This window comes from Anas acuta, chromosome 7, assembly GCF_963932015.1.
Source record: "Anas acuta chromosome 7, bAnaAcu1.1, whole genome shotgun sequence".
Lineage (NCBI taxonomy): Eukaryota > Metazoa > Chordata > Aves > Anseriformes > Anatidae > Anas > Anas acuta.
In genome coordinates this window covers 4,420,975-4,481,922 of record NC_088985.1, presented here as the reverse complement: position 1 = coordinate 4,481,922, position 60,948 = coordinate 4,420,975, and the positions used below count along the sequence as shown (strand labels likewise).

The 60,948-nt window shown below is 50.9% G+C and overlaps 1 long non-coding RNA gene across 1 annotated transcript; it reads right to left on the bottom strand.

The window, feature by feature from the left end:
- Positions 1-954: 954 nt before the first annotated feature.
- Positions 955-34,423, bottom strand: LOC137859809 (uncharacterized). Its single transcript, XR_011098570.1, has 2 exons — positions 33,619-34,423; positions 955-3,247 (listed from the first exon to the last, which is right to left on the bottom strand). It is a non-coding gene; the product is annotated as an uncharacterized lncRNA (long non-coding RNA).
- Between the last annotated feature and the right edge of the window lie 26,525 nt (positions 34,424-60,948).

The following is a 60,948-nucleotide window of genomic DNA, read 5'->3' as shown; positions in this document are numbered from 1 at the left end:
TCTGCGGCAGAGGAGCAATCCCCCCCGCAACGTGGTGTTTTTACGAGCTGCAACAGATGTTTTAGACCACACATTATCCGGCCCCGTCGCTGCCAGGATGAAGTGAGGAACATCATTACGGGTGGCTGAAGGCACGGGATGAATTTTGCCTGGCCCATCATCACAGTCAAAGCTGGAGCCCAGCCAGGACGAGTGGCTAAAAACCTTCTCCTCCCACTCCAGCAAGCCATCCCAGGAGATTGTTAAGAGACTGCGCGTGACCAGCAGCGATGATTAATCACGGAAAGTTGTTATTCCTCAAAGCCGAAGCACGAAATCGCAGGTTTGACAGCAGCCAGTAACAAGGCTCACAATTACAATTAGGTAAGGCTCTCCGATTAACAAGATAACGTTCACCGATGCTCGTGTACCTGCATCAGGTCCTGCCAGGCTCCTTTCTCCCGTTTGCCAATATTTCTCACCTACCAGGAGCACCAGGTAGGACTGATACAAACACCCGGGCTGGGCTCCAGCTGCCCAGCTCCTGGGGGACAGGGTTTTGGGGAACGCGGGTGCCGCCAGAGCCTTGCACCTCTCCAGACAGCACCGCCAGCCACTTCACGAGCAATCCCCTCAAGTCCCACCACGGCCCCGTTGAGCAAGCGTTCATGGATTTTCATATGTAAATGCAGTAAGAGGATTGCAGAGGAAAGATTTGTCTTGACTGGGAGATTAGTTTTAGCTCAAATTTGGCTAATGCGTGAAATGCCGCTGGCTAGGCCTCCACCACTCCAATTAGCTCAGGAGTGCCTTCCTACCTCGCTGCTCCCAGGCCAGGCATGGCTGGCACAGGGAAGCTGTGCTTCAGTATGAGGCCAGCAGACCTCAAGTGAGAACCTTTGGTGCTCCAACACCTCCTCCCCCAGCTCCAGTTCCTTGCAGAGAAATGGGCAGCCGCAGACGTGATATCCAGCAAGAAATTGTGTTCAATATCACTCCTCCGAACAGTCTGAGGGAGCTAAGGTAGCCTTCCTCCTCCAACACCTGATCATGGGATGCAAGCCCAAGAGATTTCTCTGCCATCTTCCATTATCTGCCTCCTGGGACCATCCAGGCACCTGGTCCCACCACACTTTGGGTGGCTCTTGGGACACCAGTGGAAGCCTAAAAGCTTCCAGTGGTTCAAAAGTTATTCCAAAACCTGGGGGACCTCGAAAGGCTGAGGATAACTCGCTGGGGCAGGAACCGGCTTCTTGTTCAACGTGTGTTGGCTATGCCCTGAAGTACGGGACTTTTAGACTTGACCAGGAATATTACGATAGTGCCTTTGTGCCATCTGAAACTGAATCAAGGAAAACGTTCATAAATAGCCCATGTTAAGGATGGATCCATTTATTTATCTCCATCAAATTTCCATTCTTTCCCCTTGCTGCATTTGCTAATTATCCAGCATGCATTTGCTTAAAGAAAGCATTTTTCTAGCCTTCACAATCCATCTTCCCATCCTAATGGATCTTGTGGTAAAGTCATTATGGAGACTTTATGAAATCACAGTTATTTCCATGACAACAGTGATGTAATAAAGGTGGGATTATGACATTACTGCAAGATCAAGCTGAAGGACAGGATGGATTTGTTTACCCCAGATAGGGCAAGGGAAAGACTCCATTCACTCAACGTTTCTAAAAGTGCCTTAAGGTCTGCTAATGGAAGCTACATTTTATAATGGATTTTTTCTTTTCCCCTTTTATTACTTTTTCTTATGCCTTTTTTTTTTTTTTTTTTTTTTTTTTTTAGCAGTTATTTGTTAGGGAAAAGGCTGTTATCCAAGGGCACGTAGCTGAGTAAGTTTCAGAGGAAGATCCACGCCGGGGCTGTGTTCGCACTTCTCCGTGAAAGGCAGGATCATCCCTGCGAGGCTCACGGCTCCCGTGCTTCCCGAAAAGACTTCTGGCCTTTGAAGGGCTGGCAGGCTGGCAGGATGGTCCTTCCCCTTTCAAGGATGGCTGATTTAAGCCGCCTTCTTTTCAGACGTTTTAATAAAGAAATCACCTGCCACTGGATCACAGCGTGAATTGGCTACCCATGAAATTAGGTTTGAAAATGGCATTAAACCCTTTTTCTCTCCTTAATGGAAATATAACCGGCCGGGGCCTGGCCAGCAAATTCTAAGCCAAAAAGCATTTGTCTCGCAAAGCCAGACACACCAGCTAAGTCACTCTGGAAGTGATTTTTAGCTCTCTCTCCAGCAGTCACAGAATAAACCTAGGTGGAAATGACACAGCAATTCCTAAAGGATCAGAGCATGGAGCGCCACAAGACAGCTTTGAAGATAGCTGGGGGTTCTGGTTTGTTTTTCACAAGGAGAAAAGATGAATATTTCATACGGAACATGGTTCAAAAGTTGATTAATGTTTCAGTGTGTGGAGAACCGAGCTCGAGAGACGAGTTTCCCGATGTAAAATTCTTTACGCTGGCAGGAAGACTTGTACGGCCAGCTCCTCCCAGAGTGGGCTTCATTTAACCCCCTTCTTCAAAGCTGCTCCTGCTGGTGGCTTGGAGCTTCACAATGTGCCAGTTCGGTGCTTCTCCTACAAATGCAGGGCACTGATGATGGCCACTGGGGTTGTGCAAGGAGGAGCGGCTCCTTGTGCCAACAACTGATGCTCAGATGGGCTTTGGTGTCCCCACGAACCTTGCTCCAGCCGGGCAGAGGGCTGTGATGGCCACCAAAGGCTTCCTGCCCTGGTCCAGCTCCTTGGGCAGTGGGATAATACAACCATCTCTGCTGCTGGTGGGGTCTTCTCTGTTTCCCTCCCAGCTCTCGAGGAGCTGTGGCCCCTAGTGCCTTTGCTCTGCGCTGGCTGCCACAGCAAATATGCACGGGAGCACTGAGAAGTCCCACGCGCCGAAAGCTCATTAGCTTCCCATCCGGCCCAATTGATCTCAGCAGCTGTTTCGGCTTGTCCTGCCCCAATTCCCAGCCCTCTAAGCCTCCCCGGTATCTCTTCATCGGCAGAAGGGAAGCACGGCGAGGCCGCACAGACATGCTAATGAAGTGTGAGTTATTAACCGCAGCGTGCTGAGGGAGATATGCAGGAGGTGTGTGTGGGGAGGGGAGGGCTGTAATTTTACCATTAATATGGAAAACGGGCGACCCTCCCTCCTTGAACTGCTGGGGAAGAGCAGATTCAGGCGCGTGTCCCGTTCCGGGGTCCGGATGGGTAATGAGATAACCCGACTCTCGCCCTCTTTCTTTCCTTCTCGCCTGATAAAAGGAGAGAGGGGGATGCAGACAATTAAAAGGAGGATTCCAATCGGCCCCGGAGAGATTCAATGAATAATAATGGACCTCCAGCTGCTAATGTGCTTAAGGACTTTGGAGCCTCAAGTGTCCAACCAGCTTAAGGGTCTTGCACCGCAGACTTCATTTCTATGAGTAAATGGGAAAGGCAGGGGGCAGGGGGGCTCCTGCCCCTGGCCACAGATGATCCCATCTCCCAGACTCTTGCTGGGCCCTCCGTCAGGACGCTGCTGCAGCTGCAAAAGGGGAAAGTCAACTTATTGGCTTGAGTTCCCTCCTTAACCAGCTCCTGGACATCACTCCTTCTGGCAAACCCCTTGGATTTGGCTTTCACTGATGCCCCTCTCTTCCCATCACCTTCCCCTGCTGCTTTCCTCCTTTGTCCCCCCGACCACGACATCCTCCTCTCCTCTCTCAGGTTTCTCCCGCTCCCGTGGAGGAACAAGGAAATGACTTGCAAGGGAGGAACAGCAAAAAACAAGGCAGAAAGCCCAGCCTTGACTTCTCCACAAAGCTCTGCCCCTCCTCTCCCCGACTGGAGGCTATAGGGCAACTACCACGGATCCAGACAATACGAGCTTCGGAAGCTGGCAATCCCATGATCAAAGGAACGAGGAACACTAGGTCAGGGCTCCTCAGCCTTCAAAAGGAATACAACAGAGATCTGAGGAGCACAAGAAAAGCTGTTTTCACCTCTCCTGGAGCAAGGACTAGGAGCCCCAGAAGAAGCTCGCAGGTTCAAAACAAACAAAATGAGCTCGCCCGCTCTTTACCCAGAGTGTCTCCAAGCCATGAGCCTCTTCAACAGGCAATCTGTGGCTGCTGAGAGCTCATAAAGGTTCATTAAAAAGACAAAAATGGATTTTTTTCTGCTGAAAGAGTGTCTGCTGAGCCTCTGATGTACAAACACAGCGCTTATGGGTGAGGAGGCCCCTGGTCTGCAAACCACGTGAGGCTGGACAAGTGTTCTGGAGAAATATCACCACTGTTTGCCCTCTACTTACACAGTTTTCTGGTCACACAGGATTGCCTCTATCAGAGACAGGACCTTGTATTTGGAAAATATCAGGTCTGCTCTGCCACGACCATCACCATGCCCCAAGACCCGCAGCCAGCCGCCTCCACCCATTGCCCAAGAGACAGCACATCCCTTCTGCAGCTTTGGGAAAAAACACGGGATTTCAGGAAACAGCAAGACGGCCCACGAAGCACAGGGAAGGACTGGAGTCTAACGGGGATGGATGCTGGCAGCTCGGAGGGACAGGCGAGGGGACGGCTGTGTAAGGCAGCGCTGGAGCCCTGGCACAGCAGGCAGGGGCATCGTTCCTTCAGCCCAAGGTTTGGAGAAGGACAGGAAAGCACAAGTGAAAGCAGAGCAGAGCAATTAGCTAATTAGGGGAGCTGACTAATCAGCTAATCTACAAAGGTTTTTCATTATTGTGCACAGAGAAGGAATTCTGGAGAGCTTTGCTGCAGAGCAGAGGCGGTGGGAGCTTTCCCCTTCTTTGAAATATTGCCCAGCCCGGTGAGGAGATGCCAAGACAAAGATATTTAAGAAGATATTTAAGGAAAAGAGGCAGGGAACGTAGATTCCCCACCCGCAGCTCTCCTACCAACCTCTCCTGCCTTTCCCCGTTCTCCTCCCCTCCGACGTCCTTGCACATCTCCCGCAGCAATATCACCCTGCTGCTGTCACGGGCAGGACGGATATTCGAACAGCCTTAGATCAATATTTGTGCAAAGGGAAAGCTCGTGCATCGCAGGGCTACAAATTAACCTCCTGTCCCGTATCCACTCCGGCACACAGGACCTGCAGGAGCAGCACGCTCCCCTGGGGAAAAGCAGGACATACATTGCAGAGCAGAAAAAAAAAAAAAAAGAAAGAAAGAAAAAAAAAAAACAAGAATAATAATAGATCCAACCCCGGCTCATGCACCTTTTTACATTTCTCCCTCAGGTTAGGGGGGAAAAAATAGCTTTTCTTAATTAGCATCCTAACCTTTTCTAAACAAGTTCAAGGGTGTCTTGGCAGACTCGGGAAGTGGTGTGAAAGCAGCACTGAATAACAGCAGCAGAATTAGTCAGGTGTAAAAGGATCTCACTTTTTTTTTTTTTTTTCGGGGAGATGATTAGGGTACTAGTAATGAGAAATATGAAGAACTTCCAAGGTTGCAGATACCTACTTATTAAAGCAAAATGTCACCTAGAAATGGCGTGCTTGGGGTGGAAAGTAGCGCTTTCAGAGGAACCCTTGCCCAGAAAACGTTTGATCCATCAGTCCTGGATAAGCTGGTATGGCCCTCACCAGCTGAACCCAGCCTGTTTTGGCTGCTCACCACCTGGAAATGGAGTAATTGCCAAATTCCCCCCAGGAGGAAAATGAGCAAAGGCATTTCCGCAAAGAGCAGGGCTTGGGCTCCATCAGTCTGCCAGGCTAGATGCTCAGCAATGCTCCCTCCTGCTTTTTCTTCCTGTTATTTGCCATATTTAGCCCTCTTCCACTCCACCTCGCCACTGCGCTGAGCAAGGGGGGAATGGCATTTGTCCAGCAAGAGAACAGATGAGACAAATCTGCTCACCGAACAACAAAACGCATTTTTCCTCCTGCTCGGTCTCCATCTGGGTCTTATTTCTGTTTTTTTTTGGAGGAGATGCTCCCCCTTTCCCCGCCTCTCCTCCAAATCAAACTATTTTTGGGGTGGGAAACCAAATAAAATAAATAAATAAATAAGACTTTTTGTCTGTCCAAGGAATTTGTAGTCAGAAAGGTGTCAATTAATCTACATTACACTGAAATTAGCCTAATATTAAAACAATAGGAGGAGGACAAGGGAGAGATCAGCCTGTAATGTCCTCATTAGCTAGTGCTGCTCCTCGCGAGCTCTCCATCATATGAAGGTAGCTGTCTGGTTGCACTTCATTAGCACTGGGGTTAATTACGGCAAAGGAGGCAGGTAGGTGGGCTGTTCCCCCATCCTTGCCGCTGCTCTTTGCCCATCACTCCTGGATGGAAGTCACCATTCCCCTTGACTCCCGTCGCTCCTCGATTTGTAATGGCACGACAGGAGGAACAGGACCCATTTTTCAAAATGAATAGGTGCAAGCGGTGTCTCCCCCGGGGGCCAGGGGTGATTTGGGTAGAGCTCAGAGCCAGCAGGACAGCTCATCTTGTCCTCCTTTCTCCTTGGCTTTCGTGAGGCTTTGCCCCACCTCCATCCTGCGCCACCTCTCTTTGCACCCAGCTGCTCATCCCCATCTCCTCTGCGCGCTGGCAGCCCCCTCACATTCTCCTCTTCTCCTTTTGCTACCCCAACTGCTTATTTTTATTGTTAAGTTTGGTTCTTTTTATTTATTTTTTGACCCTGCTAGATGTCAGGATTCAGATCTACGGCGGCAGAGGCAGGAATGGCCCCAGTGGGAGGGGGACATCTATGGGGCTGGGCACGTCTACCCAAACGGGTGAATTCGGCACAAAGAGCAGGCACTCGGAGGTTATATGGAAACAGATCTGATTTGTGCTTTGGAACCCTCCCTCCTGTTAATTAGCAACCCGTTCTCTACTCCCTTTAATTACGCAGGGCGGGGGCAGGAGAAGGGAGATGAAGATCAAAGGCCGGGAGCTCTGGGCTCGTTCTTAATTTGGGCAGTGTCTTTGGGCTATTTTCCTTGTGGTTTCTCCCGGGACGGCCATGGGGTGCCACGGCTGGGCTCCGAGGGGAGGGCGAGCCCCGAGCAGGACTTTCACTCCTCTCCCGTCAAGACTTGACAAGGAATTTGGGTGTTGTCCCGGCTCCCAGCACGGGCATTTCGGGCAGGTCCGCTGCATGTCCAACCTGAGGGCCCCGATGCTCGCCGCTGAGCGGCCAGGTTTTGTGGGGATGCGGCAAGGCTTTCATGGAGTAAGCACTCTAATCATGGGAAAATAGAGACAAAAATGGGAAAATTAACCACGTGGTGATTTAAGAAAGAGCGGCCTGAGCTCAAGGTTGGAGTGAATGTATATAGGGGCACCTTTTATGTGCAGGAGTCCTGCACCGAGTGGTGCATCTTTTGGAGAGGGGACACAAGTCCAGGGGTGTCCGTGCCCCAGGGCCATAATTCCAATTCATAGGGCAAAATGCATTTTCTATCCTTGTCATGCTCTCCCACCTCCAGCATGTGCCAAATACTCTGCGTACCATTTTAATATCTTTTTGTTGCTTTTTCTATTTTTTTCTTAAACCAGGTCATAATTTCGTGCCAGAAGAGAGAGCCCCAATGCTCTAACCAATACAATATTTCCTCGAAATAAGGAAAGTTAGGGTATTATCAAACTGAGCCCGTCTGCTATGAAAACATACCTCCCAGCCAGCTCGCATGGGGTAGGCAACAGTAGCTAAAATTAAAGCAAATGAACAAACTCATAATCGAAGATTAAGGTCTGCGCGACGCTGACATGTTGTCTTAGAGCTGGGTGTCAGAAGGCAGAGGACTGTTAATTAACTTCCTATTGACGAAACAAAGCGCATAGAGAGGAACCTCGCTAATCTGTTTTGTGCTAATCAGCACGCATTATTAATTTGCTGCAAAAGAGCTGTCCTCTTCCCACTGCAACACGAGCGCAATAGGGCTGGAGCGCGGTCTCGCATTACCCGGGCTCCGCTCTTTTGACGACATCTGTCGCATTTCCTGGTGCATTACGAAGCTTGGGCATCAATAATTTAAACTCCAGTTGTTAAAGAGCAAAGTATCTTCGGTGATTAATTACCCCTCCTTCCTCCCCATCTCTTAAAAGCACAGCCATGAGTGACGCAGCCCAGCGAAACGGCGAGGTCCGCCCCTGCAGATGAGGATGCCCTGAAAAGGGGGAAAATTTGGGGAACCCTTGGGAAATTGGGGAGAATGACCGCTGCACATCACCACATCCACTTCTCTTGCAGAAGCAGTAGCTCGGGGAGAGAAACAGCAAGCTGCCACTGCCACGGTCTTGTTTTTTCTCTGTGATGCCCTTCGCCCTCCGAGCGACAGCCCGCGGAAGAGCGGGGCTGCTGGCCCAGGAGGGGGCCCCAGGGAAACGTACGGCCGGGCGGTCACAGCACATGCACACAGGCTGGAGAACGTGGAAATTCCCATCAGGCCCAAGCCAACATGATGGATGGCTCTTCCATCACCGGCTTTCACCTCCAACCGCCTCTTCTAGCTATTTTCTATCTCCCCATCTATTTTTTACAAGAAGGGGGAGTGGGGGGGGGAGGTCTTAACTCTTTTTTCAGTGAATAAAAACTTCTAACTTGGTGCCAAAACCTGCCTCAAAAGGAGACCAGAAGGTCAACACACCATCAAGCCAAGGTGAAGCAGCGCCCATCCCTATCCTCAGGCGCATCCTCCAAAACCCAGCGTGCAGATGCCCCCAAAACCAGCCGTGCATGGATTGAGAGGCTTGGGACGGGGGTCCTGCCACATCCCCAAGCTCCCACAAGGTGGCAGGTCTCCATAATTGTTTTATCTGCTGCCACCCAACCCACAGAAACCCACCAGTCATCCCCAAGGCTCTGCCAAGAGGGATGCTGAGCCCCATTTCTCCAACAGGCGCGTGCAAACTGCATTCTTTCCAAGATCAACATGTCCGTGCAAGTCAAAAAATAAATAAATAAAGCAACAAAAGTAGGACAACACATGGCCAAGTAATGGCTCCTTGCACATCCGGGGCGATGGCAGCGTTCAGAGCAGCCACGTGGCAAAGCAGGAGCATGCCAGAGAGCTACAAAACCAAGAGGGAGCGGAGAGGTAGTTCAACAGGGTTCAGAAGCCGGGGAGGAGATTTAGAGATTACGCCAGATCAAAGGATAATTATTTTGTTGTATTTCCCTATCTGCATCACTGGACCGGTTATACGAGAACATGAGTGGCTGCACTGGTTTTCTAGATCCCGAGCATGCCTGGTGTAAAGACAGCTCTGCTAAACCTGGGCAATAAATGCTGGGCTTTCAGCAGAGCTGCTCAGGACACGTGTATTCAGGAGCACGGAGAGCAAAGCCCGCGAGACCCGGAGGTTTGGTTTGTGAGATCCGGAGGTTCGGTCTGCAAATGCTTCCCCCGCTACCCGTGTGCCAAGGAGCATCAGCTCAGGGCTGATTTCCTGGTCAGAGGCTGGTGTCTTAATTTCATATCGAGCCCCATCCCAGCCCCGCTTGCTGGTCCCCTGGCGAAGGCGGCGAGAGCCGTCAACAGCAGGCGCTTTGAAGTGCTGCCATCAGCCAAGAAACCCCCTGTAGGAAGGAGATTTCCCAACACCGAGCACGGATCCTCCCATCCAAAGAGGCGATAGGTATCGGGCTACCTGGGAGGACCCTGGCCATGGCTCCAGCCCCTCCAGCACCTGGGATATACGGGCGAGCCGTGGTGGGGATGAGCACCGAGGCGTAGGCGTGCGGCTCACCCAACTTGAAGCCTTCCCACTGCTTCAACCCTGGTCCCCAGGGACCCCTGCCCACCAGGACCCTTCCCTTCACCAGGGAAAGAGCCTGGAGGAAGAGGATGCACGTGGGCATGCTCCCAGCTCCAACAAATCCCCCTCTCGCCCAGGCTGACCACAGGCTTTGGTGATCCCCCCCCCAGCTTTTGGGGCTCCCCTCCCGTCGCCAGAGACAGCTGCCTGCTCTCCACGCCGTATCGATACCGTGGTTAATTTACAGGGCAATAAAAGTTAATTAATGCCATAGTTACAAAGCCATTACAATGTAATTATTGTTTAATTGGATTATAACTTATGTAATTTCCGACAAAGTGCTTATTGCTTATGTAATAAACCAGAAGATATTTACAAAGTGATTAATTGCCGCAGCGCCAAGCAGCCGGCGCGGCGCAGGGATGGGGACTGTGAAGACCCCAGAACGCATTTTTTCTCCCCCAAACTCAGCACCACAGCCTCCTCGGTTCTGCAATGGCATTTCCTTGGCATTTTGAGCTCCGTCACCAGAGACCCGTCTGCGTGCTGCCCTCAGAGGAGCATCACCTCTAGCCGCGCGCTGCGACGCAGCCACCCGAATCCGCTCGCCTGGCTGAACACCAGCAGGGCTGCAGACCCCCGAGCACAATGCTTTCGGAGAGGCTGCCAGCGCTGAATCAGAGGGGAAAAAGCATCAGCCGAAAGAGGAATTCTCCAATTCCCTGCATCTGTCCCCTAGGCCTCCCTCTCCTGCTTTACCATACCCTAAGAAAAGGGAAAACCAAGGAAAATCCCTCTGAAGCAGCAGAATGTCAAGCCAGGAGGCTGCTCGCCCAGCTGCCCTTTTCTGCTGGATGAGCCTCGTACCCCATGCACAGAGCAGGTTTGGGGAGAGAAAAGAGCAAGCCAGGCAGAAGAGGACCTGGGGCTACAGATGACTCTAGCACAGAGCCAGACCTGAGAACACCGAGGAGGAACTAACTCGCTCCTGATAACGCACGCGGGAGCCACAACCCATGTAGCAAACCCGCTGAGCGTCCCTGAGCGCTGTGCAAAGGGGGTCAGCAGCAGCAGGGTGGCCAAATCCTGCAGCCAAAGAGCCCGGTGCACCCTGCTCGTGAGCATCGAGTGCCCGGACGAGCTCTGCAAGGCTGCTTCGTGCTCTTGAGAACGGCAAATTAAAAAAAAAAAAAAAGATTTTTATGATTAATATTGCTGCTGGGATAATTACTGTTATTACTACTATTATTACTGTTTGGATAGGAGCTTGTCAGGGTTCATTTGGGGAGGGAAAAGTCACAGCCTGCTCATGGGAAAAAGGGCTAAACGTGCTTGAGGCCATTCGCCGCATGACTCAGGGCCCTTTCTTGTTTTATTTTTGCAGTCAGCGATTATTAGCCCACCTTCCCCTCTCCGGCATCAACCCAACCCCATGCACACGGTGTCCACAGCCTTTCTGCCCCTCCAAAAATCCTCTGCTTCATGCATCGCCCCCACGGGACCAAGGTGCCATCCTGCTCCCAAAGCTCCTGGAGTAAAGGAAGCTGCTTTAGAAATGCAGGGGAGCAGTTTTCCTGCAAGAAAACGCAGCCGCTTTGAATTCCAGCAATTAAAAGTTTGACCGGAGGGGGGGAGGGAAGCAGGGAAGCATCTGAATTTCTCTCACGCTCGCTTTGTTTAAGCTCTTCACCACGTTTTTGGGATGCTGTGTTGTTACCTGAATAAACTGCCTCTGTGAATCTGCCTTGACTTTTTTACTGTTTTACGGGGAATTTGCCGCTTCCTATTCCTAAGATAAAAAAAAAATAAATAAATGAATAAATCACCACAGCCTGCAAAGGGCCTGGATTTTTTGACACGATGCAAATTCCACCTCCTGCTTGACTGCAAGGACCAGGGCAGATGAAGACCTCAGCAGCAGACAACTTCACAGCGCTGCTTGCGCGCGGCAGCACCGCCCCGGCCCCAGCCATCTCCGCGTGACATTTCCAGCGCTTAAAGAGCACCGGGGGGATTTGCTCTGCTGCTTTTGTGAATGGTATTTAAAGCTTCTTTTCATAACCCTGACCCGGTTTACCCTTTGACGCGCAAATCAATCTTGCCTTAAATTGTTTAGCTTCTAGTCAAACACGGGAGCCCAGTGGATGTAAATATTATGTTTGCTCACTTTATAATCCGGCACGCTCCGCGGCTGCCTCTCTCTCTGCTCCACGATCACCCGGCCTTGTCCCCCCATCCCACCCCCAGCAGGAGCTGGGGGGAAGGACCACTGCAGGGTACTGAAAACGGAAAAAGATGTTGCCCAAAACTCACTACTTGGGGCTAAACTCCACCAAACGAAGTGCCCGAGCTTGGTTTGTAGCATCTCACCTTTCACCACCCTTGTTGGAGTGGCTGCTCCCAGCCTCTGGCTCCACAGGTGAGGCTAAGGAGAGCTTGGCTACCAAAAACAGCTTTTTTATTATTTTTTTTTCTCTCTGCTGAGCCAGATCCTCTAGTTCAGGCACGACTTGGTGAATAAAAACTTTCTCCCCGACTCTTTCTAGCCCCCGGTCTGTGGGCTCGCCACCAACCGCAGCTCTGCGCGCAGAGCCACTGCTATTATCCGAGAACATCTAATAATATTTAATCCTGCTAAGCTCCTGAACATGCTCCTACCTTCTAGCGACGAGAGCTGTGGCTTAATTAACAGAGGTTAATTAATAAGCCGGGGAGTGGGAGGAGGAGGAGGGAGGGGCAGCTTTCCAGGAGAGCCTGGTTACTTCTCCAGCGCTTCAGCCCGCACCCAGCCTGCTGCTGGGGCTCTGCTTTGGGGCAGCTTTACAGCCAAATCCTGCTCCTCCTGCTGAGCTCTACCCCTGGATATCATCCTGTTTCCTCAGAGAGCTGCACAATGCAGAATAAAGGACAGGGTGTGCGCGTACAGCCACCAAAACCCTACCCCGACACACTTTTCAGGTGCCCTCTGGGAGCGCATGGGACATTCAAGCCAGAGGAGAAAGCAGCAGCTTTCTTTTTTTGGCCAAAACCAGAAGCCCAAAGAGATGTTACGGATGCTTTGCCAGCCCTATTCTTCCCATTCTCACACCCATCCTCCCTCTGGGAGAACGTTTCTCCCTTCCCCACGGGCCAGGCTGGAGAAAGCCACGCACCATCCCCGACACAAAGCCCTTGGTGCCACCTGAGCCCACCTTGGGGACCTCCCAGCCCTCCAGAAGAGCCACATGCGGGGAGCTAACCCCGCTGGGTGGACAGGCAGAGCTCAGCCTCCCAGCCCTTTGCTTTAAGAAGCTAATGAAAAGCTGGGCTTGCGCCAGGGAACGGGGAAGAGCGCCGCGATGCCTCCCTGCCAAAGCACACATCCCCCTGACCTTCCAGAGGGTGTCCTTTTCCTACAGCAGTGCCCTCCCCTGGGGCCAAAGCCTCCGTCCTGGTGGAGGCAGGAGCCTCCTGAAGGCCACGTTAGCAAGCCAGGTCTGCAGCATCCCTGCCCCAGGCTCCTTGCCAGGGAGCAGGCAGCGGGCTGGCACGCTCTCACAGCCTGCAACGATGTCTGCAGCTCCAGAAATTACGTTGAGAACTCAGAATATCTCATTACATCACTTGGCGAATATTTCCTCGTGCAAGAGGAACAAGGAAGCCTGAAGAGCAGCGTGGACCTAGAAGAGGACCACAACTTAAACCATCTCCTGGACGCCTGCAGTGTTACTCCCCTGTACAAGCAACAAGAAGCAGAAGAAAATAAATGATATTTTGCAATAAATGAATCGGGGAAGGTGGCAGGAGCAGTAGGTGGTGGAAGTGCTGCAAAGGGGAAAGGGAAAGGCTGTGGGGTGGGCAATAAAATAAAGGGAAGGGATGGTGTAGGCACTGGGCGAGCAATGTGGTACTTGGCCTCGTGGCCAGTCCTGTCCTAAAAAGTTTATCATGCTCCCATTTTCTTCCTCCAGAACGTCCCCCATTCTACAGCAACCAAAAAAAAAAAAAAAAAGAAAAGCAGACAAATCAGTTTTTTTCCCCAAAAATAACTGGGGAGGGTGGGGGTGGCCAAGAGGAGGCCGGGCACACTGCAGTGCTGCTCTTCATTAGGTTAGAGAGACTGCCAAGAGGTAATAGCATTAAAGCTGGAGGCACTGTGGGTAATAGCATGCAAATTGCTCCAAAGGCAGCACAGAGGAAGGCCGCTGTCTGAGCAATGTGAAAAGGACACCGCCGAGCGCTCCTTTTTTCCAGTTTTCCTGCTCTGCTCTCCGCAGGGCCGCTGCAGGAACAAGCAGGAAAAGGGCCTTCACCACGCGATTCACACCGGGCTCCACGTCCACGGAAATCCTCCCAAACTATTTGAAAAAGCCCCGAGGTAAAATGGTCCCCACTTCGTTTCCCTCCTGCAGCAGGCACCGGCAGCATCGGTGGCTTCTGCGAGGCTCTGGGGACAAGCAGGGGATGCTCTGCTGCCCCAAATTCATGTCAGTTCCTCTTTGCACCCAGCATCCCACCCACGGGTGCCAAATAAACCCCTGACCGTGGCCCCAGCCACCCCTCTCGTGCTCCTGGCCGAGGGAGAAGCCATTTCACGTGCTGCTGTCCAGGTGCTCAGACGACCTCAGGATGCCTTTCGCCAAGTTCAAGAGTCTCCTCATCAGGAACTGCAGCAGCAGCAGCCAACTTTTCCCCCTGCTCGCTCGTGCAATTAAGTACAGCTTCCTAATTGGAGTGTTGGGAGCTATTTATAGCTTTATAATGACCATTTAGTGCAGTAGCACTTAAATATATGTACAAAAAAAAAAAAGTCAGGAGCCTCGGTGGTAAGCAAACCACTCGCATCGGAGGAGGACGTCGCCAAAGAAGGGTCAGCAGCCTGGGGAGGCGAAGCAGAGAGATGCAGCAGGATGAGAGCAGCGCTGTTATTCCCCTTCCTACAGCCGAGGAGCAGCGTGATGGATCTATGCACTCCAAGTTTACGATGCGCTGAGATTAGAGCATTTATCTACCCGCTCCCAAGCCCGTGCTCTGCAGACAAGGCCAGGTTTTAGGGCTAAGAACACATGGGATGAACTCAGCCAGGATGGCTGGGGCACGTGCAGGATCGGGCAGCTGTTTCCACAGCCCTTCCTTTTTGCTCGCTGGCTGACAAACCCTTGGATACAAGACCATGTGTTTCAGGAACTATTCCTTTCCTCCGTGCCCATATGCTGTTTGTAGGATAATTGGTCGCAGCCTGAGCTGCGAGATCTAATTAGTTCTCTGTTTAAACAAATGAAATGCCATATACATATATATATATATACACACACAGGCACATATATGTAGTTTCCAGGAGTGAAAATCTCAGAGATGTTCATGAACAGCGTAACTCCAACAGCGTAACATGATTTTTCTTTGTGACCCCGATTTCCTAATTCTCAACCCTGTGGGTTTAACTGCGTGATACGACTGTTTTGCCAGCAGATGCCATCAATTGGAGGTGCAGATTTTTTTATTTAAGTGGTTAGCATCAAGAGTAACTCCTTGAGTGATGAAGACAGGCTGGTCCTAACCAACCTGACAGTGCCATTTTAACAGGATCTTCCCTGGAATTGTTAATAGGATCTCCAAAGCCTCCTTGAGTGATTGGTATGCCAGGACTGAAAACATTTACGGAGAGGAACAACTCTTGCATGCTCTGGGAGACCTCTGTACGCTCACTTTTTAATGGGAAATTGGAGGGGTACGAAATGCGCCCTGATACTCCCTGCCTCAAGAGGAGAAGAATTTGGGTGCCTGGAGGCCAGGGGTGCTGCTTCGTGGGGACAAGGCAGGGGGCAGGAGATGGAGAGGGACCTTCCTGCACCTTGGGAACGGTGATAAAAACATCACCAGGATGACCGTGACCCCCAGCCCCTCACTGGCACCTGCTGGAGACCCCAGGCATGGGGGGACCAGGGGGGTCTCAGCTGGGTGCCCCCTGCCCCTGCTGCCCCCTGCCCCGGGGAAGCGCACGCTGCAGCTTCAAAGGCATGCCTTTAAACTCCCTGCAACAGGAGACTCGTTTTTCATGCGGAATGAGATAAAATTCCCACTGTTACCTCATTTCCATCTCAATACCGGTAGGTTATGGATGGCTATTATTTATATACGTGTAAGACATCCGTTTCTTATTCCGTGGGATACGGTAAGAAGAAAAATACCCATCCCGCCTGTTCACCTTTCCTGGATTGCCTCTCTCTCTTTTTTTTAATCCCTTGCTCAAGTTTGACTGTTGCTGAGAATCTGCAAATAAATAAAGGAGCGAACAGCCCCATAAAAGCTGATTGTTTCCCCCTCCTGCAAAGATTGGCTTTGTGAAGAAGATTAAAAATCCCTCCGTGCTGCAGAAGACAAAGGTATCCCTGGGCGAGAATACGACATGAAAGAGGTTACTACACACATCTCCGGGCTGCACGGACCGCTAATTCGCGCTGTTGTCAGCCTTCCTTGGCCATCTTTACTCTTTCTTGCCATTGCCATCAAAGGGAAAGTTTGCTCGGCGGGTGCTGAAGGTAACTTTGGAAGCCGCGGTGGCAACGTGAGCAGGATCGCAGCGACGGGTCCAGCCTTCGGAGAGCAGCTCCTGGCTGCAAGCATAATGCTAAACCACACAGCACAGACCCTGCTGGGCTGAGCTCAGAGAGGCCCTACAGAAACCCTCAGGGCATGCAAATATTCAAAAGACCTGCAGGGCCTCCTCCTCCCTGCCTCCTGTGCCTCCTTAGACCCGAGGAGCACTTTGGAGATGCTGGCCTCAGCCCCAGCCTCCTCTTGGTCCCCAGGGCACCCCTGCTGCCCTCTCGAGGTCCCCGGTGGGTGCTGTGTGCTCCCGCCAGCTCCCAGTCCCCACCAGTTTCCCCAGGACAAGGACACGGACGTGCCGTGCTCCCCAGGTGGGCGAGAAGCCACCGGGTCCTGCCTAGGAGGAGCACGCAGCCTGCGGCGGGTGCAGACCACAGGGCGAGCTCCAGAAGCCGGTGGGTTTTGCTTTCCCTCCCCTCCGAAACTGCTTCGTCAGGATGCAGTAGAAGCACAGCAGGTTTGACTGGTACCTGCAGTATCAGCAAAGCGGCTGCTTTGCTTCTCTGCTGACAGCCCACACTCAGCTTGGGAGACTTAAAAGACCTCCAGATTCAAAGCCTTGCGATGGCTTCCCCCTCTCTTTCTTTCCTTCCTCTTTCCCTCTCTCTTTAATGGCTTTCTCTAAAGAGAAAAGACTCTTTCCCTTCTTCATCTGGAGCAGAGCAAGGAAGAGATGCTTTTGTTTTTTTTTCTTTTCATTTGTTTCTTCCTCATCCTCCTGCACCAACTCCCCATCAGCAACTTATTTCTCCTCCCAGCAACACCCACCCTGCAACAGAGATGGGTACCACCAAGAACCAGCCCCCAGAAAAGATGAGGGCTACCTAAATCAATTTCGGGGAATTTGACGGACTTTACAAGAAGAAAAAAAATACAAATATATATTGATCTGCCCAGGCACAATCACATCCTTCCCCAGGTAACCGCAGCCTCTTCCCATTCAGAGCCAAGATGAGGAGCTGCTCCAGCCCAGGCCCTGGAAAATATTTATTTCCCTGTTTCCAGCCAAAAGCAGTTGAAAGAGATGGACACCGTTTCGTTTACAATTGCCAAACAGGGTAAAATACAGCCCCAGACAACTTTCTTTATTGCTAACCATTAGCCAAGCCCATAGCCTAACAGAATTTACATGTTTTCTGAGCGCTGGGATTTCTTTCAGTTGCCAGCCTACAAACGTGATATTCTTGGGTATTTTTTGAGTATAATGTGGAGGGGATGAGGAGCTGGAGCTGCAGTCATCCAGAGCCCCTGAGTAGGGCTGAGTGATTGAAATCACTCCAATTTCCCCTGTTGTTAAATAGAAGAGTGCTCCTGGTTTGTCTCGGAGATGTGGCAAAAAAAACTGTAAAGGAAAAAGGCGTCAAGTGTGGAAATGCCGAAGGAGGGACTCGTACTGATACCTTTCCCCTTTTTCTCTCTCATCTGCAGCAATTTGAGACCGTGCCCATGTGAAACTCCTCTTTGGCAAGCACCAAATCAGGCTGCATTTAGAGGCTTAATGGGGTGCTGCGGGCACAGCGAGCAGCCAAGGCTTGGGGTGGTGGAGAGGAGCCACGTGCAGGTTGCTGTATTTGAGGTAAGAGGGCAGATGCTGATGGGGAACATCTTAAGGGACGTGGGAGAGATGGAAGAAATTCAAGAACAAAGAGGAATTCAACCCTTCTGCCCACCAACCTCTCCTTTCTGATCAATTTTGAAACGCTGGTGGGCTCTGAGCCACATCTAAATGTTTTTTCTGAGTCCAGAGTCAAAGAAAGACCTCAAAATCCCCCAAATTGCCCCCTATTAGAGTATGCCAGTGCCCTGTGCCAGGAACTAGAAGTAGCCTGAAAACAAGAATCATGCGAGGTGTGAGATCTGGGGATTTCTCTTCCAAAGCCTTTTAATTTAGCGTTTGATTCCACGGAGAGCCAGGGGAGACACACGCCAGCTAACGAAACGCCAGATGCGTGTTGTGAGCACTCCCCGAGAAGACGAAGGATTTCACGTTTGCTCTGCCTGATTCTCCCTGGCCCCGTGCACGTTTAATTAACCCCAGCTTTCCATCAGGCAGAGGTCTCAAACATGATCTCCCAGAGCCCGGATTAATGCCCTATGAATAAGCATTTTCTGCCTGCAAAAAGCTCTATAAAACGTGCCCGGCCAGCACCCTCCCTTCCTTAGCTATAAGTCAACTTTTCACCCTGGTGAGGGACTGAAGCCTCAGCAGAGATGAAAGACGTCTTGAAATTCTCCTGCTGGAGCCCCTTAGGCATCCAAATATTTTCCCAAGCCACCGGGCAATGCCAGGGGTTGTTATTTTTCTGGTGGCTTCACCTCGGAAAACGTCTCGTCAAGTGGTTGAATCTGCTTGCTGATGTAAACCCAGGGAGAAAACATTTTAGAAGTGACATTGGTCTGGGGAGGCATTTGTAATGTGACCTTTGTCAACAGCCTGCCAAGAGCCTGTGCATCAAACCCATCTCTTAAATTCCACCTGCGTGCAAAGAGACAACCTAATGAGAAGTCTCAGAGCCTTCTTCCCCACGAATGCCAAAAAATGGGCAAGATCTCCAAAAGTCGAGCCCCAACCTCGACACCGGCACTCACCCAAACCACAGCAGTGCCAGGACAGTATTTGCAAAAGCCAAAGAGAACATAAAGACTCCCCAGGGCCAGGAAACTTCGGGCACGGATGTTTTTCCCCCTGTTTTCAGACTCCCACCCTTGGATTGACTCTGGTGGACGCAGACAGGACCTGATGGCACCTGCACGCCTGCTGACCTTAATTCCCCAGCACCCGTGAAGCTGGCAGGCCCCTGCCTGGATTCTCACCTTCAGTAAGGTCTCGTCCTTTTTATCTTTGTTATTTCCCCTGCCGTGCACACAAATCCATCTTCCCAGCCCCCATCATCCCAGAGACACCCCCTCTGCTCCCCCAGCTCAGATCGACCACAGAAACCCTTCCCGAGGACTCATCCAAGACCCGAGTCACTCCAAAACTGGCCTGTAGAGATCATGCAAAAACCTCACGCAGGGCACCCGGGATCATTAAAGCATCTAATTATGTACTTCCCATTCCTAAGCCTGATTTGATTTAAGCAGCTCCTTGGCTGGCGCTCTGGGACATAACACCACGCTCTGAATCATCCCCGTCCCATCTGCTCCGCTCGCTGCCCTCGGCTCCTCGCAGGTAGGATAACACCACGCCGGGCTAAATATTTAATGGGAGTGCTAATGGCTCTGTTAAGCGAAGCTGGGGGAGCATCTCCTCGGTTTAGGATGACGGAAAAGGGTTTGTGCTAATGGGCAGCCTGGCCGTGCCAGTCCCCTGGTGGCTTTGTCCTCGTGCCTCGCTCCTGGGACATTGATACGAGAGATAGAGGCAGAAAATGCCAGGCTCACCAAGGGGTCGAGTGCTCCTGACGAGCCTGCCTGAGCAAAAAACCTAGCAGCAAGCCCTGCCATACAGACAGCCATCGGGGTTTTGGGCAGGGGCCCCGTGGAGCTGAGCCAGAGCTGCCCACTTTCACCTTGCTGGGATTTTCCCGGCAGTTTGCAAATCCCGCCGCCGGGAGCTGAAAACACCCACTGCCGTCTGAGGGCCAGATGGCAGTTTGTGTTTACGAAAATGGCAATTTGTTTTCATGGAAACTAGTAAAAGGATCGCGAGCAAACCTGGAAAAACACAGCTCACCCTTTGGGGAAGGGTATATTTGTACGAAGAGCTTTTCCTGCCGTGGCTGATGGTGCTTGGGAGATGGCACGAGGCCACCCCAAAGGTCTGCCCCATGCAGGGAAGCCACCAGGGGATCCAGAGGACACCCACCAGAGGTTAGTAAGAAGGGGAGGCAAATCTTGAAAAAAAAAACACGTCTGTTTTGGGTCTCATGGCTCTGTAACCTCATTAATTCCCTGAGTTTTTTCAAGTGGTAGCAGCTAAAAAGGGGCCGGCGGGTAGGACTGCTCACCACTCTTCCCCCAGGACATTTCCACCTCTGGCTACTCTTTCTCACCAGGTCCCCCCGAAGCCCATCTCCACGCTGTCCCTTTTGGCTGGCTTAACCTCAGCCCGATCCCGTGAGACCAACGCCGTGGCACAGGCAGCATAAATCCTGCTGGCTGCTGCAGCACGGGGCCGGGAGCGCCATGGGTTCGTGGACAAGACCTTGTTGCAATAAAGCAAATTTATTAAAAGGCGTACTTCAGCCTGATTAAATTAAACAACGTGGCACTAGCAAATAAAGTTGTGTTGTGTTTTTGAATCTCAGCACACCACAAAAAAAAAAAAAAGGCTGTAATACAAATAGCTATTTAATACTCTAACAGAATGGGGAAAAATCCCATTCTTCATAGGCTCGCGACACCCATTTGTTATCTTCCCTTGGCCCCACCACCACAAATCACGGCAGAGCCTTGAAGCAAAAATAGCACAAATGTAAAGCAATATAATGTCATCTGCTCCCCGAGATATGTAATAATACGGCGTGCACACAAACAAACCCTTCCTAGCACACCAGCAGGGCCCTCCCTAAGCCTCCCTGCGTGGCTCTTAACTTCCCAGGCTCATTTCAGGGCTATTTCCAAGACGGAGATGGCTTTGAAAATGAGGCTGAAAAAGGCTTTCCAGCTCCGTTTTGTTTTGATTTCTGCTACGCAGCGAGAAAGGGCAGGCGCTCTGCTCTGAAACCCACAACTCGCCTTCGGTGCCTTGTCATTACAGGTGCACCTCGCCTTTGCTCCTTCCCGGTCCCTCCCAGATCTGCCTCCGCTAGTTGTCGATGAAAAATGGTGTTTGGCTGATTTCCTTCCCTTAGTCCCGCCGCAACATTTGGCTAATTCCAGGGCTGTGAGCACACAAGCATCGTTTAAGCTCTGTTGGACAATCCGTGTCAAAGACAGCTCCCTCCTTGCCTTCCCCATCCCTCCAGGGACCTCAGGAGCCCCCGGACCTCACGCCACCCCGCTCCTGCCATCCCACCACCCAGGGGGGACACGGAGGCCCCCTGGTTGGCAGCAGCAGAAGGCGGTGCCTGGTTTGGGGGCTGACATCTCCAAGCCTTTGCTGCCAAGAGCTAGAAATGCATGAAGTGAAGAAAAGGCAAGGGGAGAAGATTTTGGCATCAGCCCATGGCTCTCTTCTGGTAGAAGCTAGAGGAGAGGAGGAAAGAAGCAGGCTGTGATGTCTCCAGTGCTCCTCACACACAGGAGCAAGGAAACCCTTGGTGGGATCTCTAAGGGGGAAGAAAAGTCAAAAAGGGAAATTAATCAGATTTTGTGCCCCCTTCAGGCGTGCATCATCCTCCGCTGTCCTTCTTGGACCAGCCATCTTCTCACGAGACACAAAACCGAGCCACCACGTGGCACTGCTGTTGGGGGAACGCAACCAAGGTCTGGAAGCTCAGATGACCACAGAGCCCACCAGATGAGGACACAGACCCACCTCACGGCTGCCACCAAGCCAAAACACCTCACCAGCTCCAACAACATGGCCCAAATCTCACCATCCTCATCCCTTTCCATACAAAAGGTGGACACGGGGTTGAGGCAGCTCCAACGCCTTGGGAAGCATGAAGTCAGCTTCGAGAGGTGAAGACGTCTCCATGCTCCTTACACATTTTAACCCAACGCCGAGAGCTGAACGTGCTTTTAAACACCACTAATGATCAGGCATCAGCCATCTGGAAGCTTTCCATAGCAGCATTTGACTACTGGACAGCGCTCAAGCTGATGAAAGCTTGCCAAGCTCTGGGCACTTGGCTGGCACGAGGAGTGTTTAGTGCTTCAGGGAAGACTCGGCACAGCTTTTGATCCTTTCTAGTCCCGCAATATTTAAACAAAAATAACCCTTTTCTCCCCTCTTCCTCCCAACCACCGTTTCCCTAGGTTTAATAATGGAGAAGAGGAGGCCGTACGGGTGGTTTGGGCATGGTTCAGCAATGCTGTTCCTAATGGCTCCAGTCCCCAGACACTGCGATATTATAGTGTTGGTCACGCATCTGCCAGAATTTGGGGGATAGCCACTAAATCTCACAAGTTCTCTCCTCCTATAATACTCTCATTTTGTTGAATATTCTCTTCCTGAAAGACTCATCAGCCCCTAATAGTTTTGGGGCCGCTTCTTCACGTTCCCTTAACCCTTCTCCCAGACGTCCCAGTTGCTCCCATTTCTGCACCTTTGGATTCAGGATCAGGGGAAGGAAGATAAAGCTGGCAATGGCTGGGAAAGGCTTCAGAAATGGAGATAAAACACCATCAGGGTCAGTCACAGAGCAGGCAAAGGGAGATGATGGAGATCTCGGAGCAGGACACGATCCTAAGGAGCATCTCCTCGTACTGAGGCACCAAGGCACTGTCTGGAGGACCAAATGCAGATGAGACACGACCTAACACCATGGGTTCCCTACTGACAACCTCACCCTCTTGCACAGAATCGTCCCCATGGGTACAGACTAAGCCATGCAATGCTTTGCTGCTCGGGAAGCCGAGGATCCATCCTGCTTCGACAACCAGTTCACCATCCATCACTGCCTTACAAACGGGCACAATCAATAAGCCAAAAAACCTTGCACATTAAACACAACAGCTTTCCCTACACATCCAGTGCTAAAAAAGCATTAAAAATAATAAGAAAATAAACAAGTGCCAAGACGATTTTTTTTTTACCCTCTAACCCAAGGATTCAAACAAATCAGAGAAAAGTCAACGCTGCCACTTTGCTTTGGAAACAGAGACCTGATGCCTCTCGCACCTCCTCCCTGCCCCAGCAAACCCAGCATCCTCCCAGCTCCTGTGAAAAATGCCCCGGTGCTGTCCTCCTCCCAAGGGGCATGGCTGCAAGCAGGGCATAAACATCACATCGCTGCAGGCAGCCTCAGCTGCGAGCGCATCTCTCGGGCATGTTCCCTGCGCTGCTTATTCCCCCGTCGGAAAAAAAAAGAGAAAAAAAAAAAAGAAACAACTTTTTCGAGCAGCGCAAAACTGATTAGAGCGAGGCATGAGAAAGAGTGATGGAAAGTGGCGAACAATAAAACCAGGGAGCAAGCAACACAGCTCCTGGGGACAAAAAAAAAAAAAAAGCTGATGCTTTCAAGATTAATCACTAATGACAAATAATTGTGGCTGTGGAATGCCAACAAAAAGGCAGAATGGAAACAAGAAATGGACAGAAAAAACAGGCATTAGGTCTGATGGTGAATTTAAGGCCATCAACTCATAATTGCAGCCATTACAGCCAGTATTTTCAAGTGAGCCCAGCAATAGCAAGAGCTGCTGGATGTGGTGTCCTTATGAAAAAATTTGGCTGTTATTTAGGGCCCTGAGAACTCGCTGTTAGCAGCCCTTCAGAGTCACTCTATCTGGCTCATGCATCACTCACAGAACTGCTGGTTTTGGGCTCGTTCTGCGATGTTTACGGGTGGTGGAAGCAGCAGGAAGGCAGCTGCGCGCCCAGCCACGCACGGTCATCTCGCATCCACGCACCGAGGGACTGAAACCAGGAGCAGTTGTCTTTTCCTAGCCTGGCTCCAGGTCTTCTCCTCTTCATCTTTTTTTTTTTTCCTGGTAGTAAACATCAGCCTAGTTTCTGCAGAGCATCTCCAGCACCCTGCTAGGCATGCATCCTACGTGTACCAGCACCTTGCAGGACAGCCAGTGTCCATCTCTGAGCCACCTATTGCAGAATGACCAACGGGAAATTATTTTGTGGCCTCTTGCTTCTCTGCCAACCTTTTTTTCCACCCTCTCTTCTTCCCCATTTTAGATGGAAACAACCCTGTGCTTCCCACAATTAAGACACGTACACTCGATGCCCTGATAAAACTCCGAATTGCAACATGGGGACACCTGATACTGCAGGGAAGGAGGGGGATTAGGGCAGGATGTTGGTCCCCCTATCCCTTTTTCACCATAATCCCGCTTTGCCACCCACCCACCAGATGCTACCCCTCTCACAGAAGAGGCAGGGAGCCAGCACCAGGATCTGGGACAAGAGGGTCCCCCCTTGGTCACCACACAGGGCGCAGACGGGGACAGCTGCAGGGCGGCCAGGAGGGCACAGGGTGGCCATGGAGATAATTGACTGCTCGACTAATTAAAATTCCGGGCCCTTTTGCAAAAAAAAAAAGGCTGCTAATTGGGGCTGGGACCTGCCCAGAGAGCCGGGAGCCCGCACGGAGCGGGAGGGATGAAAGTTGGAAAGCACCCGGGCCCCCCAGAGGGGCGGCGGAGCCGAGAGCCGTTTTGTCCGGCTGGTAACGAGGGGCCAAATTGTTTTTGACAAGCCAAGGGGATGGGAAATAATGGGGGTCTGTGAAAGGCCCCGAGTGCAGCCGGGGGGATGCATGAGATAATGAGGAGGCACGGCCCGCGGCTTCCCACCGCGCTTTGGCACGGAAAGGCTCTGCCCGCAGCAAAGCAACGCCTGCGCCTCGTACCCCTCCCACAGAACCCAAATCTGGACCACGGATGAAAGCACGCGGCCCATTTTTTTCGCCCCACACGCAGAAAATAGGATTTTTTTTTTCCCATGTTGTCATCCTCCGTATAGGGTTGGTAATTTGAGTTCTTGCCCAGGCCTCCATGTGAACATGGAGCTGACATCAGATTTCTCACTTTTTGATGAGATTTCACATCTGTTTGTCAAGAAGAGGAAAGGAAAGACGCGTGCATTACTCCACAACGTGGAAAACGGTTTGGGGGTTGCTTCTTTCAGACAGAAAGAAAATGCCCAAGTTACATGGGTTTGGTCTTCCTGGTGCACACGGACAGACCTTGTGCTAGGTTGCTCTCCTAAACAAGCAATTCCTGACAGTATTTTTCCTCTAGAAACTCATTTTTTTCCCCAGAGATGGGATTTCCCCAGAGGACAGCTTTGAGGGAAGCCAGCCACATACTCTGCTCACCCAAGCATCGCACCCTGATATTTTCCAGGGCCCCTCACTCCCCCTCCCCAGAGGTTTCTGCTCCCCCAGGGCCCAAAAAAAGGGGACAGAGACACCCATTTCTAGAGAGGAGCACCCTCTCAGGGATGTTTTTGTACACAGAGAGACAAACATTACCTTAACCCCTTTGTGTCCCCTCGGACACCAGACCTGCACAGTTCACAGCCTCCTCCCTTCAGCTCCCACCCAGCTGCTTTCAAAACAAGTAACAGGAACCTCAGGAGGTGCTAAAGCAGTTGCTTTGTGGGGGCTTTTTTCATATCAAGTGATGCAAAATATATTAAAAAAAATCTTGTTTTAGTGTTTTCCCAACACATGCACTTTTCTAAAGCCGGATCATCTTCCCTCCAGCTGAGCTCTTAAGTGGGCACCGTGCAAGCTACAGTCTCAGTTTAAAAAGCATTGTAGCAAGGTTGCCTTAAAAAAAAATAAAACAGATTTCTTTTCTTCTTTTAAAGACAGATTCCCAAGGCTTCCTGGAAAACAGAAGCCAGACTCCCTTTGGTTTCAGCCTTCCTGTTCCCTGATGGCAGTGGGGGGCACGAAGAGGGGGATGAGCCCAAAGCCAGGACTCGCCCCACCTCACCAACAGGGCACCACCAGTTCAGGACCTGGGAGCTGGGTGATGCTCTCCGGGGATGCACTGCCACCCTACAGCCACCCAGCACCACAGCAGGCAGGTGGGGATGCTGCACCTCACTCTGCACCTTCCCGGCAGCTGCAGGAAACAGCTCGAGGACAGGAGAGGGGAAAAACCAAAGCGGTCAGGGCCTCCAATCTGTCTCGACATTTTTCCTTAACAGTTTGGGGTCAAGCCTGATCCCGGCAGGGTCAGCTCTTTTACACTCCAACACGCCAAAGCCAAAGGAGACGGTCCCTCGCCACAGGAGCCCGGCCGCGGGCAGCCCTTGCAGAACAAAAGGGTCGTGCATCCACCCCGAGAGCACCGCACCCCAAAATTTCAAAGGGGGATGTGGAGAAAGAAAAGCTGCACGCATCCTGCCCCGTTACTCTGCCTGGCTCAGGCGGATGGAGCGGGATGCTGCACGCAGCAAAAGGAAAAAAAAAAAAAAAAAAAAGACATAAAATAGGAAGATGTCAAGCTTATTTTTTTTCCCCAAAAAAATGTAAGGTCCATTACACAAGGCAAAAGGTGCGCATTAACTGTAATAAAAAAGGAAGCGTTTATAGAGATGAATTTGTCTGCCCCCTCCTCGCTGAAGCGGAGGCTGCAAATTGTGACGGATCGTGTGTGTTTTGGGAGGCGAAGGCAGCGCGCGCGCTCCTGGGGAAAGCCAATTGGGGAGATAGATCAGAAAGCTCCCCAGGCAGAAGAGCTGGCAGGGAAACGCACACGATGCTTCTCCTGCCGGCATCCTCTCTGCGGGCAGAAGGCCTCCTCTTCCTCCCGTCCCTGCAGCTCCTCGAGGCCAGGGGCTCCACGCGCGGATCCGTGGTGATCCGCTGCACCCAGGTAGGCGATGAAAACCCAACCTCACTGTGCCTGTGTTTGCTTTTCCTGTGAATATTTCAGCACCCTAGTTTCACCAGCAAAGCCAGTCAGGACTAACAGGTCTCCGAGCAGTGAGTCCAGACAGAGGGAATCGTTTTTATTTCGCCTCTTTCAAGCTCCTGCCAAAAAAAACCTGTCCCTGCCCGGTCAAGGAACAGAGCCACCTGCCACCGCCGGGCTTCAAACGCTGCTGATTGACCTCCCCGCGTAAAATTGGTGCCATTAAACTGCTCTAAGAATAATTCAGAGAAACCGTGAGTCACTACCTGATTTAGGCAGAAAGGGCTGAGATGATTAAATTACTCGCTATGAATTATTCACCGCGGCCCGATAATTACACTGCAGTTAGCCATCGCCGCGCAGACGGCTCCGCACGAGGGAGGAACACTTGTTTCGTGAACACTTCACCCAACTTTGGTGATTGCCTGTTGCATCTGATGAAACAGAAGCGCTGGCAACCACGGGAGGCAAGTGGATGCCATCCCTCACCATCTCTGAAGCAGCCCTTTGGGGCAAAACATCGACCCCAGCATCACCTCCAGAGCAGGATGGGGTCCTTGCATGCAGCCCCATGAGCACAGCCCAGCCCAGGACAGCTTCTGCTGTGTCCCGTGGGCTCTCCAAGCTCATCACCCATGGCTCAGAGGTGTCAGATTTTCCCAGTCCAACATTTATAGTTCCTATTTATATCACACATATAAACTCAGCACCTCACGGTCGGTGCCCGCGATGCGAGCAGGATATAGGATGACCAGAGAGGCACCGGGATCATTCCTGCATCTCTGTAGGATTTCATCCCACAGGGCATGGGCTGTGGGACCACAAGGGCTGTTTTATCTCTAGGAACCGGTCACCCCATGCTCTGTCTCAGTTGCTGCGTTTCATGGACACGGGCAGTAGATTTAACGCCAAGCCCTTTCAGCCGGCCATCTGTCACGGGAGGCGGGCACGGTTCAGGGCAGAAAACATCCATGCGAGCGCAACCTGGAGCTGGGCTGGCAAAAACGTGATGAAGAAAGCTTTGGCAGCGAAGGAAAAAAAAAAAAAAAAAAGAAAAAAAAAAAAGAAGCAGCTTTATCAGAGGAAGGCTGAGAACTGCAGATAAAAAGGAGTAAGGCAACGGAGTCGCTAAGAGGAGCGAAAACGTTTGTTCTGCTTTGCAAGGACTCGTGTAAACGCTCCATTTGTGCCAGCAGGCTGAGGCCCAAATCCAGAGTTTCTTTTGGGGCTGGGATGCCCCCAGACAAGCAGACACATGGCCAGGCTGTCCCTCTCACAGGTCTCACCTAAGTTATTGCTTGGGTTCGTTGCAGAACGGGAAAGCAGAGCCCGTGTGGGCCCCAGCAGGGCTGTCTGCAGTGCATTCGCTCCTGGCACCTTGATTTTCCAGCTTGTGGTGAAATCAGGTGCGCTCGCAGGCGCCCGCAGCTTCCTTTCTAAATGCCCATTGTGGCTTAATGAAAACCAATATCTGGTTGAAAATTACTTTTTTTTTTTCTCCCCCTAATTGCAGTGCAGAGGGTTAAACAGCGACACTTCCAAAGGGCACCGGTGTGCACATTTCCAGCCACGGGGATTTTGGTAATTGAGCACTAATGGAATAAAATACATCGCTGTTTAATCCAAGGCTTAACCCCATCCTGCTTCACCCAATTGCCCTCCTTGGGCACTCAACGTGTGATGGTGACACTCCAGCCACCATCACAGCAACATCAGAGAAACACCTGAAAGGGTTTTGATGGATTTAGGCTGCAAAAAAAGCAGAAAAGCCCCTTTTTTGTAGAAAAAAGCCTAACTGCCTTACCAACTGCCCCAAAAAGCAGGGCTCCATCACCCTGCCCTGGTTATTCAGTCCCTACGAGAAGCATTTCCCCATCCCACCACCCATGCTGCCTCTCCCCATCCTTCCCTCCCCGCTGGTGGCAGGCCAGCGGCACTCCACGGATGCACCCCCTGGGGCAGCATAATACTATTTTCTGGTTTTCTCTGCTTTTCTGCTAATTCCTATCATTTGATTCGCTCCCTTTGCCTGCCACTGAGAACCGAGTTTGTATTTTCATCCGGCTGCCCATTATAACCACGAGACCCCGTTGGCAGCACTCAGCGCAGAACTGTTACTGTCCATATAAAATTCGGATTATTAGGGAAACGGAGGGACTTGCTCAAGACCAGAGCACGGCTTTGTCTCCTCCATGTCCACAACACAGCCTTCAGAGGCCACCATGCTCGTCACTAGTGTCACTCTGCCATGTCCCATTCTTGCCCCAAGCCCTCTGGGCACAGACACAGGCAGGGTTACCTGGGCACTGCGTTTTAAGGCACTTCTTCAGCATTTACTCTTTTGCCCTCCCCCTTTTTCCAAGCCAGCATTGATTACGGCGGGTAATTGTTTTCTAATTGGCCTGCAGCTGCTTATCTATCTTAGATAATTAAAGTGAAGAAGAAGAAGAAATGGGGAAACGGAACTTTATTCTTAAGTAGCTGCCTATCGACTGCCTCGATCGATTGCGAGGTCACTTTGGGCTGAATAAACCGCCCCAAGAAACCCAGCCAGACCCTGCCAGCCTCAAGACCACTTCTTCCACTTCCCTTTCCCTTCTTACAGAGCCACAGTTTGGAGAAACTTGGTCTGGCAATGCCAGACTCAACTTGGAGCTAGAGGACACCACCCAAGCATCACTGAGGTGCTGCATGGGGCAACGGAGAGGTGATTTTGGGACACCACTCCCAGCGCTCACTGGCAGACGAAGAAAAGCCCCATCCAGGCAGCAAACCCCAAATAATATTCTCAGCACACACCACAACCAGCACCCAGAACGTCAGCAGCGTGCTCTTTCAATAAACCACGCTCTCCCCTCCCCGCAAATCGCGCTGGAAAGGCTCCAGGCAGGAGCCTCCTTTGTGTCCGCGCATGTAAAACTTTTGAGGACATGCTAATTCAGCTTAATTACAGATTTACATCACTGGCCGCGCTGTTAACGCCGGCGACGGACAATATTTGCAGCCAAGGGAACGAGGGAGAAGCAAAGGGAGCTTTTGCATGTCCTCACCCCTCTCAAAGCCCATCCACTCCCAACTTCGCGTGCAGGAACACGGTGAAGATAACCCGCTCCGTACTCGTGCAATTTATTAGATAATCTCTTTCTAATCAAGAACTAATTAAAGGAAGTGAATGCTTGGTTGGAAACGGGGATTAAAACGTGGATAATTATCATAAACGCTATGTTTGTTGTTCCAGGCCGGCCTGTTCTCCTCCCTTCCCCTCTCCCTGTCCCCCCTCTTCCCCTCCCAGGCTGCTCCTGATAATGCTCAGGCTGTCTCACAGGGGGTTTGCTTTCACAATCAATTATTTTCTTTTTGTCTCTCTAGCTAATGTTTCGTTTGTGTGAGAACATTAGCGAGAACTATTTTCTTTCCCTTGTAAATTCAGTTCGACGACAATGACAGAAGGTGGGGAGGTGGCAGCTGCAGGAAAAAAAAAAAAAAAAAAAAAAAACACAACACAGGAACATTAAAACCCAAGCTTATAAATTATTTCATCTTCTCCAGACACTCCAGATCCGTCACCGCTCTGCACACACGGGGGTTTTTATTTTTTTTTGGCCAGCAGCTCCTCCCGGGCACAAGACACTGCTGGATATGGGGACCTGATGGGAGAGCCCTCGCTGCTGCAACTTCTGCCTCCACCAAGTGAGAACCATGCCCATGGGCTCTCCCTGGGCACAATATCCAAGTCACAGACCACGAGCAAACGTTCAGTTTAGTTAGCCCTGCTTGGCCATAGCATATTTTTGAGCCAGTACCCATCCAGGCAGAGCCTACTCACTTGGAGTCTGGTCAGGAGAACTTGGCCAGACAGGGATCTTGAGAAGCAGGAGATACACCCCATAATTTAGTTATTTTTTTATTTTTGGCAGTAGATTTCACAGGACGCATTGATTTTCATTTTTTGAGCCTAGACAGAAATTTTTCGCCCTTTTTCCTTCTAAGGAGGGGGAAGGCGCATCCTGGCTGTCCTGTCCCTGTCCCTTCAGTCCCAGCTGATGGCACAGCACAACCCATCCCACAGCCTCAGAGCAAGCTTTCCTCTCGCCACCCAAGTGAAAAAGTGGTGCTCAGCCCCGGGGTTAGGGGCTGGAGGTGCTTCTGCATGAGGACGGGGGCACAGGGCTTCAATTTGCATCCAACCAGGGGAGATGCACTCCGTACAAAGGCACGAGGTGTTGGCGTGTTGTGATTTCTGACAAAACTTAAACTATTATATTTCAAAGGGATACGAAATGCATAAACGGCCGGGCTCATCCATCTTTCTCCTCATCCCTTCTGCCTTGAAGTGAGGTCTCGCTCTCTAAGAATCCAGACAAGAATAACCCTGGGATGAAATGAAAAGCAACCTGGCTGGCGATATATATAAAAGATGACATCTCCAGAAATCCCAAACTTCAAAGGGGCAGCTTTCAGCTCCTGACTATCCACTTCCTCCAGCCCTCAAGGCTAGTGTCATAATTTTAAAGCCCCGGGAATCATTTGATCTCTCCAAATGGCAGCTCAGTGGTCTAGCACACTTCTGGATGTCAAAAAAGTATGCGCCGCCACCAGCAACATCCTGCAGGGGCTGGGCTTTGAAAGGACAGATTGAGGTGAAACAATCAAAAGATTCAGGGGCAGGAGGAGGAGGGGAAGGGAGGAAAAAAAAATAAAAGGATATTTAAAAGGACAAGTGCACATTGAGGGACTTGGAGGTGGTAGAGGTTTCGTGGGGTGACAGACACCAGGGAACCCCCCCAAGGGGCACAGACCCCCAGGGTGGCATGGTCACAATGCTGCTGGAGCTCAGCAGGGGGGAAATTTTACCTGAATCAGCCTGAAAATCTCTAAACTGAGCCGTTTTCCTATTGCAAGCTGAGGGAAATGCCTCTTCAGACTCAGGCCAGTGCGTCACGCACGGGCAGCAGTTTTGGAGCAGACTGAGGATGCTGCAATGCCACTGCTAAACAGGCTGAGTGTTTATTCCTATGTGGGAGAAACACTCCATTATCTGCTTTATTAATTGTTAGTTAAGTAATGGGAAGGTGCCCAGAGCAGGAGATGAGCCCTCATCACTCGTTATTAGCTTAGAAACCAGGAGAAATAAAATAACTGGAGATAAATGATGGCGCAGGCGGCCCCACGCGCCGCAGACTGACAGATCTGCTCAGGGGGGAATTCACGGAGCGCTTTCGGGGGGAACGGAGGAGGAACAGCGACAGTCGGTCCCATTTCGTTTTATTTTTTAATGAAAAGATTTCATCATCCTTCATTCTGAACGTCACTTCTCACGGCTGGGATCACACGGGTGTCCCTGCTGCTGGTCCGGCACCGAGAGCACGAAGAGCTGGGCTCTGCAGCAGGAGCACGGTGCCACACAAAATAGGGTCAGTGGGTTTATTTTGTTGTTTTTTAAACACAAAGCTTGCAGCTACAGCCAGCCAGACCCCCTCACAGCAGGGCTGTGGTGACCTCAGATATATTATCCTGCTACCTGCATATTATCAGGGCAGGAATGGGAGATCCGATAAAGTGAGCTCAACAAGGACCTCAAGCATCGGTCAAAAAGCCAGCAATTAGAGGGTACGGGAGCCCACCCAGTACCCCAGAGAGGCAGAAATACCCAAATATTGTAACGCCTGCCAGATCTGAACACGAGAACTCCAGCCACTTGCTCAGCATCCACAGCCATTTCCCCAAAACCCATCTGCCAGTGGTGGCCATATATCCCCATCGTGCTGGTTCCTACTGTCCAGCCAAGGTTTTGAGCAGATTGCCAAGCCAGGCAGAGCGTTCCCATCCAGGTAAGACAACAGCAGGGAGGAAGAGGAGGCTTCTACCCACATAGAGAGGAAGGTCCTGGACCTGGGACAAGAGCAGGGTGCCCACAGGGGACCAGCAGAAGCCACCGTGCGTGGTGAGCTACCCAGGTGCATTCATCTCAGCAGACCCTTTGATATTTGGTTTCCTACCACCTGGGGCTGTTTAACGCCACACAGTGCTCGCTTCAAATTAAAAATAAAAAAATAAAAGGGTCTGTCATCTTGAAAACCAGACATAAAATTCTCTGCTTCAATCCCTGAGTGCAAAAGACCCTGAATGGGTCAAGCATTGCTCGCTGCATTAGCCAACATTTCTGCCCTTACACTAAAGATATTTAACTACACTAATGCATTTTGGAGTATAAATCAAAAGAGCCTAACGTCCTTATAGCCATTTGCACAGAAGCTGGAGCCAGGCAGTATTTTGCAGATCACCCACAGCATAGTGTTGTTCCTACCCACAGCACTGGGATGGGATAGAGACAGATATAGGGGAAATGGAGAGGGAGATATAGGGGACAGAGGGAGCCCAGGAGGTTGAGCAACAGTCTGAAAACATAGGGGTTAACTTATTTACATGCTCCATTTTGGGATCAAGCAGCAGAGGTTATAAGGGAGTCAGGGAGCTCTGAACCGAGCTAATTTCAGTCTCTGCAGTAGGCGCAACGCTCGCTCTCCCAGCCACGGAGCCCTGCTCGCACTGCACAGCCCTTTAAAAAGAGATTTTCACAAGAGCTGTGCCACTTTCAAAGCCTCAGCTCTCCAGGTAAGCATATCGTACTCGATGCTTCACTTCACCCCGCTAGGAATACAGCGATAAACATCGTTTCATCCGCATCCTGCGACACAGCACCCCAGATCTGAGCCGGTCCCAAAAGCATTTGTTTGTGAGCAGAGAAACAGCCCTAAAGGACTCCAAAAATGCTGCGTCTCACGTCAAAACAGAAGAGGAGACAAGGAGTTTCTTAACCGAGCCGCAGCCCTCTGAGAAACCAATTAGCTCTGACCTGCTCCCGCAATCACAAAACATTTCTTACCTGCTGTCCCAAATTCTTGAGCTTCCTCCGAGTTTAACTTCCAGAAAAAAGGAGAAAACTTGATGCAAAAAGGCTCCCAGGCAAGAGCAGCTTGCTCTGCTTTTATGAGCTCCTTTCTGCAGCCCCAGCTCACAGGTGGGCCAACTATTGCAGCCCAATTAGGCCTCCCTACCAAGGTCCCTTTGTTTCAGTGGATCCAGGTGCGCATTTGGGTTTGTTAAGGTGCCTCCTCGGCAGCATCTGCTGCTAAATTGCTTATCAGTTGAGGACTGCTTTACAAACACTGTATTTTTCTGCCCCTACCCCATCACTCGGAGGCTACACAAGCCATGTGAAGGAAGCAGGGCGTAAAAGGGAGCTTTGTGTTTGCTGGTGTTGCCTAATGCCTTGGAGCTGGGTGAGGTTTGGGTAAAACGGGAGATAGAAATGCCAGGAAGAAGCTTTTCCTCCTATTGCATCTTCATGTGGAGTCTGAGTCTGTCCCAGGACTCTCTTATGGATAAACTGTTACGTTTATAAATGCAAAATCAGCCCCTGCTGTAAATACAAGCATTTTTTCCTAGCTCTAGGCTGCTGATGCTCCGTGCCCTGATCTCTTCTGGGATGGCAAGGAGCCTGGTAACTTCTTTCAGCCACTCCTTGCCTGACTTTTCCCTGCCCAGCCTGGCTTGCTCAGCCCCTGCCCCTCGATTTTTGTGCTTCTTGATGAGGGGAAGGCATTGTTTTTGGAGGCTGAGGGGGGTACAGGCTGGGCAAGGAGATGGACATCAGCCAGAGCTGGCCCCAGCTGCACCACAGCGCTGCTCCAGGGCTGGCTGTGTCCAGGGAAAGCTCCCACGTACACTGTGGTGTGCAAGAGGCAGGCACCAGGGAGGCAGGCAGGATGCAAATCAATCAAGATCTGTCAAACACCCCAGAGAACTCCTTTTTATGAGATAAATGCCTTCAGAGGAAGCCTTCAGCGACACCTACCACGTGCTCAGCAGCAGAGCGCACAGCATTCATCACTGCCACTTGCAGGGGCCAGGTTCCAGCTGAACTTCCTCCAAATTTCTTCCTCCTTCAGCCTTCCTCTCCCCATTCCCCTCGCTGCCCACCCAGAGGAAGAAGAGTTGCATTTGCAGCCATGTGAGGCTGTCCCTGGGAGGTGCTCACTGGGCTTCAGCTGCCTACATCGCCTGCAAGGACCCGAAGTCGTCCAAATAAGTCACAAAATGGGAAAAGGCAATAGCCTGCCAGGATGCACCTCAGACTCCTCCTCCCCTAACATTTCTGGCTGTAATATATCATTTTTACTGTGATTATTGCTTCTGTGAAGTTCTGTTATGCGCTGGGCTCGCCCAGCCTGAAGACGAGTGAGGGGACTCCGTCACAGCAGGGCGCTGCTCCCTGCCTCTCCTTCCACGTGCCAGCCCATTCCCAGGCTGAGGCGTTTTATTCCCTTACTCAGGATCTCCTCCTACATTTGAGCAGCCAGACCTGTGGCTCTCAGCTCTTATTTCCAAGCTATGCCCCCAGGCAACCACCCCGGATACCACCCGCGAGGTTAAACACCGTACCTGGGGAGCGGGGAAGGCTGCGGCAGCAGGTGTGAAGCCCCCATGGATCCCACTGTTAAGGCTAGGAGAGAAAGAAAGGGTAAAGGAAGGCACAAAAAGGCCCCATTTTCTGGTCCTAAGCCAGTTACCATCCTTAGGGATTAGCTTCAGCTCGGGAGCAAATTGCCCTAAGCCTTCCTGCCGCGGGGCTCTGCTCCGCACCGCTGCAGCTGTCAGCGGGGACGCGGCGTGGGATTAGGGACACGGAGCTCTGTCAAGAGCCCAGCGAGCAGCGATGGGGCAGAAACGAAGCTCTCCTCCTGCGTGGGGACACGAGGCAGCGATGGAAATAACCAGTCCCCCACCTCTGATCCCCGGGCTGCGGGGTTAAGGGCACGGTCACCAGCAGCTCGGCACCCTCCGAGGCTCCAAGACCAATTCTCGTCGCGCAGTAAAGCTCCAGGATTCAAAGAAAAAAGATCAGAGCACGGCCCCATGAAAGTCTAAGGCATTAGAAAAGGATGTGACCGAAATATTCTGTGGCTATTGGACATGGATGGAAGGAAAGAGGAGGGAAATGAATACATATCTGACTGCTAATGGCCCAGCCTGCTCTCCTCTCATCCTCAAAAGGAACAAGATTCATAATCAGCAGCAAGCATCTGAAAGTCCAGGTCTTTAACCAGGGTTTATCTTTCCTTCTCAATTTCTTCATCTGAGAAAGCAAGAAAGCTTTTGAATGTTTTATATACTAACCTCCTTTTTTTTTTTTTTTTTTTGGCTTGGCAATGAATAAAGGCTGGATTCCAACATCAAACCTCCCAGAGCCCCGTGAGTAAAGCCACTGCCAAGGTTACCCCGTGACTTACGGCTGTGGGAGAAATGGGTTGGTGCACGGCAGAGATCACCAAAAAGGGATCCCAGAAGGGAGGGCGAGGATGCTTCAAAACCCGTTCCAGCACCAAATCCAACCGCCCAGGGGGCTGCTGCAGCAGATGGGGAGCGCTCCCACCCCCTGCCCAAGCCCTGGAGGGGCTGGGACGTGGAACCAGCTGGGAAAATAAGCCCAAATGTGGGGACAGAGGTCCTGGCCTGGCCCAGAGATGATCCCTTAAAGAGGAGGCGGCAGCACATGGGCACGGGTCAAAGAGGGATAGAAAAGTGAGGAAGACTTAAATCCCAGCTGCTTCTCTCCCACCTCTGCTCTGAGGCCAGGGACCTAGCCAAAACAAAGCAGGAGCCGAGAAAAAGATAAAGACTTCAGCTACAAGTATTTATTTGCAGGTGCTAAATGATTTCTTGATTAATTCTGCAACCTGCTGCTTACTCATCTCCAGCCATCGCTGCTCAGCATTTAGCACAGACCATATTTTAGCTCAACAAAGGGAACTTTCAGGCTGAAACCTGCCTGATGTGGGCAGCAGGGCAGTAATTGGTTTGAGAAACAAAACACTGAGAAAGAACATGAAACTCATCTGAAACGCTTTTAGTTTGAAAAAAGCTGGTTTACCATCAGCACACGTCTAAATTTCTCCAGACCTAATAAAGAATCATCATCGGTACAGCAGATGTTAAGTGCAAGCATTACTTTGAAAGAGAAAAAAAAAAAAAGAAGAAAAAAGAAATAACCTGTATATAAATATAGATACAGACAGATAGGTACAACTCCAGGCTCTCAAATTGCAGGCTTTCAAATCCCTCTATTTTACAGTGAGATATCATCAAAATTAACATGACAATATATCATTACGGGAAGGGAATGGCTATCACATCCTTATACCAGCAGCCCAAATGTCCAAACAGAATTTTAATACAGTATCCTTCAGCAAATCGTCTTCCAAAGCCATCAGAGTTGCCATTTACTCCGAGGAGCGCGCCAAGAAATATGTGGCAGATCCAACATTTTCAGAGGCATTAATAACATAAACAGCGTAAAACGATAAATCAGACCCTTGCCTACCACAAAAAGGCCCAGGCAGCTGGGCACAGAAAAGCTGCAACACACTGAAATCCTGGCTGTTTCAAGGAGAAAGCAGCTGAGGGCTTCTGAGCAGCACCGTTTAGTTTAATCCTGATTTATTGCATGGTATGGGGCCCCCCTTTTCAGCCTGAGACCAACTTTATTCCGAAAAAGAAGAGTCCCGCAGTCTGTTACCTCTTTTCTTCTGAATACAGTGGTAAAATAAATAATCAGATCTGTGACAATTTAATTATTACCGTCCTAACGTGGCTGCCCCTTTCCAACCCTACACGGAAACCCATGGTTCATGATGAGCTAAGACCCCACAGCATGGCCAAGACCTACTGGGAAGCCAAGAGCATCTCTGCAAGGCAGCATCCTCCTTCTGTACAAAGAAAAATCAGCCAAAAAAGAAACAAAAACCAGAAGATCGAACCTCAGATCAGAAATTCGAGTAACTCAAATATAAAAAGAGCTCTAAAATCTTGAATAATAGCCTAGAAACCCTTTAGGCCTTGTTTTGGGGATGCCAGAGCACTTGGAGGTGCAACAGCTTGCAGGTAGCAGGCACGGCGTGATTGCCAGCGAGGAGGGGGCAAGATGAGTCTGCCAGCATCATAAGTCAGCCTAGATGGTGCTGGCTTACAGGTCCCTTCGCTTAAATTGATTAATAATGACACATTTAAATGGATAACATAAATTAATTTCTGAATTGCACCATTAGTAAGTAATTAATTTCTTTGCTCTGTGAAACTAAGATATCACTGTTATCTAAATCTATAAAGAGAAGAAATGCTGAATGAGGACTCCATTAATGTAAAAATTGATTTTTCCATTTACCCTCTTCCGAGCTCCTTTTATTTTTTTTTTAAACGTGCCCCCCCCACACACTCCAATGCATTTATTTTTCAAGTGGCTGGGGGTGGGGAAAGTAACCTAATTTATCCTTCCAGAGGTAATCAAAAGACCATGCATGCTCATTTCAACCAAATGATGTCATTACGGAGGCTGTTAAAGCCGGGGTTGCCTTGGAAACACAAAATACTGAGAGTTGGGGTTGGACACCCGAGTTCTCTGCGGCGCAGTAACGAGGGAACGGCGCGGTCACACCAGGAAGATAACCCCCAAATATCGAGATGGGCTCCTCAGCACCTGGCACTCTCCTGGTCCTCCCACCACATGCCACAACTTGGTATTTTTATGGGGCCGGGGACAGCTCCCGGCGTCTCTGCCACCCTCCTGCTGGAGCTCTGATGGAGATTTATGGATGGTGTGGGGTCTCTGCCAGCCACGGCTGGGATCCCGTTGTACCTGGGGTGTCACGACCTCTTTTCCAAGCTCAGGGATGCGGTGAATGGTCCTCGACGTGCTCAGCCTTGGTGCAGGAGATCACAACGGTGGGCTCAGCATCCTCTCCAGGGGAGAAGGCACAAGCTAGGAGAGAGGAGTCTTCCACTGGGTGCCCCAAAGCGAGGGGTTTAGGGGTTTCTCCCCAAACATCAGCAACATCACTTGGGCTGGACAAAACCTGTCTGGTCCCTCTCCCAGCCCTGCAGCCTTTACGTGAGGCTACTTTGACAGCCTTGCCGTGCATTTTGAACCACGTAAAAACAATTCCAGGAGCACAACTTCCTTCCTAGTGCTTACAGAAGAAAGCCCACAGATTTTTCCACGCGGTGAACGTTTCCCTGGCCATCCTGCCCAGCTGGCTTTAGGCAGCTGTTCCCCTTTGCCTGGGGCTGTCAGTGAGAAATGGTCCCCACTTGACACGGGTTGGGCAGCAGGATTTGAGCAGAGGGATGCTAGGATTTGGGGAGAACTCTCTGGGTCTCTTTAGCCACTTCTGCCGTACACTGACAAAAAGCAAGGTACTGGGGGAGAAAGCTTGAGGCTAGGCTAGGGATGCATTAGTACCTGCAATGAGAAGAGCCACGGCTGCCTCCATCCTCCCAGAAAGTCTCATCCCTCCCACTGGGAGCTTTCAGCAGCTCCGAATTTCACAGTTCCCTTTCAGCTCTTTTCTTTTTTACCTACCCTGTCCCACGAACAATGCGATGTCACCTCCGATCGCATCACGCTGAGCTGAATGCCAGCTTTAAGGCATGTCCTGAAGGGAAAGGGGCACAGCCTGAAGCGTGTCTTCAAACACAGGCACCGCATCCACCGTGCTTCAGAAAAGAGCAGAGCAAGTGGAATCACACCAAGTATTTTGGCTGCAACTTTTTTTTTTTCCCTTCTTCCTCCTTTAACTCTCGTTAAAGAGCACAAAACAAAACGTGCATGCAAACAAGTCAATGGGAGAAACTTCTACTATCTGGGCAAAGAGCATTAAATGGACTCATTTTGGCTTCTCAATTAATATCTGGGTGTCCCCGAGTCACTGCTAGGTTTCTTCACTTAGGTGAGGAGGTGATCGTGTGATCTTCTTTCTGCTCCCCTATTCAGTCACCTTCCCTTTACAAGCAGGAGTTTCTTTAAAGGTTCCTCGATTGAAACTGTTTGAATGCACTGGGAAAATAAGAAGAACGTTTCCTAACATCGGCAGGCGCGTTTCAGGCAGGAGCACTCCGAATATTTATTCGCCCTTTGTGCGAGCAGCCTCAGCAAGAAAAAGTCGGCGTGAATAAAAGGAATTGCAAATACCAGTGAGGTAGCTCGGTAGTTTTCATTCATGAGAATATTTGCACAGGCTCCTGGGAGCATTATCAGGCGCGGTAATGCAAAATCCCTGGCAGCGTCAGAGCTTCGGACACTCTGTAATCCTCCTTGTCCACTGAAAAAAAACATCTTTTCCTGGGAGCTGAGGGCCTCAGCTGTTATTTTCTGGCTCGGGAAGCTTGGAGAAGGGTTGGAAAAGGTTGGAGAAGCCCTCACCGCTGGCAGGCAGCGCTGGTTGTCCTGTTTCTGTTTCACAGCGCCTCTCCTCTTCCAGTCACCATCTCTCCCCTGAGCACAAATGGAGAGCAGAAGTTAAGCTTTCCTCCAAAGTCAGAATAAAAAGAGAAAAAAATTAAAAAACAACCAAGCAGCCAACGCTGTCAGAGACACGGGAAGGTGAGGGACTCGCAGGGAAAAGCTATTCGAGGAGTGAGTTGTGGCAGAACTCGGTACCACGGGGCTGGATTAAACAGCAGCCCATCTGGGAGTGAAATGAGAACAAACTGCTAAGGAGCAGAGCCAAAACACCCTTCTGCAGAGGAGAGAGAAAGCAGGACGAAAGTATCCACTGAGTTTTTGGGGGCTCAACAATAAAAGCGCTGAGGCCAATTTACTCATAATCAGCTTTTATGGGCAAAAAAAAAGTCCTCGAGAATTTCATTCTTCCCATAGAGTTTTATAGGGCGGTTCAGCAACTTACAGCAAAGATATTGTTTTCCATTATCTTGCCCAGGTTTTCAGAGCATTTCTCTAGAACCCTGTTGGTTTCAGCCCTGTTAAATTCAATAACTTCCCTAAGGGAGCGCTTTAAGTGTCAGGCTTGATTCAGTTATATAAAGGGATAAGGGAATAATCGTTAGACAGCGCACGAGGATGGGAGAAGTGGTTTTGTGTGGCACCAGTCTTATTTAAGAAGAGTCTGAATTTATAGATGGGGCTGATGAGAAAGTTGGAAGCAACTAACGTGAGCCTAAGAGACAAAACGCAGGCAGTGCTTTTATAGCGGGCTGCGATTAACAGGGATACCACAGAGACAGGAGGAGGGCTTCAGATGAGTATTTTAAGTGTTTTTAGATGTTTGTCTTGGTTTCATCGAGACAACTTCCCACGTACTCCTCTTCCTATTCATAATGCAAGCTATGTGCATTGGAGCTTCTATAAGGGGCTGTGCTGCTTGCCTTGCAATTAACACATCCTGCAATTAGCAATCCAAAACACTCGAGCCTAATATTTCTTCTTACCAGTAATGCAGAATATTTCGCACGTGCTTTACTTCTATTATATTGTTGTCCTTACACCTTAATTTATTATGACAGCGTGAACTGTGACTAATCCTCCCTCCTGTGTGCTGAGCACAGGCGCAGACCAAAAAACTCAGATCAGCATCTCTCCTTCCAGCTACCTCCTTGGCATCCTCTCCAGCAAGGCAGGAGGTGGACAAACACGGCCCTTGGGAGACGATGAGCATGAAGTAGGGTGGATTTCTCCATCCAAGCTCTGCTCTGGTCAGGAGACACCTGGAATGTGAGGAGGGGATGGAGAACGAGGTTAGTTTTCCCATGGGACTGCAGCAGGGGAGAGGCAAATCCCAAGAGCCAGGTTTCTAAGGGCACGTGTGAACTTAAAAATGCTCTGATAGACACCTAACCCACCTCAAATGTTAAAATGAATGTATACAGATAGGTTATATTTTGATTATATATACATATTTTGATTATTTATAGATAGATAGATATACACATCACATTTCTCAGCCCATGACTAAAGAGACTGAAGCTTTTTGCTGCTAACCAGGGTATTTGTCAGCACCTCCCAGACCTGTTTCACAAGCAGGTTATCCTCACCCCCACCCGAGACCCTTCAAACCCCGGGCTTTGCCGGCACCAGCACATGGTGACGCAGCTCAGTGCCCAGAGATCAACAGCTCCGTGCCAGGGAAACTGCAAGAACTACCTGCACGAATGCCTAATTTATCCCTGGCGGTGCCTCGCTCCTCTCAGCCCTGCAGTGGGTGCAGATTTCGCGCTCCATCATCACAAACCCTTTTTACGGCTTCTTGGGGTTTATCCCTGGTCTGCGCGCGAGACGCTCCATTTGTTTTGGCAAGAACGTCCCCGAGATTTATACCTGTAATTATACAGGTAACCTTTCCGACAGGGAATTTTAAAATGATCAACGCTGAAGCAACCTACGCATTAAACGTGATTAATAAGACGCCACACGGCCGCGAGCCTGCACCTCCCTGCTTGTTAAGCATCTCAGAGCCGAGTGTCCCAGGCTGATCCCACCACGGCCAGGCTTCACGGGACACGTGGAAGTGGCGTCAAGTGGCCTTGCACCTAGCCGAGGTTTTACAAAGCTTGCATTTTGCTGACGGGTTGCCCAAAGACAGTAAAAATCAGTCACAGTCAGGCTCGCATTGACCTTCAGCCGATGGCTACGGCACGCTGAAATTACGGGAGGAACTCGGCGAGCTGCTTCCCTGTCCTCCTGACAAAGTTATCGCATATAAATGGTGTATTGATCAGAGGCAGGAAATGTTACTGAGTCTCTTTGGGAAAAGTGGAGGGTGGAAAGAAATACAGGGACTGATGAAAGAGCTGCTTTAATTAGGAAGGAAAACAAACTAGCAGGGGGAAAAAAAACAAACACAACCTCTCCTAAACAGCCACCCACCACAGAGCTAGAAATCTGACCAGGAATGGTGTTATTTAAGGAAAGAAAGCTGGATTTTGGGACTGTTTTGGCTGGGCAACGGATGCAGGAAGAGAAGCTGGCTCCCTCCTGGCTGGGGAAAAGAGCAGCTGCTCCTTCTGCCCCTCCTGGGTTTTGTCCATGGCAAGGGGGAAGTGATGGATCACCTAACGAGGGTGTAACGACCACGCTCATTTCTGGCTTCCAGCTCCAAGAGCTTGCAGGGTAATTACACATTTTGGACTTATTAGCTCTAATTACTAGGTTCCCTCATCTACAGAATGTGTCGGTAGAGTCCTGGCAGCCCCACCTGATTTCAATACACTCAGAAAACTTTCTGCAGCTTTTTCTCCTCAGCCTCAAGCCTCGACAGCTACCAGAGGCTGTGGTTCCCTGACCTGGGACTGGCTCAGGGCAGGTTTCTGGGCTTATCTCACAGCATGCCACACACAAGGAACTCTTTTAGGATTCTCCTACCTATCTGACTGGTAAGAGCCCAAGTTTCTCCCCAGCCCTGCGGCCGTCTCGCAGCCCAGACCCTGCCTTCACCCCCAAAATTAAGCCCAGCCTGGCAATTACTGCTCATCTCCCTCTGCAGCAGGGTGAGCTGGCAGCTTGGCCAGGGCTGGAAAGGCAGAGCCCGTGGGAAAGCCTGGGATTCCCACACCTCGGACAATTAACTTCTCCACCTCCCATTTCCCAGGGCAGCTCAGCTTTGCTAGTGCAGCCTTTTTCCAAAATGCCTTTAATTTCACACCGATGCATGAATCAGAGAAGCCAATCTCTCGGCCTGTCCCTGCAGAGGTACCCAAGGGCAAAGTTGGCTCCGCAGCCCCGGCCTCGGATGTAATGCCTCCAAAAACAGAGCCAAGCTCGACCTAAAAATACTGCAGAGCCCATACCCAAGTGCAGGGGGTGAAGCCTGAAGGTGTTTCCCCTTCAGATATTGAAGTGGAAAAGGTAATCAAACAAAACCAGAAAAGAAAAAAAAAAAGTTTGTGGCCACAGCAGCAGCATCCCTGTCACTATCCTGCTTACAGCAGTGCTCCAAAAAGCCTTGGAGGAGGGAGAAGAGGGGAAATCAGGCACTTGTCAGGAGCCAGGACTGCCTGGGAGAGTTGACCTCTTTCAGAGGCAGCAAACTCCAGCCCTGCTAACAGAGCTGACGCATCTCTCCAGGACAACAAAATGCAACACAGTACAACATTAACTAATCTAAGGAAAAAATACCATGAAAATGCCACGTAGGACTTCTTGTTACCAGCACCTAATACCCCCTGAAAGCAGTACTCCCCTGGGGGAGCCTGGTGGCCACCTCACACCGGGCTGAACAGGAGAGCAATGGCAGTGTAAAAGCACAATATCATCCCTGTGACAGTTTTGGGAGAGAAAAATAAAACGGTGACCACCATCTTTTAGTTTCCTTGGGAACCAACACCCCATCCGTGATGCAAACAATGAGCTACCCAAGTAGATAAACTCTGGGTCCTCTTCCCTCTGGGGAAGTCTCCAAGGAGCTTCTGCTGAAGTCAATAGGGCACAGGTGGGTTTGTGCAAACATAAGAGGGAAGAATATGGACAGCAGGCTTCAAAAGCAAGGTTATGGGTATCTCTTATGGTGGCTCTGGGTTTCTGGCCCCCAACCTGCAGGTCAGATGGCCGGATCATCCACAAGTATCATTTATCTTATTGTATGCTTCAGAATTGCCGCCTCGCTACTCTACAGTAAAAGCACTGTCCAACACCTAGAGCAGAGAGTGGCTACAACGCCAATCATTAGAGTAGCAATTACTTATCTCACAGGAGCTCTGAGGGGCTTAATTAGTTAATATTTGTAAACCCTGATGAGCTCCAGAGATGAAGGATGCAAAACATCCATGGGAAGAGATGCTCTCAGCCAAGCTCAGCCGCTGCCGGCTGAGCATCCCCGTACGGGCCAGAGAGCCCGGCCGCTCCTCGCAGTACAGTAAGGCTGAGAGACACCTAAGGGAGCATTCCCTGCCGCGTGCTAGCTCTCTGAAACGCAGCATGAATATGACACTAATGACATCTTTCAGAAATGTAATTAGCCTTCATTCATGGCAAGGTACATTAGGGAGAATTCAGAGGCTCGGCGAAGTGGGCTCCGGTGGGTGAGAACCGAGGCTTGTGCTTTGAAAGCTGCATTAGGGAAGGGGAAAAAAATAGAAAAGAAAATGTTCTAATATTACTTAATTACCCCAAGACATCCTCAGATGTAATCGAGCTCGGAGGGCTAAATGAAGGCAGCGCGCGTGAGACCGGCAGCGGCTGATGCATTTATAATGAGACCACTTTGCAAGGCAAACTAGGTCCCCACCGAGGGAGAGGGGGGCGAAGAGGAAGGACACGGGGGCTTGGGGAGGAGCTGCAAAGTTCCTGAAGACCTGCCCATCTCCAGCGGCTTCGCGTGGAGTCCTGCTCCCTCTGCTCGGGGTGGCAGGGCAGGCTGGATGGGAGATGGATGGGGTACGGTGCTGCCCAGCGAGGCCATGTCAGTCCCAAACAGCTCCATGTATGCTGGGATGGGAAAAGCAAGCCCAAGGTGTCCTCGGGGCAGGGCTGTCTCTGAGGATGAGAGGGAAACCTTCCCTTCCGTGGCCAGGGTTTGGCCCCGTAGCTCCCATTAACATTAATGGGAATGGGGCGGCTGAATCCCAGCACTAAAACCCAGCCCTTTTATCCACACCACCAGAGGCCCCGTGCACGCTCACAAGCCCATTCCAGCCCTGATTTACATACTGTACAGAAGGAGACATTAAAACCCGAATGGTTTATGGTAATTAATGCTCATTTAAATATTATACTGGTAACTATCACTTCCAATTCTGCTCAGCCTTGAAGGGGCTCTGTGTGCGTGTATCTACGTACGGGGAGACTTTAGACGGATACTATATCTTCCCTCCTGATTGCTGCTTTCCCGGAAAAAGGATGTTTAATGTTTGCTAATTGTTTCACTTCTGGAAATTGCTGTGAAAAGCCACCACAGGAGAGCTGAATTGAAAAAAAAAAAAAATGTAAAGAAAGTAATAATGGGAAGCCCTGCCTGTGGCAGGGACGTACGAGCTGAACGCGGCGCTGCTCGGGCTGTTTAAGCACTGCACCGGGTGACAAATAGCTATTAACACTGAGCTCCCTGTCACCGGAGGAATGAAGACTACGGAGATCAAACAACCTTTAGGTGAGAACAAAATGCATTATTTATCACCAATTAATCTTTTTTTTCCCCCCCCTCCTTGTTCAGTAGGGAGCCTGGGCAGTCAGACTGGGGCAGGAGAGAGCGGTGCCTTGCTGAAGACCAAGGGGACCCATGGGGCACCTTTGGTGAACCTTGCTCTGATCTGCCCTTCATGACACCCCAATGCCAAGGGGAAATAAATAGGTTGCAGGGCTGCTGGTGGTACAAAATAAAAGCAGGAGAGGCTGCTCTGAAGGCTCACAGAGCAGCCCCAGCAGGCCAGGCAGGCATGGCCCCACACTGCAGCCAGCTCCGGACCCCAGCACAGACCAGAGGATGAGCAAGAAGTGAAGATGCCCAATGCCCAAGCACCGAGGGCTCTGTCTCTTCCCAGCCCTGAGGAGTTTCCTCCTGCCAAGATGAAGGATGTAGAAATGTGTCCCTTAAGTAATGCCCAATATCCCCTCTGGCATCTATCAGATGGCCAACCCCACTGCATCACAGACAAGCAGTTCTCTCTGGGAATATCTCCTGCGCAGGACATGGAAAAGGGCCAGTGTGGTTTCTCTACCCCCTCCTCACCTCCTCCTCCTCTCTCAGCACTGGGAGCAGAGCCAGAGAAAGCGAGACCTGCGCAGCACACCGGTGGGATGCAGTTATTAGCGGCTGCGGCAGCTGCCCTCCAGTCAGTCTCAGCACGTGACGCAAGTGGTGGAGATCAAATTTTGTCCCCTCACCTTCTCAAGGTGCAGCTGAGCTTTGCAGAGCACACACACTGAGCCCAAGGCCTCTCACGTTGCTCGCTGCAAGATCAGATGGAGAACAGAGACAAGTGTGCATCACAGAAGTGCAAACAGCAGCAAAGGGGGAGCAGGAGGCTAGAAAAATGCACTGTGTGAGCCCTGGCCACACAAAACCACCAGCAAACGCACCCTCACAACGCAGGCAAGTGATCAATGACCACACCTTGTCCAAAAAAACTACCCAGGGTATTTGACAGCCTCATGCTCGTAAACCTTGCTCCCTTCCCACCCCACCAAGGGAGAGCATGGGAAGCAGCAGCAGCAGAGCCCAGGAGCTGTTGCAACACCTCCAACACCTCCATTATCCTAACAACCTTCTCTGCCCAAGCCCTTCGTGCTCGGACCTGTCCCTTGGACCACAGAGCTCCCATTAGAAGTACCCAGGGTGTTTTTTTGCAGGCGAACACTGAGCGATGCTGAGAGCTGTAAGCGAGAGTCCATACCTATTCCCATCGCTTGACAAGGTCTTGCAAGATCCATGTTTGCATTAAAAAGAAATTAAAAGGTTTTCCACTCCACTAGCTTGCCCAAAGCCTGCATACTAAATAGTCAGCGCTACCTATGAGGTTGAATAAAACCTTCATAAAAAAAGCTAGCAGTTGTTGAATACATCGTGAACAATGACATTGGGGAGGCATTGTTCTTCTTCTGCCTGATGGACCATGCTGAAACACCTGTTTCTTATCGTGAAACCGTTAATAACTGTCACCACCGAAATCGGTGCTGAGGATGTGTCATTAAGACAAGTTATTCCAGCCACCGCCTAATTGAGAGAAAACAGCGAGGAGGAATAGAGGCAAATCTAGATCGCCGATAAATCCAGATACACGTCAAAAACAGACTGGTTCGTGTGCCCACTGAGGGACCACTTACCACAGGGGAGGAAAAAAAAAAAACACCAAAATCCCTCGGCCCCCAGATCTGATGGCTGCTGCCTCCCAGACATCTTCTAGCTGACACGAAAGACACAGCTGGATAACGATAGGCAATTTCAACTGATTAACTACAGACATTGACCCTTTCAATTAATTCACGGGGGATTTGTTTCACTCCAATCATCTCCAAAAGCTGCAGCCTCCCCACAGAAAATTGTTTCTGGTCCAGTTTTTCTCCTACACCAACAGTAAGGGGGTAACAGGGCTGCTTACTCTGGGGTGTTCGAGGTGATCCTGATCAGAGAGGAATGACAGAAAGGACATTTTGTAAGGGTGGATGTTTGCAGAAGGCGACCCCGTAGGGGAAAAAGGTCTTTATCTTCTCAAAGAAACCTAGATTTGTGCGTTATGCAGAAATCAAATCCCCTAACGCTGGCATGAAATGGACCTGGGGGTTGTGGTACAGGACTAACCCCTGTAACAAAGCCTGGTGTTTGATGTGCTGCTCTGCTTGCTGGCTGTACCCACCTGATCTCTACATTGGTCTCCTGGCTCTTCTCCTTCACCAGGAGGCAGCAACTCTGTCCCCCAGGTCTCTGGCACGAGGCTATGCTGTCCTTTCAAAGGCCCAGATTTGGACGTGGGCAATGCAGGAGCTGAAGCTGCAGGAACTCGCCGCGTCTGCAAGGAGCCCCGAGAGCTCTCTGAAGTGGTTTGAGCACAGGCCTGTCAAAGTTAAAAAAAAAAAAAAAAAAAAAAAGTCAATTACACTGACATTTTCCATCAAAAAGAAAAATTAAGTGGAAAATTCCTGCCTAGAGTGACTCTTCGCCCTCAGCCTGGGAATGCAGGCCGGAAGCTTTATCCTGCTCAAGAAGCACCAAGAGGCTCAACTGAGCTTCCTTCGTTCCTTTTGCTTGAAACGCCCGAGTTTATTTTCCTCTATGGCCTGGTTAATCCATTAGCACACCCGCAGAGCATCCGCACGCGCTCCCGAGGTCAAAACCAGCGCGGGCGAGGGGAAAACAAACAGCAAATCTCAGCCCGAGCCCACAGATCACGCTCACAAATGATGCTCCAGCAACCCGCACCACCTTTATTTTCAACTTTCCCCCTGCAGGCGAGGGGGGATGAATCTTTCCCACCGACAGGAACTGCGTGCCCTTGCCGGGTGTCAGACCTCAATCGTCTTGGTGGCCTCCTCTGTCTTCCTCTGCAAACTCGGTGACAGCCCCGAAACCAATGGCTGAGGGGAGCAAACCACAACGCTCACCTGCTTCATCCCCAAAGGCAAATCCCTGAACAGGTAGAAGGGGGAGCCGGCATTGTAACCGGTTTGCAACCTTTACTGAGGTGGAAATCATCAGTTCAGCCGCACCACCCTGCTTCCCAGAGCCTTCTCTCTCCGCAGATTATTTGAAACTCATCTAACTGGGGGGAGCAAGGGTACAGCGTTAAGATTATTAAGATTAAAGCAGAATATTCAAGGGGGGCTGGGGGATGCGGGTGAAGCAGTTATGGGTCACTCGGGCTGATCTTAACAGCCCGCCGGCTTCAGAACCAACTCAAAGGCAAAAAATTAAGGAAACGGATAAATTAAAAAAAATGATAGAGCGCAGAATGGATTTCACACAGATGGATTCTGCCAGGCAGGCCTGGTAAATATATTTTTTCCGGGAGATAACGGCTTTTTTTAAACAAAAGCCAATCTTTGTCTTTTGTGGGAGAGCTTGACCATCTGGACTTCAGAAAAACATTTGATACCGCGCCACATGGGCGAGTGATTTGTTAAACTGTAGGAGGGGAACATTACAATAAGAATTATGAATCAAAGAAAAGCTCTGCGTAAAGAAAATAAGATTACAATAGATAATACCAAAAAAGGAGGCAGTCTGGAGGGCTTTTGCTGAGCAGGCCGTTCAGTGACTGCTCGCGTTCAACGCTTCCGCAATGACCGGGAGCCAACGCTCATCAAATTCGCTGCTCGGGAGGCAAAACAACCCCAAATAACGAGTGCTGGTGGACTTCAGAAGGAAGTGACGGCTGTGAGGACCAGACCTGATGACCCTCAGTGGTGCAGAAATCAAAAACCAGGCGTAAATGAGCGGTGGCACCGGCTTCCCGTGCTGGATGGGAAGTTGTTGGAGATGAGGGATGAGGAGAGCCACCTGCGTGGCTCAGGTGTCCGGCAACAGACAGGGGGGCACTGACACAAGGCAAGTATAAAAAGGCATCTGCAGCTCCAAATAATTCCAGAACTATTCCCCTCTAATGAAGAGCATCTCAGGGAGATCATATCCTGCCTACTTACTGCCCATCGTCCACAAGCAAGGGTCCGAATCAGCCTTCATGGGAAAAGGAAGAGCAAAGTTTTCCTTCTCACTCGCTCTGTGAAGACTTTTCACAAGAATACAGACGTCAATAGCTGTCTGAAAACCCAAAACACCAAGAAAGACGAGAGGTCACGCAACGCAGCAGCTCCAAACTTCGCCAGCCCTCTCCAAATGCAACAGGGCACTCAACCCCCTGGTTTCTCCTTCCTCGTGCGGGTCTACGCGCAAGGTCTTCAGAAAGAGCAACAGGAATGAAGCTGAGGGATTTTAGCAGAAATTAAACAGAATTCACCCTGGTGAATTTTCAAGACAAGATTCTTTGGGTAAACATTATTAAGCTTCCCTACGGAATGTAATTAGAAGTTCTGCCCCTTTTATCTAAAATTTGCACGAAAAAATCCATCACTGTATTAAGTGATAAAAAGGACTATCCTTTTTTTTTCTTTTTTCTTCTTAATAAAGGGTGTTTTTAAAGCCTTCCTTAAGCAGGTGAACGTTTCATTAGGAATCCTGGGCTTGTTCTAAGTAAATTTGGATCCCTCCTGAGTAAATCGGGAGGCAGATTCAGGTTTTACATCAAAATACATGACAATCAGCCTCAAAATTCAGAAGGTTATTCTAGAGGCGAGAAGACGGGAGCAAAAGCTGTCTCTAAAAGGAGAATTACTCAGGTCTACCCAGTAAGTTCTCTGTTTATGGGCAAAACCCACTCACTGTGAGTAAGGACTGTCAGAAATTGAGACAAAATGGTTTTTAATCAGAGAATGTCAACTTGCCAAACACAAGATTTCGCAGGGAGGAGGAAGAAAGGCCACTTCAAATAGCAAATTTATTTACCCGGGCCACAGATTTTTCAGTCATCGTGGAGTTGTCAGCTGTTAAAAAAAAATAATAATTTTTAAAATGTGAAAAAAAAAAAAAAAAAGGAGAGAAAGAGAGAAAGAAAAAAGCAAAGAGTCTCACAAAGCACAAATACCGTGGTATGTTGGGCACTGGCCAGGGATGCAGATGGCTCAGATTCAAGCCCTTCAAAGCAGGGATTTGTACCTCTCTGCCTGCAACATTCCCAGTGAGGCCCCGGCCACAATCCAGCCCCAGAGTTTCACACTCGTCTTATGGTTTAATAAAAAAATAATAATAATAATAATAATAATAAACCAATCTTGGTTTCATCTTAATGTCGAAAATGAACTTCTTTCAAAATCTCAGGGAGGGTTATGGGATCGGAAAGCACCAGGTCCCTTCCCTCCCTGGTTCTGATTACAGCTAATTACTATCATCGTCTCACATAAGTTTTCCCATAAAAATTCCATTCCCAGCAAACACCCCAACCGAAAGAGTAAGCAGTCATTAACAGGAGCTGTCTCTCATTAAGATCGCTTCGCTAAGGAACAAGAGCTCCTAGGGATGTGCACGCATGCCCATCTCAGCTAAGCCACCGTTTAATAGCTTTCATCCAGTCTTGACATGGGGTAGAAATCTTGAACTCCTGCAAGCTGTGTGAAAAGAAGTGGCTGGACAGATGAGAGAGGCGACAGCCCTGCCAAGGACATCAGCGTAGCCCCACTGGGGAAAGCCACAGGAGATCCAGCTCTGCACCTCCCACTGCATGCAGAAGCATTAAACTTTGGGGAAAAAAAATTAAATTCCTGTCAATAACAATCAGCGCTGCTAAAAGAGAGGAGGAAGAGGCTTTTCTGCCCGGTGCCTCCTTTTGCTGAGCGGCCGCTTCTGCGGGTCGAGCGCTTCTGCAGCTCCGAGCAGATGGCGCGGACACGCCTGAGCTGGAGAAGTCTTCTCTAATAAAACGCCTCTCCCAGAAATTAACTTCAATTAAGGCATGAGCACTTAATATCTGTATCTGAGAACATGCCTTCAGAGAGGCCACTCGCAGCCTCTTGCCTTGCGCCTTCCTTCTCCATCCCTTTTTCCAGGCACTGCGTCCAAACGAAGGCTGGCTGCTGGGGAGAGCATCCTTTCACCTCCTGCCAAGACAAAGCAGCACAGGGCTGCCTCTCCTTATTTTGGGAAGAGGCGACGTGCCCTCCCTCCCACCAGCCTTTCCTCTCTCCCCGTCCCCAGCATCTCCTCCCCTCCCGCCCCAGGTAGCGGCGTGGCGAGGTTGCTGCTAATTCGCGTGAAAACGCGCCGGAGCTTCACTCCTCGGAGCTCTCCAGCCCTCCCCGTACGTTTGACAAGGGGTTCAAAACTTGTTAAGAGGAGGCTGGTGGGAGGAAAAGCACTGACAGACAGTACAATCGCGTAAGCCTCTTTTCCTCGGGAAACCAGGCTAAAAATAATACTCTGCAATTTGACAGCCTCAGCCCGTGCCAGGGAGGATGCCGGAGCAGAGCCCGGCCAGGCTGTGGGCTCCAGGGCTGCCGGTGGGGATGAGAGCACGGGGACAGCACCCACCAGAACCACCAGCACCCGTGGGACCTACCAGGGTCACCCCGAGCCCCGGCACACGTGGATGGGTGCTCAGGGTGAGCCTTTGGGTGCTGCGGCTTTGCAGACCTCCTCCGCTGCATCACCTGCTCCTGGTGTTCACCTTCACATGCAGATCCACGTAAATCCCAGAAAAAAAAAAATAAAATAAAATAATAAAATAAAAACAACAAAATGCAGGTTTTTGTGAGCAAAAGGGCTCCTGTGAGACCTCTTAGCTACATGTGACAGCCTACATGGCTTCACAGTGCTGCTGCTGCATTCATCTAAAAAACATAAAAAACAACAGCAAAAAATGTTTTTTAATTTATTTTTTTTAAAGCATTTTCACTGTCCAAAACTATGCTCCCCCACCGTACGAGGGAAATCTTGCTGTCACAGGCACAGCTCACTCTCCAAAGCCTGCTCTGGTGTTGGAGGAGAAAACCCTTTGGTCGTAATTGCTATGCAAGGGTGGGGAGAGATCCTGATAGCTTTTATTATCAGGGTATCCAGATGTAAAACGAATGCCTGCAATATTTATACATGTCATCACTTATAATAAGTAGCCTGATTTGTCAAACGGAGACAGACTCAAAGATGTCAATTAGGAGGAGACGGAGGGCGAGGGGGGCGAAGTAGCACGCAGTATTTATCAGCGCTGCAGATGCCATTTCCCAAATGTCAAAAACAAAACCCTGAGAGCAGCTCCGAGCGGCGAAGGCACGGCCAGCAACCCGAAACAAGATAGCGAGGGCGAGGGCAGGCAAAGGCTGGCGGCTGGGCCGTGCTTTGGGGTCAGCTCTCTGCTCCTGGGGTGGCTCGGGCAGCCCGCAGAGCTCGGGGAGCAGGAGAGGGAAGGTTTCCTTTGACTGCCCTCTAATGCCAGGTAAAGGGAAAGGGGGTGGGTGCTGGAGGAAATCACAGGCACGGAAATTCAGGGCAAGGTGGCAGGACTCGAGAGCAACCCCCATGAGCAGGAGGGAGATGCTGCCAACAACAGAGCGAGAGCCAAACTGCATCTTTGGAGACACCAGCAGCACCCAACTGCACACCCAAATAAAATATATACCTATTTATACACGTATTTTAGGTATTTACTGGCAGGCATCCCTTTTTTTCCCTCAAATCATTAGCCCTGCAGAGAAGTGGTGGGCAAAAGCCCTGCTGGAGGCTGGGGCACTCATTTTCCACCCATGCTTGTGCCCACCTTGGCCAGGCAAAGTCTCCTCTGCTTGCCGGCAGCAAGACGACCAACACCAAAGCATTCATTTAAAAATATGCAAGCACCAGGTCCTTCCTTCCCCCAAAACCCCAGGCTCCCCTCCTGGGCAGGTGGCAACAACCCCTGCACCTCTGATAGCCACCGGGGGCTGTGACCACAGAGGATGCCGGGGACAAGGGCACTGGGGTGTCCTCCTCCACGGGCACGTGGCCCCGCAGGGACCATGATTAGCAACACCACAGCTGGGATGAAGGATGATGAGATGGAAAGAGCAGAGACCTCCACGGAGTCTCATCCTCACTCCTGACAAAGGAAAATGAGCCCAGACTTCACGAGCCGACAGCGACATCAGAGATAAACCAGCAGCCTCTCGCTGAAGGGCCCTTAGAGACACAGCTGCGTGTGATGGTGGCTTGTCAAAGCAAGGGAAGGGCAGGCAAAAACACCTGCAAGGAGTGAGAGCTCATTCCTCGAGCCCAGATTTAACAGGGCATGAAGTAACTCGAGTGCATTTTGTCGCTGAAGATGGTGAACCCAGACAAGGTTTTGTCCCAGCCGCCTTCTCCCAGACTCACAGCAGGCAACCCCCTATGCGCTTCCTGAATCAGATGGTAAAAGAAAATATCCCATGGCAAGGAGCTACATGGGAAGAAACACGGTCTCAGAGCCCACCTGCCCCCAGGAAGCGACGTGGCACCTCAGACAGCAAACACCCAGCGAGCATCCCCACGGCCACCAATGTCACCCCGCACCAAAGTCACCACCAGGAGCCCCGCAGGACTCCCGAGCCAAACCGAGGGAGATGCTGACATCGGGATTCATCTTGCTTAACTTAATAACTGCAGACACCTACGTCTGAGCTACTCATTCTGCACGCCTGTCTCTCCATAATGAAGAGAAATAGGCACTTTTAGGATACAAATCGATTTTAGGCGTCCGCGTTAGCGGATAAAACCTGAGCTGAAAGCACTCGTGCTGGGGAAGTTGCAGCTGTCGAGGTCCAAGCTGGCCATGGCTGTAGGCTTTTCAGAGCAGAATTTAATAAATAAATAAAGGTTTTTTGGGGGGGGCAATTCCCTCCCATGCACAAGACAGGGAGCTGCAGAAGGAGCCGGCGCCTTCACGAGGCGAGAGCTGATCTCCGGAGACAGCCGTAGCTGCTGGGCGAGCGGGGTCGTCCTCGCCGCCATCGGAGATGGAGCAGCCAGCCTTCCTCCCCTGGGGATGACAGGCACATTAGCACCTTCTCCTTGTTGACAGTTTGTTTTCATCCGAGCTCCCCGCTAATTATTTCCTTTTGATTCGGAGACTTCAGAAGAAGAGATGCCGCGGTGGCTTCCAGATACCCGACGCGGGGCTGGAGCAAGAGAGGGGAAAAAGCCCTGAGTGAGGCTGGATGGGGAGGCTCCTTCTTGTCCCGGCATCACACAAGCAGGAGCTTCTCTTTAGAGACATTTAGGGCAAATAGAAACCAGAGGGCAGAGCTGAGAGCTACAACACTCACTGAGATTTGGGGCTGACTCCAGGAGAACCAACACGGTGAGCTCCTGAAGCAAGGCTGATGGTACTAGCAACGTACCCAAGCCAGGCAACACCCAAAAGCATCCCAAAACCCCCATAAGACTACACAGGGTTACCTGAGCAGTCAGCTTTCAAACCTGGAGGGCCACTGTACCCCTCTGGGCCTGTACCAGGTCTGAAACACGAATTTCTGTAGTGCTGCTTCAAGTTATTCCACGGGAAGAGACTCGCTGAGCAGCAGCAGGTCAGTGAGGGTGATGCAGACCAGTGGCTTGGAGAATTCTTGTTTTGACCAGCAGCTGAAGATCAGAAAGGAAAGGGCACGCTCAGGTGGAGGAGGAGGTCTCGAATGGGAGAGGACACAGCCGGGGCCAAAACACAGCCAGCACAGGGCACAAAATGCCCAAAATGCCTGCTTTACCTGCTCCATCCCCTGCAAACGCCTCGCTGCTCCCACCAGCATCCCTCAGCCCTGCGAAGACTGGGTTCCATCCACCCCAAACCCATCACAGCACACCCACGAGGTGCTGATAGCACCCCAGGGACACGGTTCCCTAGTGTCCGCGGGGCCGGCGAGGGATTTGCATGCAGCAATCCTCCGCCCGCTCGGAGCCCTCTCGAGCCCCTGCGTTTGTCTGAAATGGTCTGGTAGAGATTTGCCAGTACTTTTCGAGCTCTGACAGCCCTGTTTTTCCTTCAATTGCCTCTGAGCCACTTCAGGAAATTTTCATACATAAATATGGAAATATGCAAAAGCCCTCCGATTTATAGGATCTGACACTGCGGTTTAAGCGAATCCCCCACGATCCTGCCTCCCTCCCGTGCCCCCACCCGCAGCACCCCGTCCTCTGGGCTCCAGCTGCTCTGTGCGGAGCTGGAATCCTTCCCGGGTGGGCTGGGGGCCACATCCACGCTGCCCTTCGCCTCCCAACCTGCCAATCTCCTGTCATTTGTGCTGGGTCCTCATGTGCAAGGGCCTGGGCTGCTGCTCTGCCGCCCTGGGTGGTCACCACCACCAACTCGAGAGCCACAAGGACGTGTTGGGAGCCTTACCTGGGCTATCCGAGGCCTTCCTGCCCCACTTTTTTTCCCCTGTGGTCTCATTCCTTCAAGCTGCTTCTCCTGTGCAAGCGGTTGTGAGCCAGGACAAGGCAGCCCTGCGGACACAACCACAGTACTAAACAGCAGAGAATCCACACAGCTGGGTGACGGATACTGAGCGCAACGAACCCCCTAACCCTCAACTCACTACGGCCGAAAATTCCCCCCAAACCCTGCAGGGACACATCTGAGATGCGTGGCTGCAGCAATCCCCTGCGTGCTTCAAAACAACGAAGAAATAAAGTCGAGATGAAAGCAAAAGGAGCCCGTCCGAGGCCAGCGCTCGCCCTGGTTTCAATTACTTCAAGTCAATTAAAAAAGGCAGAAGGTAACGCATGCTGGCTGGTGGAGTTTTAAAGCCGAATCAGTGAGCTGGAGAAAATGGCTAGCTGGCAGCAGGGGCTGGTTAAAATCGCCTTCTGGCTGCTGTGCATTTTCTATAGGGGTGCTCTGTGTGCCCTGAACGCTGCCCTGTCCGCCCAGCCTGCAGGAGGAGGCTCCTCCACAGCGCAGAAAGCAGCTGGAGAACGGCCACAGCGTCCTCTGCTCTTCCCCCGGGTTTGGGTACAGAAATGGGAAGTTTGGCCTCACAACAGGGCTCCGTTTGCAAGCTTTGGGGACATTGCAGACAAGCCCAGCAGAGCTGGGGCTGATTTACCAGAGGCAAGCACTGCTGCCTTTGTTTGACAACCTGGTAGCTGCAAACACAAAACACCCGAGCGTGAGAAGGCAGCGGCACCTCCTTGCAGCGTCTAGCACTTCTCCCTGACTATTTTTTTTTCCCCTTTTGGCCTATTTTCTCCATCGAGAGAATTTCAGCTTCCCTCCAAAAGCAACCTGACAGAGACCAGGAGAAGAATAAAGCAGGGGGAAAAAGTGTTGGCGTGGCTTTTACCGAAGGAGGTGCCCAGGAACAGCTGTACTGGAGCATGTAATTCCCTCAGATAAGGAGCGTTTGTTATTTTCTACGAGGCTTTAAATCCAAAGGCGCAGGTTGGGCGCGTTCGGCCTACCCTTGGTTATCAGATTGACACGTCCTGATTAACCGAGGAGAATTAACCTCCCGGCGAGCAGAAAGCGCTGATTATTTTAAAAACAAAATCAGAGATCCTTTTCCAGCTCGGCTCACGGGGCCAGCGGGTGATTTTAAGGAGATCCATGCAGGTACACCCCTGGCTGCACGTGCCCAGCTACCCACGGACCTGCTGAGCCGCCACACGGCGGGACGGAGAGGAGCAATAAATGTTCCCCCCTGCGCAGCCCAGCACTTCGTGCAGCTCCAGAGGTGGCATTAACACACGGGCACGTCCTTCTGTGGACAGCTCAGCCCCATCTTTGCCAGGATTTATCGATTTGGGGAGGGCAAGGCAGGCTGTGGTGACTCCCCGAGCCCCCGCGGTGAGCTCCGCCACGTCTCCTTCCTTCCCTTCTCCACCTCTGCCGCGGCGCTCCTCGACATGAATCATACCACCATTAGCGTGTGACACCACTCGCTTTCGCTGTCACCAGAGCTGACAATTCAAAAGGCCCTGGAGAGCTGTCGGCGGAGACACAATAAATGAGATCTCTTAATTAACACCTCCCTTAACTAAATAAATTCGCTCGATGCGGCTGGTGAAGTCGCGTCTTCGCAGTTCGAGGGCGAGCCAGGAGCCGAGAACGTCCGTCCCTGGCTCTCCTCTGAGACCATGGAAAGGCAAAAAATTCCAAGCTTACCACTAAAAGAGACCTTCTCCTCCACGCCTGAACGCCCAAAAGTTGAAGTTTTTGCTCCTGGAAGAGATTTCATAGTCCAAAAGGGCCAGGGAGCAGCGTCAAGGCCAAAATCCTATCCAGGTTGCCAACAGGGCACCCTGCAGCCAAAAATGTCTTCCTCCTCCCTCTCTTTTGCCTGGCGGAGCACAACAGAAGGAAAGACTCTTTCTTCCCCCCTTCTCTCAAGGAAATTGATTTGCTTTCTAAAAAAATTTAACTGGAAATCGATTTCCCAAATTGAGGTTTATAGTTGGTGCAGGATTCAAACGGGGTCTGCTTGTAACGAGGTCGCTGTACCAACCCGAAGCGCTGTGCTTGTCAGCAATTTGGCCAGCACTTTTTTTGGAAAAGGAACCGTTTTCCTGCTCAAAACCAGTTTATAGGTGAGAAGGCAAAAAAGATGGTGCTATGGCCAGGTAAAACAGCAGCTGGCAGTGGCTGATACCCCAAAGCAGCGCCCACCTTCTTTGCAGGAGCAAGAGCAGAGTCCAGTAAATCAGGGAACGGCACGGGGTGGGTTCTCTGATGTGTACTAAGGGCCTGGGTCGCTCTGAGTTTCTCCCCCAAGGGGAGCAGCAGCAGCACACCTCCTCTTTGCCCAGCTCCCTCTCCTCACCTTTGAGAGCCTGGATCAAGGATAGGCTCTTATCTCCTCCAAACACAGCCTGACCTCTACCGTAGTTGCACAGCAAGTCCTGTGACTTTGGGGTGAGTCAGAGCTAAAAGCTGATTATTACAAGCCAGGGAGGGACAGTCCAGCTCCTTCAGTGTTTACAGCTTTTATCACACAATAATCCACCTGCACTAGCTATAAAAATAGATAAAATCTCCCAGCAAGGCTCGCTCTGCTCAAGATCCCGTGTCACTAACAAGGCCCTGTCTGCTCTGGGAATCCCCCCTGGAGCGCGGGAGCTCTGGAAGAAGCTACAAGGTTTTCCTCCGATTCAATCTGGCCTGTGATCCTGGCTTAGAGCAGCTCTAGAGACAAGCCCAGTGCTGCCAACACAGCACAGCACCGTGCTGAGCGGGGTCACGCAGCAGGTTGGATCGATGCTTCCATCATCTCGGCACCGGCAGCCACAAATGTGCACTCGCAGCAAAGCAACTCTTCCCTACACCGAGCCCAAGCGAGGGCAGAAGGAAAGAAAAAAGAAAAGCAGGTTAAAAAAAAAAATATATATATATATATATATATATATATCCCTGTTTGTATACCAACAGAATTAGTTCCACGCCCAAAGCACTGGATGCTCATTCACAGCAGCGTTTCCACTTGCTTCAAGGCTTCGGGGAGATTTTGTCCTCTGTCATTGCAGCAGAGCGAACGGTAAGTGTTGGTCACCGAGGCCAGCGGTGTTCAGCGGCGTGACATTTATTACAGCACGTTTCTGCAGCCTGGGCACTGCTGCGTGAGGACGACTGCTATAAAAAGACACCGCCTGCTTCCCTGCTCCCCTCTGGGAAGGGCTGGTGGTGGGGATCACCAGCGAGGAGGCACGGAAAGGAGACGGCTGAAGGTGGAGGGGAGAGTTTTAAGGATGTGTTGGTCCCCGTCCATCCCCGAGATAATTTGGAGGGAGGAAGGGGACTGCAGGGAGCAGCAGGAGCAGGGCTGGGGGAGCTGCAGGAGCCCGAGGGCGAGGAGCTGCTGGGAAGCCATCACAACGAAGCAAGGTTGCTGGAGGAGGGAGTGCAGGGGGTTGGCATCCCAGCGAAATGAGACCGCGCGCAGCCAGCCTCAAAGTCTCTTTGGGGTTTCTCAGAGCCCTGGCGCCACTAGAGAGGATTTGACGAGCTGAAAAAACAACTCACCTCGCATTTCAAAAAGTGTCCATCTCCCGCAGCTGAAGAGGGAAGAGAAGAGGAAGGGAAAAAAGTGTGAACGCCCCATCCAGACCGCAAGGGAAGGAAGGATTCGGGAGATGTGCGACAGAACCCAGCTTACAAGTCAAGCTTCACTTATGTCTCCTGATGGAATTCAAATGAGCTTGCCTCTAATTGCCTCCTGCCCACGCTTCCCACCACGCTTTTCTCCTCCTTCCCCTCTCCAGGAAAGGCACCCCTCCTCTCCAGTGACAGGATCGCCCTGGGCTCACCAAAACCCCGGGGCCCAAAGCTGCCGTGAGCCCACCAGCCAGCACCCACCTCAGTTTTTCGGTCCAGTTGTCCCTCCAAGCACAGGGGGAGATAAGTTCATTGAAGTTCACTTTTCTTTAAAAATTCCCCGCTGGGATTTTCTCCTCCGGAGCCAGGACAACCCAAAGTCCCGAGGGAAAGGAGCAGGAGGACAAAGCCACGTGGGACTGCTGGAGGGGACGAGAGCCCTCGCAGCGCTGCCATCACCGCCGTTTGGATGCCCTGACACGACATCAGCGCCTTCATCCTCATCTCTCCTGCCCAACACCCCCGGAGCTACGTGAACAAAGTTTTTAGAGGGGCAGGCAAGCAAGACGGCACTTCCACAGTGCTACCAGCACAACGCTCATCGCCTGTGGGCACTGACGCAGCTAAAAGCAGCAGTAATAACCCCAAAAAGCACGGTGCAACCTCAGCTCAGTGCCAGACCGAGATCTGAGCCCCCAATCCCCAGTGCCCTGCACCTCTCTCACCCTCCCCCCTATACAAAATGCAATTTGAGGGCTCACAAGACAGAGCACAAACCCGTCTGCTCCCCCGCTGCCAACTCCTTTTTGTTCTCCCTAAGATGTTCTCAGGTCTCAGCCCTACTGGTTGCTCAAGGACTATGTTTAGAAGCTCATAAATCCTTTCTTTTTCTAAAAAAAGAGTAATTTTTGAAACTAATTCCTGGTTCCCCGCTGCCTTCGCGGACACACCTCAGCTAAAAACGCAGCTTTGATGACATATCATTCATCCAAGACCTGAGAGGGAGCAAAAAAAAATTGTTCACTCACTCCACAAACAAGCAGAGGAAAGCAAATATCCCTTCCCGTCCCTGCTGTTTCATTAAACTAATTTTATGCATGAGGTGAGATTGCATCTTTCCTTAAAATTATAATAATAATAATAATAACAAGGAATATGTTTTTCTCCAGTGACAGTGTTGGTGATGGGGTTTTGCTTTGCGCCGACCTAGATGTTTCAGGAGAGCGCATCTGGAAGATGCCTGCTTACAGAATGCACCACGAACAGCCCCAATTAGCATCTGCAGGTATTAATGGGGCTTTTGGGGTTATTCGGGATCAGGAAGGTCACGGTACCAAACCACGTGGAGGACGGACTCGAG